General features: G+C 41.2%; 3 protein-coding genes across 6 annotated transcripts in view; 1 reads left to right on the top strand and 2 right to left on the bottom strand.

Moving 5' to 3' along the window:
- Positions 1-17916: 17916 nt before the first annotated feature.
- On the bottom strand, positions 17917-41804 carry DCTN6 (dynactin subunit 6). The gene is made up of 7 exons (XM_047715526.1): positions 41664-41804; positions 33634-33698; positions 24056-24161; positions 22628-22716; positions 21335-21382; positions 20160-20302; positions 17917-18379 (listed from the first exon to the last, which is right to left on the bottom strand). Exons 1-7 carry the CDS (start codon positions 41684-41686, stop codon positions 18281-18283), a joined length of 573 nt encoding a protein of 190 aa, XP_047571482.1. The 5' UTR covers positions 41687-41804; the 3' UTR covers positions 17917-18280.
- A 112-nt stretch (positions 41805-41916) lies between these two features.
- Positions 41917-52359, top strand: MBOAT4 (membrane bound O-acyltransferase domain containing 4). 4 transcript variants are annotated; one of them, XM_047715501.1, is made up of 3 exons: positions 41917-41975; positions 47697-47921; positions 50391-52359. In XM_047715501.1, exons 2-3 carry the CDS (start codon positions 47743-47745, stop codon positions 51352-51354), a joined length of 1143 nt encoding a protein of 380 aa, XP_047571457.1. In that variant the 5' UTR covers positions 41917-41975; positions 47697-47742; the 3' UTR covers positions 51355-52359. The 4 variants fall into 4 exon arrangements, with proteins under 4 accessions (XP_047571457.1, XP_047571449.1, XP_047571438.1 ...); XM_047715493.1 differs by having other exon boundaries at positions 41920-42029; XM_047715482.1 differs by lacking the exon at positions 41917-41975 and adding an exon at positions 43804-45070.
- A 13550-nt stretch (positions 52360-65909) lies between these two features.
- LEPROTL1 (leptin receptor overlapping transcript like 1) overlaps positions 65910-71857 on the bottom strand; it is a 10903-nt gene continuing 4955 nt past the window's right edge. The window contains exons 2-4 of the mRNA XM_047715541.1: positions 70951-71026; positions 69085-69271; positions 65910-68267 (exon numbers count right to left, since the gene is read on the bottom strand). Coding sequence (XP_047571497.1) covers positions 68151-68267; positions 69085-69271; positions 70951-71026 — 380 coding nt within the window. The 3' untranslated portion in view covers positions 65910-68150. The remainder of the gene's footprint in view (positions 68268-69084; positions 69272-70950; positions 71027-71857) is intronic.

Consider the following 71857-nt stretch of genomic DNA (forward strand, 5'->3'; position numbering starts at 1 on the left):
CGCCTAAAGATGCGGCAGAAGGCAAAAGGAAGAGCTAAAGGAGGGCATATATGAAGGGAGCTTTGTACTCTGTGCCCAGATGGTTTTTCTAAGGTCTGCCATTGTGCTGTTGGTGCCAACCACTGTCTGGGGTATAACGCGGGACTCACTCCAGACTCCCACATGAGACATTTCTGGGAGACCCATTGGATGAGAGCACACGAAGAATGCAATGCTGGAAGGACATCGAGGGGGAGCTCTCTAGGAAGCAGCTGGAGCTTGGATATCAGGAGACAGATGGGCTGTAAATCCAGGCTGCAAATAATTAGCATCCCAGAGCCACTTGAAGCTGGGGGCGCAGATGAAATCACCCAAGGTGGGCCCAGGACAGGAACCCAAGGAACGTCAGCATTTAGGGAGCAGCTGGGGAGGGGTGGCAGTGGAAATGAAGCATGAAGAGGACAAGGAGAGCAGAGGACAGGAATCTGCCATATGATGGATCAGGCAAGTAAAGCCCGTGAGGGGAAACTTGCACAGTGGGAACAAGGGGAAGTGGGCAGGAGGAGGTGTGTGGGCCGAAGCAACACTGGGCACGTTGGGAGTCAGGCAGTTACATCTGGACTCCTGTGCCCCTGTGTGCTAACTGCTCTCAATCCAGACCCAGTGCTTGGCCCACAACTCATGGCTCCAAGGGAGGCTGCCACCTCGACATTTGGGGGCTTGGGCTTTTAGGATCAGAGGTAAAGAAAGAAGGGTCTTATAGCTCCCCTTCACTCATCTGTGGGCTAAGAGCTTTTGGACCACTGGGCCAATGCCACTCTTTGTTTTGCACTGAGAAAAACCATCAACATAGATACCACGCCGAGATATTTCTGAGTGTGGCTTTGATCTTCCAGTAGCAACATTCCAGGAGAAAAAGAAGAAAAAAAAGCTGAAGAATCTGCTGCTTGTTGACTGAGAGATTGGGTGTTGTGCCAATTGATGAAAGTCCCAAGGCTCAGCAGGTCTGGGGAGAAAGCAGGGCCTTCCCTATCAGAAGAGCCGCATCACACATTCTCATCCCGGCAAGCCGGCTGCCATCTTCATGACGAAGCACCTCTAATGGCTACCTTGTGTCAGCTGGAAATCTGACTTCACCTAAGGAACAAACAACGGTACGTCACAGTGTCACTAAGAGTTTCTGCACTTATGTGCACATCATGAGCGAATCACATCTGTTAGAATTCTATCCTGTGTGCCAACAGATTTTTTAATACATGTATGACGTTTTAAAATCAGCTCTGAAGAATTTAATGTGGGAGTATGATGGAATGGGGTTGGAGAACTTAACCATGAGTTAACCATTCTTTCTACTTTTCATAATCACACTGCAACAATACATATATTAGTATTAATATATACATATCTTAGCATGCGTATTTCTTTGGTTAAATAAAAATCTCAATGGTCAGAAGGTTGACTTTAGAATTTTTAAAACCATGAATGAAAAAGATAGGGTAGTTATTAGCCTGAAATAAATCCAAGAAAATTATAGTCCTTTTGGTAGATTGGGACTAAATGCAGATTTTCTACGAAATAAAGAGGCATTTAACCCAGAATTTTTCTTTTTAGGAAACTGGTATTTTTAATTTGATTATTGACAGAAATCAACCATTTCCACATTTTGCCCTTTCCTCTTATCAATTCAGAAAATAGAATATATTCCCTCTGCTGTTGCTCCCCTTACCCCACATCTTCTTAATCTCATTAAGGCAGAATTGCTCAATAATAATAGTTAATGATAGTTTCTGATGAAAATTGGATCATTATAGAGATTGAGGAACATCCAACACTCACGATCAAAGAAGGAGGTTACGTATATGAGGAAATCTGTGAAGTCTCATTTTGACAATTTTATTTTGACAACTTATTTCCCTTGTTAAAAATTTTTTTTTCTTCTGGCCTGAACTTGAACCATTAAGGGCATTTTTGTTCTGGATGGTTTTGGTTCTCATTTATTTATTTACTAGTGCCTAAGGACTGCAATCATGCCACTGGCGCTTACCACTGTCTGCCATAGACGTGGGACTCACCTGTGCCATTTCTGGGAGATTCTTGGGGACTGCACTGGGCCTTGGGCTACCCAAGTGGGCTCTCAAGGGCAGGGATCTCAGATCCCGAAGAGGGATAATGGGAGAATCTTGTCTGGTTAGATTCTCCCGTCTCTCAGACCTGTACTAGAAAAATGTTTTGAGAGTCTTCTAGTTGAAATTGTCTATTACATGTGGTGAGAACAATGTCACCTATTCTTTTTATTTGTCATGGTTCCCAAGAATCATGGAGATGTTTTTCAGACCGAAATATTGGGGAACTTATTGCCTTAAACTTTCCAGTCAGAGATGAAGGAGCTAAACATATGGCAAAAGCACATTGCTAGTTTAACCATTCTTTTTTATTTCCTAAGACTCAAGTGATTCTGAGTTAGAAGAGTAAACGCACACACAGTCCAGTAGAGCTTAGTGCTGGAATGTTCTAGAAGATTCTGATCCAGTGGTGTCTTGTTACGATATGAAAACCTGAAAGATCGATGTAGCTGCAACTTCATGTGGTGAAATAACGTGGGTATTTGAGAAATGTAATACTGACGATGAATTATAACATAACTTCCATGTATTATATTAGCCCTTCCGTTATTCCAGGTTCTCTATTTCCTGCTTTGCATATGTGCTCTCAAAGTCAAATCCGGGGATCAATCACAGTAGTTAGTCGTCAGCTACTTCTCAGGGTCAGCACATCTGCTTCTCATAGCTTTCTTGCTTGCTACCTTCATTTCTATTTTGTTCATCTTGATGCATACTCATTCTTTATCTTGACCCACTTCAAATTTCTTTTGGGAAGAAGAAGCATTCTGCAAACAGTTTTGGAACAATTTGTTTCTAAAGAGTAATTAGTTGTGAAGGCTTTAGTTCTTCTTCAGTTCTAAAGAAATCAATGTCTTCCCGGAAGGAAGACAACAGCCATTCTTGTTGAATTATTCTGCTAATGCTTGCTTTGTAAACACTGGTATTTTATGCAAACAAAATCGGAAAGTCTTGATTTGGGCCCTGTAGGGGCGAAGGTCTTCCTTCTATGTATCCTCTGGTGGGCTTCCTGAGGGAGTCATTTCCACACCCCCGTGGATCACAAGGGACACCACTTGCTGGGTTGTCTCCCGGAATGAAGTCTAACTTACTCTCCTTTTCGATATAAACAGTGGGTGTTCGTATACGCATAATCTTTACTCTTGTACTTTCTGAACAGTTTATTTGTGGGGATATAGTATATGTGTGATCATTTCTTTAAGCTGTTTCATCTCTCCCTGAAGAGCCTTCCATAATTACTGCAAAATACTTTTGCACAATGACCCAACTGACATATAAACTGTTCAAAAAGAATTTAGGTTTTCCGAGAGATGGAGAGTTGCCCATTGACAAGGACAGTGGCCTTTGGCGAGCTGGTTGTGCGGGAACTGTCAGAAACCCAGGAGGGGTAATGAACACCTTCACTTAAGTTAGGGCAGCAAAAGCCACCTCCCGTGGGCTGCTCACTCGCTTCACCAGGGCCGTGTTAAGCCGGGGTGGCTGCTGCCTCTGGAGCGGAGATTCGGTCATTAATCACAGGCACACTGCCTTTGGGAGAGGCTTACGGGAAAGTAGGGAGGAGACATCAGGCTGGGTCGCCGCTCGGAAATCAGTGTTGTGGACTCAGAGGTCCTCTCATGAATTTCCAGATGCCTTCAATACACAACAGAAATACACAACAGAGCAAATGGTCCTGAGAGTCTGAAGGGGAAGGCAGTTCAGTTCAAAGTCGCGAAATGAGGGCTTTGTTATTAAGAGAGTCTCAATCTGGTAAGGCTCTCAGGTGAACCCAGTAGTCCAGACTTGATGTTTTATTGTGTATTATTGTTTGTTCTGGTGAGGCACTATTTTCACCCAGCAAGGGTAAGAGTCGGTGGAAAGGATGGACCTTAAGGCAATGGAAAGATTTTTATGTCTTATTTTCTACCTCGTACTGCCTGGAAAATGCTTCCCGTTGTAATGTCAAGTAGTACAAAATAAACCCGAGTGGTCTTGTGTATTTACACTGGGGCCTTAGTTTTGCAAAAAAAATGGGTAAAACATTAGTAGAAAATATAATAAAATGGTACCAGTGGTTGTCTCTTTATGTTGGGGTTGTAAATGTTTCCTTTTGTTTTTCTTTTTTCTAAACTTCACGTACTAAATGAGAAATATTTATAATGAAACTGAAAGCTGGAAATAAAAATCCTAGCCTTACTTTGCAATTTATGCCACATATTTTTGTCCAGAAAATCCTATCAAATATAATTAATAGTCTTCAACCTTGGGCGTAGGTGTCATCTGGGAACTTTTAGATTTTTCAGGGACCGTGAAATCTGGCCTGCGGAGCTAATGCTCGCCAAGGCTGAGGACCACTGAGCTGATAGTTGCCACAGACTTCCTCGTTAATCTGGATCTAACCCTCCTGTGAGGTCCATGACAAACAACTCTAGACTAGAATCACTGAAGCTGAAGGGAGTGTCTGCAGCTGCCCATGGTCATGAGTGGCGGATAACAGAGTGTGGTCTCGTGGGGGCATCCATTTGAACAGTAGGTCCCCCTGAGGTTTCCATGTCACTTATTAGCTTAATGGGAACCGGATAATAGTCAAAGGTAATTCTTAATGCAATATTCATCCAAATTCATTTTTCAAAAAGAAGTGCAGATCTCATAACACTCTCAGAAATGGGAGAGGATTGGGCGCCTGGGTGGCTCAGTGGGTTGAGCTTCTGCCTTCGGCTCAGGTCATGATCTCAGGGTCCTGGGATCGAGCCCCGCATCGGGCTCTCTGCTCAGCAGGGAGCCTGCTTCCCTCTCTCTCTCTGCCTGCCTCTCTGTCTACTTGTGATCTCTCTCTGTCAAATAAATAAAATCTTTAAAAAAAATAAAAGAAATGGGAGAGGATTTGTGAAATAAAATATATATGGGACACTAGAGGTTGGAGCTCACCTATTCCAGTGACTGATAATAATGAATAGATCAATCATGACAACTTTTTTTCTTCTTAAAGATTTTACTTGTTTGAAACAGTGAGACACAAGCAGTGGGAGCAGCAGAGGGAGACAGAGAAGCAGGCTCCTTGCTGGGCACAAACCTTGACTCCAGGCTCAATTCCAGGACCCCAGGATCATAACCTGAGCCAAAGACTTAACCAACTGAACCATCCAGGCGACCCAACCATGACAACTTTTAAGCTAAATATTCAGGAAGGCATCTTTTTAGCTAAATGTGTGTGTGTGGGGGGGGGTGGAGTGGATGGTGGGATGGCAGTGGTAGTGATGGTGGCCAGGATCTGAAACTATAATATGGGAAGTGACACAAATTCCTTAAGGCTTGGACTGCAATAAAGATAAGAGATGTAGGGGCGCCTGGGTGGCTCAGTAGGTTAAAGCCTCTCCTTTGGCTGGGGTCATGATCCCAGGGTCCTGGGATTGAGCCCCGCATTGGGCTCTCTGCTCGGCAGGGAGCCTGCTTCCTCCTCTCTCTCTCTGCCTACTTGTGATCTCTGTCTGTCAAATAAATAAATAAATAAAATCTTAAAAAAAAAAAGATAAGAGATGTAAATCAACAAATGGGGATTTTGATCTAAAAGTAAGATCGGGGCACCTGGGTGGCTCAGTCAGTTAAGCATCTGCCTTAACCTCAGGTCATGATCCCAGGGTCCCAGGATTGAGCCCTGCCCTGCATCGGGCTCCCTGCTCAGCAGGGGGCCTGTTTCTCCCTCTTCTGCTCCCCCTGCTTGTGCTCTTTTTCTGTCAATTAAATAAATTAAATCTTTAAAAAAATAAAGGTAAGATCATTGTCTATGTAAAATCTTCTCTCTTAATTATCATCTTCATAGGAAAAGAAAATATTTTCAGATTCTAGAGGCTATCATAAATGAAAATTTCCCGAAATCCAGGCGTCTAGACAAGCAAATTCATTTTCAATTGAGTGAATAGGAAACACAGATAGGGTGTCCCTCAGCTACTGCTCCCCTTCCCAGGAGTTGCCCACGGTCGGGCCCAGCAGCTGCAGTCACACTTGCCTTCCTGGCTACATTTTAAGAGACCACCAGTGGGTCAAGCAGAGTCTCGATCCTGAGAGTTTGGAATTCGGACTGAGCCGCTAGGAAGTCATTCCTGCAGGTCAATGAGCAGAGGACACCAGGGAGTGAGGGGAACCGTGTGGGTCACGTGCACACATAAGCAGTGATTGCCGGTTTGCTGAGATCAACGGAGTGGACAACGTGAGGGAACTCGAGCAAGGGAAGCTGACTGCCGGCTTTTTGGTCCAGTCCTCTGCCGGTCCTGGCTCTGCTTGATGTCCTTGGATTCCATTAGCCATCTCAAGAGCCTTCCATAAGGGCCTTTTTTTTTAAAGATTTTTATTTATTTATTTGACAGAGAGATATCACAAGCAGACGGAGAGGCAGGCAGAGAGAGAGAGGGAAGCTCTCTAAGCAGAGAGCCCGATGCGGGACTCAATCCCAGGACCCTGAGATCATGACCCAAGCAGAAGGCAGTGGCCTAACCCACTGAGCCACCCAGGTGCCCCCATAAGGGCCTTTTTGCTTCAACTCGTTTGAAGTGATGTCTTTACCAAAGGGCCTTGACTAGAAAAAATGGTAACCAAAGCAAACTGCCTAACCTGGCCAGTAATTAACACTGAGAAAGAAACGTAAATGGAAGAAACATTAAGGATGTATTAGTCATTTCTCTCTGCTGAAAATTTTAGAGCAATCATTCTTAGCTTTTTGGGGTTCTATCAGTAGAATTCTTTAAGAAGTGGATGGAAGTTATAGACCTTCTCTTTAAGGGAAAAAACACATTTTGCATATAATCCACGTCCACAGGATAAATACTACTTAAGTAATCAGTGTTTTGATTTGAGCCTTAATAAATGTACACATATACCTGTCATCCTCATTGTGTCACCCACTTTGGTTATAAGCTTGTTTCTAAAGGAGGAAACCAGTTTTCTCTGTAAATTCTAGTTCCTTTAACTTCATGGCTCAATCAGAATTACTCAATGAAGTTATGATCTGTTAAATTATGGGTATGTATGGTATCATAATACTTTTTTATAATATTAAAATACTTGTTGAATGCAAATCATGATCTGTGCCCCAAACATAAATGTCTTATTAAGGAGGATTGAGAGTACTTCACATTGACATGGAATGCCCTCTTCTGAGGCCAATCTTTTCTTCTCTCTTTTAAACTTGTAATTTATCGAAGGGCCCAAGTAGCTACACGTCAGCTTGTATTTGAATTTAGTCTCTACTAGCTACCACATAACCCTGGTCAAGTTCTCTAGGCTTTTGAGACTGAATTTCTTCATTGGTAAATGAGGTCAACAATGGTATAGAATCATAAGGTTTTTGTGAGGTTTTAGTAAGATATTCCACTTAAAGCACTTGGCAAAATGCCTAGCACAAGATAACAAATATTAATTTATTATCTAGATGAACTGACATAGAAATTTAGTCACAATATACTGTGAACTTGCTTCTCCTGAAAGGCCTTGTCTCCTGACTTGTCCTGCATCTTACACTGATAGAGTAAGGGCCAGGACGCATTTAGGGTCAAGGTCCACTCAAGGCTTTCTTCCTTTGTGAAAAGCCCTCCCTCTCCTAGGCAGAACGAGCGACCTCTTTAGGCTTCCCTGGGTATTCCTCCTCACTGAGCTGGAATCCACTGTATCGTTGGGCTCCATCTCCAGACTCTGAGACAGGGACCGAATTATTCTCCTCCTCTGTATCCCATAAGATAATCTGTAGAATAAATACATGAGTAAAGACGCACAGAGCCAACAGTGAAGGAGGTTCTTGCCCTTCCCCTCTCATTGATCAGACCCTGAGGGAGAGCAGAAGCGAAGAGGTTGGTATGAGAATAAGAAGGAACCTACAAACAGGGAAAGACTGACAGTTCTGTAGCCATGGTAACGAGGAGCCACCAACAACTCGTTTTAAGTCTCTTCAATCTATCCATGACAACTAGCCGAAGTGAACACGCTTTCGCAAACCAACCGGTGCTGGCTCTTGCTTATGAAAATCAGCCAATAAATTAGGATGGACCGACTCCAGTAAAAACACCCGAGTACCAGCCAATCCATAGGTCTCACCCGAGCAGCCACGCTTCCACAGATGATGTCAACTTACTCACACTTCTGAAAGTCCATCAATCCCATGAATTCCGCACTTCTCAAAAACCCTACATGAGATTAGCAGCCTGCTCTGTTCCTGGAGATCAGGCCTGGCAAGCACCGCTCTCCCTGACTAGAGCCAGCCACAAATTCAGTTTGGTCCTTTTATTTCAGACATTGGGAAATAATCTCATCATCCTTTCCCAATTCTGATGTAGACAATTTTTGTATTTAGATAAGTTTCATGTAACATAATTCACAATCTTATACATTTTAGCATATACAACTCAGTGATTTTAAGCATATTCACACAGCTGTGCAATCATCATCCCTGTTCAATTCCAGATTATTTCCTTTATCCTAAAAGGAAACTTTGGACTTCCCAATTGCCAGTCTCTTCACCACCTGCCAACCACCAGTCTACTTTCCATCTCTGGATGGAGATGTTCTTGATATATCAGATGAATGGAACCATACAGCATGTGGCCTTTTGGGTCTGGCTTCCTTGTTGAAATGTTTCAACCTTCCTCCATGTTGGAGGTGGATCCATACTTCACTCCTTTTCATGGCCAAATAATAGTCCACTGTATGGACAGAATACATAGTTTTTAAATCCATTCTTCTGTAAATGGATACTTGGGTTGTTTCTACCTTTTGGTTATTGTGAATAATGCTGCTATGAACATTGGTGTACAAATATCTGTTTGTGAGCACCTGTTTTCAACTGGTTGACAGTGTTTTTTTCAGGACTTTGACTGTATCACTTAGGGTTGCCTCACTGGCTAGGTCAGAGGAATATGCGACTCTCGCTCCCGGAGGTGTGAGTTTGAGCCCCACACTGGGTGTTGGGATTACTTTTAAGATAAATTCTGGAAAATAAATAAATAAGCCATCCTACTGCCTTCTAGCCTCCATGATTTTTTTTTTTATTACTCAAAAATAAAATAAAAAAGTTAAAAATAACTTCATTTTTAAAATTTAGTTTTCTCACTCTGTGCTGTGCCTTCAACATTTTCATGATTTTCTGGTCCTCAATAAGAAAAGCACACTTTGATCCTGTCATGAACAAACTTAGCGCACATGGAACCACCACAGGTCCTGCTGACGTGTTTTTTCATTTTAGACAATTTCATAAGAACAGTAGGTCTCTAGGGGCGCCTGGGTGGCTCAGTGGTTAAAGCCTCTGCCTTCGGCTCAGGTCATGATCCCAGGGTCCTGGGATCGAGTCCCACATTCGGGCTCTCTGCTTGGCAGGGAGCCTGCCTCCTCCTCCTCTCTCTCTCTGCCTGCCTCTCTGCCTACTTGTGATCTGTCAAAAAAAAAAAAAAAAAAAAAAAAAAAAAAACTTAAAAAAAAAAAAGAACAGTAGGTCTCACGGCATGAACTCCTCGAATTGGCCTGGGCACACGCCACATGCGGATTTTGGTGCTTTCCCAACCCTCTTGGTACAAAGTGAAATTATCCTACCACCAGCGGTTCAGGACAGCCTAGTTTTGCTAGAGGCTGTATCACAGGACAGCCTACAGTAGTATGTTAGGTGCTGGACTGTTCTGGATGCCTATGGATTTCACCCCCAGAAGGGGAAAAAGCTCCATGATTTCCAATGAGAAATCAGCCAGTAAGTTTACTGAGGATCCATTTGCTGTGATGAGTTGCTTATCCAGAACAGGCAAATCTAGATTCTGAGAGCAGATTGGTGGCTGCCAGGGTTAGGAGGAAGAAGGAACGAGAAATAGTGCTCATGGGCGTGGGGTTTTCTTTTTGGAGTGATGAAAACATTAAAAAGGAAATTAGTGATGATGATTGCCTAGCTCTATGAATGTAGTAAGATCTCCCAAATTGTCCACTTTGAAAGGATAAATTACGTCTTGAGCTGCTATAGAAAAATCTAAATTGGATGTCTCAAAGGTATCTCAGAATCAGTGTGCCCAATATCAAATCCTTGTTCTTTTCATACCAAACCCTGTCTTCTTCCTGTGCTCTCTAGAGCTCAGAGTGGACCACCACCCATCTACTTCCACAATAGAAACCCTGGGTCATGCTTGCCACCTTGTTACTCCATTCTCCCAATATTTAGTCCATCCTTGAATCCTATCAATTTTACCTCTTAAATGGCTCTTTAATTTTCCCATCTGCCCCCATCTTTAACGGTCCATCCCCCAGCCACCCTCTCTCGTTAACAACCCCTCTCATCCGGCTTCCTCACTTACGCTCTCTCGCCCCTCTTCAAGTTGCCATCCCCGCAGCAGCTGGCAGCACTGGACTGCTCAGCAGATAGACCAGGCACTTACCAACCACATCAGCAAAGCAGGCCACTTACAAATTGAGGCAAACTTCTTGGAAATTTTTGATATTTTCTATCAGTTAGGATACAGCATTTCTCTAAGTAACAGAAAAACCAGCTCACACTTCCTGAGATAGTGGGAAAATGTATTATCTCATCTATCAAGCCCTGAGTAAGGCAGGCTCCACAGTTAAGCTCAGTCATGTCTTGAAGCACCTACATTTTTTTCCCTACTGCCATTCTGCCGCCTCCCCTCATGGTGGTACGGGGCTGCCGACATCAAATAGGAAGCATAGTTCCCCTATTCACATCCAGTGATGGAAGGAAAAGCTCCCTCAAGGATAAGTTCTTCCCTTAGCTTGTATTAGGCAAATTTAACTTATAGGCATACCTGTGGACCAGGGAAAGGCCAAACACTCACTCATTAAGGTCTAGACTGATTAAGGCATGGACTGATTAAGGTCTACCTGTGGACTGGATGGACAGCTGAATAAAATTTGAGAATCTGTTGAGGAGGAGGAAGACAGGAATGGGCACTTAGCCTTTATCCAGTAATATGGCTCTTCTTTTAGGCAAGACTTGAAACATAAGGAAAGGGCCCTAATATTTTGCAGAAGGAGGAAGCTAACTTTAGGAAAATATCATTTACGGCATGAGGTTTCCCCCTTCGTATTTCAATATTCAAAACTCAAATGCATTTTCTGTCATCTGGCACAAACAAAACTTAACAATTTATCAGTAATTCAGTAAAGAGCTTCCCAATTTTTCTTACTGCGCTACGATAAAGTTAAATGTAAAGATTATCATACGGGATCAAGAATGGGTCCTTCTTTTTCAAACATTTCTTTATTGGGCTCTATACATTTATGCAATATATACCACGCATCTACAATTGTGCCAGTAGAGCCGTAAGTAAAAAGAAAACATATTTTAGGCACAGTTCTGGGATAAGCTGAAAGACCTGAAACCATTCTTTCAGTTAACAGACCTAGATATATTATAGGTAATTGAATTCTAAAAATCTGCTGTAATAAAAATCAAGTGCATTTAACCCAGAGATAAGGGCTTCTCTGTGTCATCTTCATAAAAATGAGGTTATTATTTGACAGTATACATAAGTCACTAGCAAGCATTGCAGTGCGTTATTCCCCTACCCATGTGTGGTTGGCCCCTCATGGAAGTCTATGGTATAAGCTCTCTTCCCTCCGTAGCAGGATCTGTAGCTGGGCAGTTAAAGAGAAAAGTCAGTTAAAGTGGGGAATCACAAAATTGTAACAAATATCCTGAAAATGTTATTTTTAATTAAAAACACACAGGTCTATTCATCCATCATTCCTTTGTTATTGGGCTGAAAGGTCTCTTCTTGGAGTGGAGTCTATGGATGGGGGCAATACGGAAGACACGCATTAACATGAGCAAGTGGTGCCACCCGTTGTAGTTTCAGTGGAGTGAGGACTCGAGGCACCTGTGGAGAAGAATGAGAGCAGAATTCCGCTGGATTTTGACGGACCTTTCCTCCATCCAAACCTATACATTTGTTTCGCCCAGACCTAATTCCACAGCATTTTTTCTCAAGACGTGATAAAGACCTATCTTTAGAGATAGGTCCTGATATCAGATTGGTCTTTATCAGATCTTCCCAAGCAGTTGACTTATTTTCACAGAGATCACAACTCTCTTCACACTCCTACTTGTCTGCTGTGGGTGATATTTAATTAAATGATGTAATTACTAAGTACAACTTGCATAAACAAGTTTGGGAACAAATGACTGACTTTTGGAAAGCATACAACTCAGAAGAAGTGATTGAAGTGATTAGCCCATCAGGGACTAGCCTACTTACTAATTGTAAAAATTGCATAGGCCTTCAGCATTAGGGATGTTTTTCACACAGGACAGAGACTGGTTCAAAGGTCTGAGCCACAGGAAGGCAGAGCTGGTTTTAGAAACAGAAAATCTGAATTCAGAAACGGCACTTAAATTTATATGAAGTTATGAAACTCTTCTGAGAGGAATGCTAACAAATAGGATTTGAGCGACCTTTCGTTATAGAGTTTCCAGTAGGGCCAGTGATGCTTCTTTCTCTGGTGGAGGCCATAATGCCTGATCCTCCTGTTGGATGTTGTTAGGGTCACTGGGTCTACTCTTGGTGAATGCTCTAAAATATTAAAATATCTCTCTCTTTGAAGAAGGCAGAAAAGGAACTGCTTTTAGTTTATGTTTAAGAAAGTACTTTTGGCTTTCAGCTCAGAGGAGGTGAAGGTGCAACTATCTTCTGTCGTCCCCAGTCCGGGTTCACCCAACATCAGTTGCCTCTACCATGCCACCTAAATTTGACCCCAACGAAATCAAAGTTGCATATGTGAGGCACACCGGTGGGGAAGTTGAGGCCATGTCTGCCCTGGAATAATCATCCCCCTGGGTCTTTCTCCAAAAAAGGTTGGTGACGACATCACCCATCATTACAGTGAAACTGACATGCAGAACAGACAAGCCTGGATTGAAGTGGTACCTTCTGCCTCTGCCCTGATGATCAAAGCCCTCAAGGGACCACCAAGAGACAGAAAGAAGCATAAAAAACATTATGCGCCATGGAAATAGCACTTGGGATGTGACTGTCAACACTGCCCAACAGATACAGCCTTGAGCCAGAGAATTCTCTGGAACCACCCAGTCTGTGGGCTGCAGTGTTAATGGCGCCACCCTCATGATATCACAGATGACATCAACAGCGGTGCAGTGGAATGTCCAGCTCGTTAAAAACCAGAAAGGAAAATATTTCAATAAAGAATCATTTGACAACCAAAAAAGAAAAAATATATACTGAAGTCTACAGTAGCCTTAATGTGAGTCAGATTACTAAGGATAATAAAATTCTCCAAGAGAACCAATTTGCTAATCAAGAGGGGGAGAAAGGATCCTGTTTCCTGGTGCCCTCTTGTGATAAAACAGCATGTCTACACTGGGGATTAAAAAGCTTTAAGATCGAAGAATCTGAAAGAGGTCATCTCCCTTCATTAATGGTTGGACTGAACACTAAGAACTAGCCACCAAAAGGATGTGCTTGAGGTGGGCCACAGGGTCAGAAGTATTTCCTCTCCACCTCATAAATTATCTAAAATGACATTACATTACTTTTAGAAGTAAAAACAACAAAAACACCACCATGATTTACCACCACAGTTAGTTAATATAAGCAGAACCACTTTAAAGTTTTGAACAGAACAACCTATAGCCCTAACATGAGGACCATCTTTTAGTAATTTTTTTTTAAGATTTTATTTTTAAGTAATCTCTGCACCCAACGTGGGGCTTGAACTCACAACCCAGAGATCAAGAGTCACACACTCTACCAAGTGAACCAGCCAGGCATCCCCCTCTTCTAGTAATTCTTATTTAATTCAGGGGGAAGACCAATAATTCTTTTTAAGTTTTCCTATTGTTTTGCCTCACTGTTTAAGAACTTTTTTTTAAAAGATTTTTAAGGGGCGCCTGGGTGGCTCAGTGGGTTAAGCCGCTGCCTTCGGCTCAGGTCATGATCCCAGGTCCTGGGTTTGAGCCCCACATAGGGCTTTCTGCTCAGCAGGGAGCCTGCTTCCTCCTCTCTCTCTGCCTGCCTCTATGCTTACTTGTGATTTCTCTCTGTCAAATAAATAAATAAAATCTTTAAAAAAAAAAATAAATAAAAAAAAAGATTTTTAAAAGATTTTATTTTTTTTTTAAGATTTTTTTTTTTTTTTTTTTTTAAATTTGACAGAGAGATCACAAGCAGGCAGAGAGGCAGGCAGAGAGAGAGGAGGAAGCAGGCTCCCTGCTGAGCAGAGAGCCCGATGCGGGGCTCGATCCCAGGACTCTGAGATCATGACCTGAGCCGAAGGCAGTGGCTTAACCCACTGAGCCACCCAGGCGCCCCAATTTTTTAAAGATTTTAAAAGATTTTGTTTAAGAGAGAGAGACAGTGAGAGGGAATACAAGCAAGGGGAGAGGGAGAGGGAGAAGCAGGCTACCCGAGGAGCAGGGAGCCAGATGCGGGGCTCGATCCCAGGAACCTAAGCCGAAGGCAGACATTTAACGACTGACCACCCAAGCACACCAAGATCTTTAAAAAAAATAACAAAGACTAATAAGTAAGGCAAATCCTCAGCTGTTTTCCTAACTAGCATTTAGGAAGCCCACTGTATTATAGAGTCTCTAAAAGGCAGTGCCGAATGGGGTTAAGATCATGAACTCTGGAGCCAAATGCCATTTACTTGCCAGTGACCTTAGGACAGTTACTTAACCTGTCTGTGCCTCAATTTCCGTATCTGTAAAATAATAATATTACTTACCTGTCTATTCAGAGAATTAAGTGACTTCATGTGTAATCAACCAGTTATGTGTAAACTGCTTTTAACAGTGCCTGACACGTAGTAGGTTCTATACACATTTAATAAATAAATGCAAATTTTTTAAATGTCAGTGAGTTTACTAAGTATGTACTAAGAATGTTTTTTCTGGAGGCACCTGGCTGGCTCAGTTGGTAGAGTGTGTGACTCTTGATCTTGAGCTCCATGTTGGGTGTAGGAATCAATTAAAAAATTAAAAAAAGAATAGTTTTTGTATTCTTTTCAACACTCTCTTATTCAACATTCTTACCCTTTAGGATTGTTATTAACAATAACTTCTACTTAGCCTAGAGAAGTTAAATGTATGCTTAATGAGATATTTATTTAGGGACAAGTAATCTAAATTTCTAAGATGGTGTTTAGAGAAGGTTATGACTAAGACCTCTGATAATGTCATGTGCTATGCCCATTAATGAGGAGAAGTTCTTCTAGAGCCCATTTTCCCCAATGTGGAGGCCCTTGAGAGATACTGACTGTGCATTAGCAAGGAACCCAGGCATAACCCAGGATGTATGTGTGTGTGGTTTTAGAATATTAACCTGAATTCTTGGATGCTCCTCCCTTGAGTGTAAGATAGACTTAGTGACTTGTTTCTAAGAAATCAAATGAGGGGCGCCTTGGTGGCTCAGTCAGTTAAGCGTCTGCCTTCAGTTCACGTCATAATCTCAGGGTCCTGGGATTGAGCCCCTGTGGGCTCCCTGCTCAGCGGGAGTCCGCTTGTCTCTCTCCTTCTGCCCTTCCCCAACGATTGTACGTGCTCTCTCAAATAAATAAAATCTTAAAAAATAAATAAATAAAATGAAGTGGGAGTGATGGTGACAACGTCCTTCCTCGCTTGAATCTGAAGGAAGCTGAAGGAAGCCAACTGCCAGGTCATAAGGATACCCAACAGCCCAGTGGAGAGGCTCGGTAAGGAATGGAGGCATCCTGCCAACAGCGCTGTGAGGCAGTCATCTTGTAAGTGGACCAGCCAGCCCCAGTCAAGTCTTCAGATGACTGCAGGTCTGACTGACTGCTTGAGAGAAACATGAGGCACACAGAGCCAGAACCGCCAGTTAAGCCACTCTTAGATTTGACCTGTGGAGACCATGTAAGATAATAAATGTTCACTGCATTAAGCTGCTACATTTTGGGGTAATTTTCTACACAGGACAGGTAACTATTACAGTGTTTGCTCGTGGATGAGTAAAAGGAGGAGTACGAAGTACCCTTTCTAGACCTGATACTGCCCGACCAGTGAAAACCTATCATCTTGACCCAAGAGCTATTGCCACCTTGCAGTTAGATGCTGTGATAAAATGGTTTCTTTCTTCTCCCTGCCCGGTTGCTACTTCTTACATCCCAAGCATGTCAGTGTTTGTCCTACCCCTTAGTATAATTGCCCATAGTGTCTGTGATGAAGTTTGAGTGCAGTCTCAGCAAGACAGAGACTGTTAGTATGACAAGGCAAGTAGCTGGCTATGGAGAAGCCCCAAAGAATGAAGCTTGCACAATACACTGTCTGGGTTTTGGTCGTCCTAAAGGGTCAGGAACTCTATTTTTCAGAATGTTCAGAACTTTATAGACTAAACTGACAGACTTGGGGGCCGAACCATACAAATTAAATTCACACGAGACTAATGTATAAACCAGGAAGCTTCTCTGAATTTCCTATGTGTTGAAATGGAATTCTGGTGCTCTCAATCAGAGTTCCTCCTTTTCGGGAGTGATAGCTTGGAGGTCATGTGAGCAAATCAGAAGGTGGTTCAGTTAAGGTTGCAATTAGAGCCTAAAGTGAAGAGTCTCAAGGTATGTTCTTCCCAAGCCACAGCAAGTCTTGATAAACTGATACTATCTGATGAAGAGAACACTTCTGGCCACTAAACTGCTCACATGTCTTGGATTTAGTACCTCCCTTCCATGGTTAACTCTGTACGTACACTGTCATATTTTGTTTTTCCAAGCTCTTGGCAAACTATTTCTGTTCACATTTTCTTTCCTCAATGAGTATTATTTTAAAACCACAGTGTACCTAGGAAACACTGGGGCTCACCTCATCACTTGCTGACTTAATTAGTTTAAGTCTCTGGGGGTATCTTATTACCATGTCCTTGGAGGTGTCTCACTATTGTCTTCACACATTACCTGTATAGTTTGGAACAGAGGACATTTATTAGGATATCAGAGCTTGTACAGAGATAATATTTTAGAACTGGCATAGCCTCTGAAATGCAGTTTTTTAATTTCTGATCTTTTATCTAGAAAACTTCCATGATCAACAAAATCTGAAGTTGAGATCACCAGGGGCTGAAAAATGAATAAATAGCAGTTATCAAAAACAGGGCATTTACGTGATATTATCCTTTTTTCAACCCACTATATGTGATAGTACAGTTTTCTAACTTGAGTCATGACTGTTCTTACCAAAACTGAATCATTCAAATTTGGAACAAAGGCTAATTTGTACCTGTCAGTTTCAGAACTTCAAAAATTGCTTTTACTATATAATTAAATATTTAATTTTAAGAGAAAATATCTTAGTACTCAGTCTTAGTATTAATCAACAGCTATTGATTAAGTATGTTCCATCAAGTACGCACTTGAATTATTAAAACTTAGAAAACAATAAAATCCTCAATGTTGCCATTATGTAACTAGACAAATCATAACAACATCACCAGTCTTCAGCAGTATGCCAAAATCATTTCATAAATTTATAAATATATCAAAATCTCTTTCAGTTTTACTGTCTTCAGAAACCCAGGACCACTCAATGGCCATTTACTTGTCATTTTCATCAGAGATTATTCTTAACTGATTTTGTATGCTACTGAATACATCTTTCCCTAATTATTTCTGTTTTACTAAAATGAAAATAAATTTTTTTTCTCTTGGAAACAAAATTAAGTCAAATTAATTCAACAGCTGTGAAAATTCCACCTGAAATTTTAAACAGCTCCAAAACCACAGAGGAGAAGATAAGCACATTAGCTTTAATGTAGCTAGCATGCAATAAAAAGGAAAAGATCTATTTTGGGAAAGTTAACACACGTAGAAAAATCGATTAAAGCATGTTCACTAAAAGTCCTGCCAATAGCATTTTTATTTAGTACAATATATTCTAGAATATAAATACACAGCAATATGTCCTTCCTTATCACAGGGAGTGTTTTATACAACTAAAATCCATAGCCAACATTTTATCTGACAAAAGAAAAATAAACTAAACCTGTAAATTCTCAGGAGAAAGGATATAAGAAAATAATGCATTTATATAAATTACAAAGGACAGTTACAGTGAAAACCCATTACCTTCCTCTCTGACTCAATTTTACAAAATAAAGTCAACATGGATTATTCTGGGAACTGCTAAGAGTGCATGAACACTGTGGCCCTTTCAAAAGACAGTGGTCAAAGACAAACTCTTATCTTGATGTCATGTATTGTTCTTAGTTCTTAACTGGAGTTGAGCTTCCTTTCATAGTCTTCTTTAGGTGGTGGTAGTTTGGCAAGATTTTCATCAGGAAATCCAGCTGTAGTGTCTGGGGCTAAAAAGATAAGATAATTATGGACTGAGAAGCAGAAGGCAAAGAATGCCAGGCAGAAATAATTACCACCGCGCCAGGGAAATATAGGTGATTTTCACTGGCTTATTTTTGCTTACCTGTTTTTTTTTTCTTTTTAATTTACAATGAATATATGTTAAGTTTGGTCATGAGAAAAAGCAAAAAGATTTTACATATAAAATTATACAGGACTCGGTTTTCAATCCTGCTTTGGCAGACTTTACCCTGGCCTCCAAAAAGTTAAACAGCTCTAATCACAGACAGCAACGTGAGCAGAAACCTGGAGCACACGGTTTTGCACAGGACCCACACAGCACACGGCTGCGGGCCTCAGCGGCTCTTCCCCCGTCCTGTATCAGCTTTGCCCCAACTTTCCTCACTGTGAAACTCACAAGGGGCACTCGTGACAAATACGGAGTTTCAGGCCCCTCCCCTCGACATTGTGATTCAATAAGTCTGGGCAGTCCTTCTTTTAATAAGGATCTCTACGTGATCACTGTGATCACTGAAATGTGGAAAACAGTATGCATTAAACTTCAGATATTCTTGCTTACTTAACTCTAATCTCCCTTAACCCAATTCATTTCTCCCTCTTCGATCATTTTTGCTGTTATGAGAAAGACAGTGAAAAGAAAAACGGATTTGTTCTCATTGCCGTTTTAGTCTATAGAAGTCATACTTGCTTATAATAGTAATAAAAGCCAAACGTCAGAAAAACAGAATAGCCCGAAGAGAACTGGAGTTCTAATTTCTGATAAAATATGGCTAAGATTCAGATGCGAAGTGATAAATGACTTAAAAAATATTTTCTTTGTGGGGAGGGGAAAGAGGGTGGGTGACTAAAGCACTATATTATGGGCCAAGCGATGAGGATCAAGACCTCAATGAGAATGTCTTCTGTCCAAAGAAAGCCCCAAATGCCCTATCTTATTTACCTCCTAAATGAAACTCTAAATACATATTCTTCATTGTTCTCGGTTCTTAGGAGGAAAAGATAAATTCTCATACGCCAGGAAAATATCCAAATACATTTGCATATTCACCAACTGTGTTTATTTTCAAGTAGTCTATGTTGGTAAACTAATAGATGGATCTAAGTTGGCTGCCCGATAGACATTTGGTAGGGTCATTCCTTACCCTGGAGGATTAATATTTTAAGAGTGAATCAATAGTTTATAAAGTTTGGTGACACATCTTTAGTGAAAACACGTAAGAGGAAAAACATCTCTGGATTTCTTTTTTTCTATCAATTTGTCATTGTCATCTCTGTACATATTTTTGGTAATAACTTGAAGACTGAATAATTTCACTGCAAATAAATTCTAGTTTTAGGAATGTTTTTCTGATGTTTTATTTTAATCGTCTGCTTTTTAAATAGCAGACTGCTGTCCCATTAAAACAATCATGTGACATTTTGGGGAAAATCAGCAGCCCTAGAAAGAACTTTCAAGTATAATTAACAGTGTTGTATGAGTTACAAGCATACAACATAGCGACTCAACAATTCCATACATTACACAGAGCTCACCATGATGAATGTAGCCGCCATCAGCAACCATACACTATTCTTACAATATTACTGACTACATGCCCCGTGTTGTGCTCTTCATCTCTTTGACTTATTTATTTTATAACTGGAAGCTTGTACCTCTTTATTTTTTCCACCCTCCACCTACCTTTCCTGTGGCAACCACCAGTTTGTTCTCTATATGTAATTCTGTTTCTTTTGGAAATAACTCTTTTTAAAGACAGGTTCTAGTACCTGTGGCCGCTCAGTCTGCGCCCGACGAAGGCAGTCTGCACCATAGATCACCGTATTCTCAGGGATGACTTCAAACGTGTTCAGGTTGCAGCAAGCCCCAATGATGCAGCCACTTGTCAATATGACGTTTCTGCCTACATATGCTGCAGTAAAAACAAAGAAAGACCTGCAATTTAAGACAAATAAGTAGAACACTAACTTTTTTTTTTCTAAAATGACTTAAATACTAAATTGCAAACTACCCTTAAAAAAAAATTTAAGGAAATATTTCAGCTTAGAGTTTATAAAGTAAAGAGGCAGGCGCCTGACTAGTATTAAATGGATTAAAACAGAGCTTTGCAGACTAGTTGTGTGACCTTGGGCAAGTCACTGTAAATTCTCTGAGCAAGTTTATTTATAAGATGGGAAGACTGACCTACTTGCAGTTGGTTGTAAGGAATAAGTGAGATATTAAATGTAAAATGCTGAGCACAGGTTTGACACACAGTAAGTATATAATACATAGAAAATAACAATAATAATAATTGGTAATCCAAGTTGAAATAATAAACCATTAGGTAGATTAACAAAAAGTCTTATAAGTAGCTTCCCTTTGTTCCTGACTGGCTGGGGTAAAGAACTTCTGCAATTAAAGAAAGCAAACTGCTATAGAAAATGATTTTTTCCTTTAATTTTGCAATTATATTAATCAACGAAGTTATCACTGACATTAGTATTTAGTAGAGATCTTTTTCAAATCTTTCATCTGAAAATTATGGTTTAATTCAATCCTGATTTAAATGTACACAGCTGATTTTTTTTTTTTTTAAGGGAGGGAGGGAGGGGCAGAGGGAAAGGGAAAAAAGAATCTTAAGCAGGATCTACGCCCAGCCAGGAGCCTGACCTGGGGCTCAATTTCACAACCCTGAGATCATAATCTGTGCCAAAATCAAGAGTCGAATGCTTAACCAACTGAGCCCCCCAGGCAGATCCACGGCTGAATTTTTAATTCAATATATTAAACATATTATTAAGTTCCTTAAAGGCAAATAATTAGTCTCGTAACATTTTAGTCCACTTTCAACCATACCCTCCTTCCACATTGCCATAGTTTCCACTTAGGTTGTTTTTTCAGGACACAATAAAGAGAAAAGAGATAATCACTATTCACAAAAAAAATTCCAAATATAGCTTACCTTTTGATTCAATAACATTATTATCTCCCATTTTCATGGCTTGAGAATCTGTAAGCCAGAGTTAAGTAAACACTGTAAATGTGTTCATCTTTTTTTCCCTCCACTAATTCACTATATCCTTTTTTTCTTTTTAAAGACTTTGTTACAGAGAGCGAGCACAAGCAAGGGGAGGAGCAGACAGGGGGAGAGGAAGGCTCCTGATGAGCAAGGACTGATGCCATACTCAATCCTAGGACACTGGGATCATGACCTGAGCTGAAGGCAGACACTTACCCCACTGAGCCACCCAGGTGTCCCTAATTCACTATATCCTTATCCTGCACCATGGCAGAGGACAAAGGCATGGGAAGGGCCATGCAGCCCCAGTCTGGCCAGAACTTCTTGCTCAGAGAAGCCTGAAAGTAAAGTTTTAATCTTTAACAAGTATCTCTAAGCAGATGCAGTCGCCTTCTATATTTTTTAAAGAAATGAGCATCTTTTACCCCAATTCTATGAGTAACATATTTTCATGACTGTCTTAAGAAAATTAAAATTACTTATCACCAAATCACTTAATGCTAACACTGCTAACAGTTTGATATATCATTATATAAATACATACAATTCCCTTTATATAACTGGGAATCAAATGGTATAAAATCAAACTGTAAAACTCTCACAGCTCACTTATTTGGTTCAATTAAATTTGTAAGCAAGTATTATTCCATACCATTAAAATCTTTAAAAACATAGTTTAAAATGACTGCTTAATGGTCCTGATCGTCCATTTTATGCATATAGCTTAATTTATTTAAATATTTTGCTATTGTTAAACATTTAGATTTTTTTCATCCAAGTTTTCCTATCATAAAATAATGTTTTGCTGATACCATGAAAACATTTTACTATCTTTTTAGAGGACAAAAATCAAGCACAAGGACTGATAGCACTCTGGGGGAAAAAAAACAAAGGATGAAATATTTCCATCCCCATCCACCATTTCTTTACATCAGACAGCATACTGCTAACCAAAACCATACAGGAACCAAATGGACAGTGCTGTGGTTCTTAAATCAGGCTAGAAGCCAGGATTCCTATTTCTGTGTCTACTGCCACTCAGTCATTGCTACCCATCAACAAGTTGTAGCAACAGGAGCAAGATGGTACCTGAAGATATGTAGGTATGTGCGTGAACTCACACTTATAATATATGTGATATATTTGATAGCTAAAACATGACAATTTCTATGGGACAGACCTGAAAGCTAAAGATAGGTGGGAAGAAGAGTTTACTTAAATTATTGTAAAGGATACAACAGCCAACTTCAAACACATTACTGGTGCCAATGATCATAGGTTTCGGTTCTGGATCTTCAGCATCAGGAGTGATATTATCAGGGTAACTATAAAAAGAAGAGACAAATCATCAAAATCAATAATGCAATAAGCAATTCTCTTGTTTTAAAATTCGGGTTCACTCTTTCAATTTTACCTTCATCAAGCTTAAAATATATAACTACATAAGTAATTTTTTAATCCAAGTGAATTATTTATCCTCTGTGCTGAAGAACTGATTCTGAACTGAAAAAGAACTACTGAAATGTAAAGAAGCCAAAAGCAGATATCTAAAGACATCAAAGTAAAGCTTAACGCACAGAGGGTCTTTTCCAGGACAAGGTAAAAATGTTGCTGGCTATCATTTTTAGCTTGTTAAATTAGAATCAAAATTGGGCCTGAGTCGGAAAATTTCCATTCTTAATAATCATTCAAGATTGTGAAATGCAAACAGATATTCACATCAAATAATTATTTTATGCTGTTAGGTAGTTTGAAATATTTGGAACATAAAATGTTTGTGGTCTAAGAGGAAGCCATTTTTTAAATGGAGCTTTATCTCTGACAGTGAGTTACTACAGAATATAGCTGTTGTCAACTGACTTACAGTAAAGGTGCCAAAATAGATTTTAAAAAGAAACTCTTAATATAGTAGAAACTCCCAAATTCTAAGTAAGTGTTAAGACAAATCAATCTCTTTATCACAGTTAAATATTTTCCCAAGGTCTTTCTTAAAAATTCCATACATTTGTTGCTATAAATTAGGTATAAGCTTGAATTTCCTGCCAAAATTTTATCTAGAAAGCTTTACAAATGCTTATGAAAACTTCATAGGTATTACAGTCTAGTTCACTAAGATTATGCACATGTTTAATATTTTATTATTTCTTTACTCTTCAAAGTTAAAAATTGCCTCTAGAACCCTCCAAATTTTCAAATATAATTCTGGGTGCTACCTCCACATAAGGTTTATGAAAATATACAACAGAATTAAGTTCATGTGTCTGGGCATGAGTAATAACATTCCAGCCAGAACTGAGAAATCATCCAATCAAAAGACTCTCTTTGGGGTGGTCAGCACAGCACTTGATCGCAAGAGTCAGGAAATGTTTGCTTAACTCACAGAAGAGGTAGTGACATGTAAGGGAAGGCCATTAGACACAGAGGAGGGGATTCTAGTCAGCTACGGACGAGTTCTCTCACCTTGGACAAGTCTCTTCACCTATCTGGTCTCTGGTTTCCTCATTAACTAATTTCTCCTGTTGAAAAGATCCTTAATGTTTCTCTAGTTCTAAAATAGCAGGCTTTTCAGATGTCTGTTGTAAAAGGTTCCTATAGATAAGCTGAAATTAATAAAAACACAATCTGTGCCCCTTTGTTCAGAGTATCTGTAAGAGTCGTACTCACGCATTTATGATAAGCGCCTGTTCCTCTATGAGGTTACCTTCACCGATCACGATGGGCCCGGCTTCGGCAATAATGCGTGCTTTAGGGTGGATCACCGTCCTAGGTCCTGTTAAAATATGATGAAACGGAATTATTGGTGGAGGCTACGCTTCCAATAGGAGGGGAGAAGATGGGGGGCTGTCAAGGTTATGGGGAGACACATTTTCAAAAGTATGCGGCAGGCATACTAGGCACATTACAGACGTTATCTCCTCACTGTTATCAACAGTAGTCGGAGCCAGATCTCAAGCCAAGGTGAGTGGAGACAGCCCAGGCTCTGGAGCCAGACAGCCCTGGCTCAGCGGCTGTTTGGAAGCCTCTGTTATCTCAGCAGTGAAATGGGGGTGACGAGAATACCAGTCTCGCAGAGTGGTTGTAAGGATTAGATGAGATAATGTTTGTAGACACGGTATTCTGGCACATTGTTGGCAATAAAAATTAATTCCCTTCCTTGTTTTGCTTTCCTTCATGAAAATGAGGCTGTCTGCTTACAACGCTGCGGCTTTCTCATGCCAGTGAACCACAAAGCACTTTCTTATTCTAGTGTACTGCAGAGTTCGTCTCTTTATTATGTGGCTAAAAGGCAATATAGGAGCAATGGGAGACAGGAAATATGTAAACTAATGTTGTCTTCGTTACTTTGTCTCTGTCCCTATAGCAAGCCTAACCCCTGGAAGGAGGCAGAGCTTTTGTTGAAAAAGGTTACAGGGAGACAGTGGAAGGAGACAAATGTGATTATTGGAGTCCTAAGACTCTGAGATAGGCCAACTGAGGCAACGTCTCCCATCTCAAATTGAAGGGAGCAAGATGGGGTCTCACCACACCCATTTCACCATTAGGGTGGAGGAGGCATTGCACTGCTCAATCAGTGACAGCATTCTGGAGTACTAACACGGTCCCTCCCCTGGTTCCTAATTTCCTGAAGGCCTAGCGTTTGGTGATCATGAAACCACTCAGGAGAAAATAATATCTCACTTTCGCACTCCCTGCAGCACCGGCCCCGCCCACCCCCGAGGCCAAAGGCTATTTCTACTGGTAAACTAGCAGCTAGGATCCGACTCAGAAAGTAAGAGAGTGTGGGCAGAAGCGTTGACAGAAGGTGGGAGGCAGGGGCACCTGGGTGGCTCAGTGGGTTAAAGCCTCTGCCTTCAGCTCAGGTCATGATCCCAGGGTCCTGGGATCGAGCCCCACATCGGGCTCTCTGCTCAGTGGGGAGCCTGCTTCCTCCTCTCTCTGACTGTCTTTCTGCCTGCTTGTGATCTCTGTATGGCAAATAAATAAATAAAATCTTAAAAAAAAAAAAAAAGAAGGTGGGAGGCAGTCAGGAAGAGGACACTGTTCATGTAGCTCAGTATTGGATTGTGTAAATTAATTTATTCCGTAATCATTACCTGCTGGTGATGCAGTGCTACAGGTCACAAGGAAACAAAAAGGAATACATGCTACTTTTGCCCTCTGGAGCTTGCGTATCTTGTTTTGTTTATCTTGAAAACTGGAAATACTTAACACACTCACACACAAATGTATTAAAATAAATGAGGCGTTCCTGGTGCCTAGAGAACTGGAAGGAACCTTCATGCAGCTTTCTTTTTCCCCTAACAATGCTGGGGACTGATAAAGGAGGGTGGGGCCCAAGACAGGATGCACCGGCAAAGGACCCACAGTCTGATAAGGAGCAACAGGAGAGAGGCTTTGCTATTTCTGTCACCTCTCACTCCCCAAGTCCTCAGATGCCAAAGTAAATTTCCCTGGCAACTTCTCCTATTCACGACAGAAGATGGGATTTCTCAGATCTCTGGGAAGGTTCTCAAGTGGACATGTGTGCCTTTTTTTTTCTTTGTTAAAAAAATACACACATTTATAAAAGTATTATGTGCCCATTATAAAAACTCAAAGCAAGGGGCGCCTGGGTGGCTCAGTGGGTTGAAGCCTCTGCCTTCGGCTCAGGTCATGATCCCAGGGTTCTGGGCTCTCTGCTCAGCGGGAAGCCTGCTTCCTCCTCCTCTCTCTCTGCCTGCCTCTCTGCTTACTTGTGATCTCTGTCTGCCAAATAAATAAATAAAATCTTAAAAAAAAAAAACTCAAAGCAAAAACTGAAAGATCCTCTCTTTATGCAACCCTATTCCCTAGAGGTAACTATTCTTAAAAGTTTGGGGTATATTATTCCAGACTTAAGTTCTACTATATACTTAAGACCTGTAAATGTCACTGTATATAAAATATATTTTATCATAAAGTTAAAGAATAAATAGAATTTGAAGGTAGAAAAATACGGACTATAGGCGCACGGTTTGTTTGTTTGTTTTTAAATCAAGGAACAGTGCTTATTATTCTACAATTTGCTTTATTCACCCGAAAAGTCATGATGATTTTCCCATGTAAGTACATTTAGCTAGCTATTCTTTTCAGTGGCTGAATAGTATTTCATATCATATTAACATACCATAATTTATTTAACCAAGCCCTTAATGATGGGCATTCAGATGTTACCACTTTTGGGGGAGAGGTGCTAAAAACAAAACTAAACTACTAAACTACTAAACTAAACTACTAAAACAAACACTGCTACTAAAACAAACACTGGATTCTTTTGAAATGAGAAATTTCTTACAGGTCTTCCAGCTGTGTGAACCAATTTGAATCTACAGTTTGCACAATACCAGATTTGCATTTTACTTTAAAATGCTCTGTGATGGGGGTGCCTGGGTGGCTCAGTCGGTTAAGCATCTGCCTTCATCTCAGGTCACGAATCCAGGGTCCTGGGATGGAACCCCACATCAGGCTCCCTGCTCCCAGGGGAGCCTGCTCTTCCCCCTCCCTCCTGCCCCTCCCCCAGTGGTGCTCTCTCTCGCTCTGCTTTCTCTCTCTCAAATAAATAAATAAAATCTTAAAAATAAAACAAAATAAAATGTTCTTTGATAAAAGGTACAAATCATTCAATTTTAGGTTCTTTGTCATTAGAGCCCTGCCAGCACCCCACCCCTCATCTGGAAGGTCCTGACCCTGGTCTCTACCACAGAAAGGCTGTGTGCTTCATCTCTCAAATGCCTGTTCTCTCCCCCATAAAAAGATGAGATCTGGAGCAACCTACTTCAACGTGTTGAAGTGTGGGTTATACGAAATAATGTCTGAAAGGCAGATCACAGGGTCTGGTCCGTAATTGTTAAAAATGGGAGGTTCGGGACGCCTGGGTGGCTCAGTTGGTTGGACGACTGCCTTCGGCTCAGGTCATGATCCCGGGGTCCCGGGATCGAGTCCCACATCGGGCTCCCAGTTACATGGGGAGTCTGCTTCTCCCTCTGACCTTCTCCTCGCCCATGCTCTCTCTCACTGTCTCTCTCTCAAATAAATAAATAAAATCTTTAAAAAAATAAATAAATAAAAATAAAAATGGGAGGTTCATCACTATCTGACACCAAAGGCTATTTGTATAACTATCATAATAAGTACAACAACTCCTTCTGGTCTGAGAGACAAAAAAGGGGTCCACTTTACTCCTCTACTCAGGTTACCAGGGTAGTAACTCCTTTTAATCAGCATGGAGAAATTTATATATTACTGTAAAATAGTAAAAGAAATTAAAAAAGTATTTTCCATACTAGCATTAGAATCTTAGGGAAGAGATCATCACGCTGTGATAGAAAGCAGATCGGCTGCCACTGCTGGACAAGAAGCCGGCTGCACTAGCTATTCTGCTGGTCCTCAAGCTGTAACTTTTGACAGCAAGTCCACCTGCGAGAAGCTACCTGAGAATGGACTACTATGACAAGGTTATCACTGAAACCTGCCTTTCTTTAAAAGTTCCTCTAAAGTGTAGCTCCGAAAACAAGTGATATTTCCATTTTTCCCTTTCAAAAATGATATAATACATGTTAATTATACAAACACAAATTTTAAAAAATGAAATTTGAAAAAAACAAAGACATGATCTCCATGTCTCATACAATTTTTAAATATAACGCCTGAGCTATTTTAACCAGGCATTTTATATTGTTATTACCATTTTTATCATTATCAATAAGTTAGCTAGAAGAAAACTGGAAAACTCCTGGTTAGAAATCTGAAGGCCCTGAGATATGAAGCAACATCACCAGCTTGGGTGAGATCTGCACTTAAGACAGCACCTCCCCCTGGTGGCAGTACCGCCAAACTACAAGTCCTCATATTTGGGGCGGAAAGAACGTAAAACGTCAAAACGTAAACTTTGAATTGTGAAGTAACAGCAAAAGTCATGGGTGATAATAAACTGAACAGCTCCCCTAAACCTGTCCCAGATCTTCTGGGGTAGAGACTAGAGAGGTTAGTACACATGTCCTTTGGCACATGAGTGCTAAGATTTTGGTTTGTAAGGCTGGCCAAAGGGCCATTCGGGGTCAGGTGTGCAGTCCACACTGTGGACTCCGTCTCTGCACAGTTTGGGGCTGGTGGCTGGCACCAGAGAGCCCGGACATCCAAGTGCTATTCCAAGTCCCGGGCAGCTGCAGCTGACTAAAATGTGAGCACAGACTGTTCTACACTCTACCACATGCGAGAAGCACTTTTACCTACAATGGGTCTGATTGCAAACCAAGTTTAAGAGTCTTGAGGTTAAAATGCTTTAAAAATAAAATCTGTCACCATGGAAAGATTTTTTTTTTAAAGGTTGTTGTGAACTTCTTGGAGCTCTCACTGGCAGGGCAGTTTGTATATTTTCTTACCAAATGCGCTGAAACCCTATTTGGCTTATCTCCTTGTTTGGATAAATGTGTCTAGAGTTGGAGTTGCCTTGCCGGCTGATGAATTATTTTTCTAAATGGTTGGCTGGGCTTGATGCAACACAGCCAGAAAGGCATTCCTCGCATCAAATTTCCATTCCCCTCATTTGGTAAAGGACATTTTTCCTGTCTGTCTTCGCCACAGAAAGCAATCTCTGTGCACATTTTCATATGTCAATAAACAGTTCAAAAAGCCACAAGCTTTTTCCTTTGAAAATTAAAACAATTCTTTTGACCTGTAAGCTGAAGTACCTGTAAGCACTGCTTTATATTTGATGAAGTTTAAATCAAAGCCACTGTTCTGCCTTATTGAAAAAGATTTCCATGGTAAACGGAAGCTTTTGATCTGTATTAAAAACTCTAATGGACAGAAAGACAGAGTAAGTGGGACATAGGGCTTCCATCTCAGCGTTTCACACTGTGTGGAGTTCTGCCTTCCTACTTGTAATGTCCCAACCAAGCCCCGTCCTAAGACCAGGAGACTGACGTTCACCCCATGGTGGGACTACAGACTGTGCTTAGAAGTGACTTTCTGCAATGTTTTTCAGCTTTCAAAGCAAAATTTAAGGAAATAATGCATGGCCCAAAATCCAAGGCAGCCTAATTACAAACAGGCTTGATACTATGAAACCTTGTTTACCGACACTGTAATTAACAAGAGAGCTGTTATTTTTCCCAAGGTCTGTTTCCCAGCAGCCTCTAATGAAAGGGGTCAGGTTCCAGCAGAGCCTCAAGTCACAGAATTTCTGCTTAAGGACAATACTCCAAAGCTTCAGACTAGTTTCTTTGATAAACCAAACACCTGATTTTTCTAGAATAGAAGATCAGGTTTCACTGAAACACAGAGAAGGAAAAAATTACTTTCGAAATATTTCAGAATGGAATAATCTGGTAGGAGTATAACCAACTAGGAGACGGAAAGTTATGCATAACATCCTGTGAAAAATCCATTAACTCAACTACACTTAAGTTTATTGCTACTTAACCCAGAAAATAGAGCTTATTAAATGTTCAAATCTCCCTATCCACAGCATAAGAGAAAAAGACTTTATTCTGGTATATTAGGCAAAAACAATAAATAAATGAATGAATGAATGAATGAATGAATGAATGAATAAATAAATAAATAAATGCCATAAATCAGAAAACAAACAAACCAACCATGGTGGAGAGAGTAAGTTTAAATTAAATAACTTATCTCTACTCTCCCAGTTGATTTAACTTCGTATCTCCTAGCTTTTTAATCTGATGAATTACATCAGAAAAATGAATTGATAACAGTCAAAAGGTTTTACATTTACATTTATCTGGGGAGGGAAGAGGGAAAGGGAGAGTGAGCACCTTAAGCAGTCTCCATGCCCAGGGCACCCAACATAGAGCCCAGTGCAGGACTGGGTCTCACAACCCTGAGATCATAACCTGAGTCGCAATCAGAAGTCGGACATTTAATTATCTGAGCCACCCAGGCACCGTGATTAGAGATATCTTAAACCAAATATAACAATGATGGAGGGCGCCTGGGTGGCTCAGCTGATTAAACATCTGCCTTGGGCTCGGGTCATGATTCTAGGGTTCTGGGATCAAGCCCCAAATCGGGCTCCCTGCTCAGCAGAGTCTGCTAACCACTCTCCCTCTACCCGTCTCCCCAACTCATTCTCTCTCTCTTAAATAAGTAAAAAAAAAAAAAAAAAAAATCCTTAAAAAAAAAACAATGATAGGGATGCCTGGGTGGCTCAGTTGGTTAACCTGCTGCCTTCCACTCAGGTCACGATCCCGGGGTCCTGGGATTGAGTCCCACATCAGGCTCCTTCCTCATTGGGGAGCCTGCTTCTCTCTCTGCCTCTGCCTGCCACTCTGCCTGCTTGTGCTCTCTCTCTCTCTCTCTGACAAATAAATAAATAAATAAAATCTTTTTAAAAAATGATAGAAATGGCTCTCTAAATACCGATTCTAGAAAGTTTCCATATTTATATATACAATCAAAGACGAGAAACACAAAACAAAAAAACAAAAACAAAAAGGTAAGAAACACATAATGAAAATGAAGAATTGTAAAAGACTAAACAATGGGTAACTATATCCCTTCTGAATATTTTCCTTAATTTAAAAAACTGAGATATTTCTGTAAAGTATTTTAGCAAATTTTCTTGTTTAAAAAAACTGGGTCAAAAATAAGCATAACAAATACTAACTTAGATTCATTCTATGACAAGCTTCAAATCACTAGTTAAAAAATTATGACCAATTCTTACACTATTAATCTATCACTGAAAATCTGTATTGAACTGTCATTTTATATCTTAACCACAGAGCTGTGTACTATCAGCTAGAGGAAAAACCTATATGGAAAGTAGATTTAAACACTGTATTTCCTGGGGTGGCTCAGTGGGTTGAAGCCTCTGCCTTCGGCTCATGTCATGATCCCACGGCCCTGGGATCGAGTCCTGCAACGGGCTCTCTGCTCAACAGGGAGCCTGCTTCCCTTCCTCTCTGCCTGCCTCTGCCTAATCGTGATCTCTCTGTCAAATAAATAAATAAATAATAAAATAAAATTAAAAAATAAAAAATAAACACTGTATTTCCTTACATAATTTCAACATCAGGGACGGTTGGTTGACATAAGGATAAAGAAAAGAGAGGAGCGTAAAGTAGTGAAAGACAACAGGAGAAACAAGAAAGCGAATTGACTCCTGGTAACCCTCATGTTCTAATCCCATGCAGTGGCCAGTGGCCCACCCTTCCTTTTCACAGGAGAAAGGTTTTCCTGCTATTCTACGTAAGCTTCTACAAGTAACAGGTGTTTTTTTCCAAGTCAGAAACACACACACACACATATATATACACCTTGTACGCTGAGCCAGCAGGGGCGTCAATGCCATCTTTGCATCTGTTCCATAGTGGTATAGTATACTTAGTTTAGAACGGGGAAGAAGGAGAAATGAAAGGAAAAATGTGTGTTATTAGCTACATTATTTTAGTCTTACTTTCATTCTAATTATAGAATACCTTGTGAGCTAATGAGAGGGTTATTTCTCAAATCACAATGAAAACCATAAGAATACCAGATTAAAAATAGTGCAGAAGAGGACCGATAAACAAGTGGCCATCATGATTTCTCCTCATAAAAAGTTTGCAAGCGGTTTGGGAATTCACAAAGAGTTAACATAGCACTGAACAGAAACTGGGTCATCTTCTAAACTCTGAAATTCTGTCAACTTAAAATAATTACATAAATCCAACCTGGCAAATTCCCAGTGATGTTCCATAATCCCAGCACAATCGTCACGTGTTCTCTAAGACATAATGCCTAAATTGGTCAGAGGCTTAGACTTAATAAAATTCCTATTTTTTTTTTCCTATTAAAGATCCTGTTGGTGTAAGGGAGCAGGGCATGTTTTCTCTCTGAAAGCTCTACTCTGGTAACGAGCAGCTGCTAGTAAGGATGGACTCACGTTTGTAAAGCTCCAAGGGCATGACAGGCCGTGACAACATATGTAAAAGAGTAAGTGGCTAAAATGTAAGTTTGGGAGAACTTAATCATGCCCATATAAGCAAGATGCCACCTGTTAAACTGTTCATTTGATTTCAGTGTTGGATCTCACCTCTAGCAAGGCTACACAATGTTAAGATTAAATGGTGCGATTAGCTAGAGTTAGGATTTGGGCAATGACTTTCACAAACATTCTCTTATTGAATCCTTCAAAAACCTATGAGGTAGGCACTCCTATTTTGCATGTCACAAAAACTGCTAATTGCCACTAGATATCCATGCTTTCCTCTTCCCTGGTAACAGAACCCCATTGGACTGGGAGAAGCAAAGCACAGTTCAGACTATGATCTCCCAGCCTTCCCTGCAGCTACATGTGTCCATGACACTAAATCCAAGGCAGAGACTGTATATACAAAGAGAGACTGTGTGGAACTTTCAGGAAGACTATTTAAAGGAAGCTGACTCAACTGGGAGGTACACCTTTTTGTCTCCACTCCTCCCTTTTCTTATCCAACATCACTCTTGGTGCTTTAGGATGGCATCCTGGCCTACAAGGCCAGAGCCCTGGACAACCAACTAAGTAGTCCTGAATTGCCCACCTCTGTATTTCTTTATATAAAAGAATAAATCTCTGCATAGATAAAGCCACCACTATATGCAGCTGAACCTAATTCTAAAACACACAATTACACGCAGATAGGGAAAATGAAGGTCAGTGAGGTTAAGCAGTCTACTAAAGTAAACCGGCAGGTAAGGAGCAAGGACGCCAACCCAGGTCTGTCAGACTCCATGGTCCACACTCATTAACAGTAGCATGTAAGCTCCATGAAGCAGTACCTTGCCTGCTGTGTTCACTCCTGTGTCCCTAGTGCTAGCACATGCCTGGCACACAGCAGGTACACATTTGGATGTTTCTCAAATAAATCAGTGACTTCATTATATTGCCTCATTAGTTTATCAGACAGAAACATAGAGTCCATCAGAGGGCCTGGCTGGCTCACTGGGCGGAGCACGCGACTCAATCTCAGGGTTCTGAGTTTGAGCTCCATGTTGGGTGTAGAAATTACCTAAAAACAGAATCTTAAAAAAGTTTCCATCAGACTTAATTCTATTAGAAATATTTAATATACACAGGAAAAATACATTATTTTGTCAATAAAATTAGGACATCAGTGAAACAGACAAAATATAAAACCTAATTAACTGTAAAGCACTGAAATAAATTAAATTACATCCATTTTTTAGAAATAATTAAAAAACTATTTAACTAAATAACTAATAAACTATTTTCTTACCTATGGTTACATCACCCCGAATTTCACTTTCTACACACACAACTGCTCCAGGAGCAATCTTCACACTGTAGAAAGAAAAAGGTAATATTCACCATGGGTACATTTTAAAAATATTGTTATAGAAGTTATCTTAACACTGCAGTGAGAAAAAGGTTTAAAAAATGGATTTAAAAAACTGTAAGAGAATAGGGTATTTAATATATTATAAAATTCTCAGGAGGCATACAATCCATTGGCTAAAATCACTAATGATACCTTATTAAAATGCTTGAGGGAGTGCCTTGGTGGCTCAGTTAAGTGACTGACTCTTGGTTTCTGCTCAGGCCATAATCTCAGGGTCACGGGATTGAGTCCTATATCAGGCTTTGTGCTCACTGGGGAGTCTGCTTGAAATTCTCTCTCTCCCTCTGCCCCCACTCCCTGTGCTCACTCTCTTTCTCTAAAATAAATAAATCTTTTAAAAAATGATAAAAATAAAACGCCCAAGAAAAGAGGCTTTGGATTCTTTTAACACCAGCACTGTTTCCAAGTAGGATAAAACTGAATACACCTAACTATCCATTAGTAAGGGACTGATTAATACTAATAACTAGGGTACACCACAGTTTATTACACAGTCAAAAAAAAGAAAGAATAATATTGTATGTAAAGATTTGGAACGATTTCCAAGCTATATTAAGTCAAAAAAGATCAAAGCCAGAAAATGGAGGGTATATCATACACCATAAATTTTGTAAATTTTGTAAAAGAATGTACATTCAAAATATTTAACAACCAGCAAGGTAATATTAATATAGAAATCAATGCAGAGATTTAAAATTTATAAAGATTCCTATTTAATCTCTAACTATATATGTTATAAAACTGCTTACTGAGTGATAAAAATTGGAATGCAAATTGTCCCCATATTACTAATGTACAAATAATTTACTGATGCTTTTTGATATTCTGTGACGTCCTGTTTAACACAGCTCAATCTAGCTAAATGCTGCCTTGGCTGGGCATGAGCGGACATGCAGAACTGTACCAAATGCCTCCCCCGGCCCTTAAACTGATAATCATTTGGTAACTTGTTCTTATTAAGTATTTTCCTTAGTAATAATGAAATTATTCATGGTGTTAAATATGCACTCAGCTTCTCTAAAATAGTAGCAATACCATGTTAGCTAATTTTACTTTATAATCCTATTTGGATTTTTCAAAATTTTGATTTCTAGTTGTTCACTGCAAGTATATAGGAACACAGTAATTTTGGGGGCGCCTGAGTGGCTCAGTAGGTTAAGTGTTAGACTCTTGATTTCAGCTCAGGTCTTGATCTCAGGATCGTGAATTCAAACTCTTCATTAGACTCCATGCTAGGTGTGGAGCCTACTTAAAAAAAAAAAAAGAAGAAGAAAATGAGATAAAGAAATATAATTTTGTATATTGACTTTGTTTCCTAAAACCTTGCTAAACCCATTCAGTTCACATAGATTCTCTGGGATTTCTCACAAAAAGAATTTTGTTGTCTGTGAATGGGACAGTTTTACTTCTCTTCCAGTCTACATGCATATTATTTCTTTTTCTTGCCTTATTGCCCTGGTTAAGACTTTCAGTATGATGTTTAATATCCTTAACCTGTTCTGGCTCCGTAAGACCAACAAAACCTATCAAACTATCTTTCTAAGCCATGAATGATGCGTTTTATTTTTATTTTATTTTATTTATTTATTTAATATTATTTATTTATTAACAATTTTATTTATTTATTTATTATTTATTTATTTATTTATTTGCCTGCTCAACAAGCAGGCAAAGAAGCAGGCAGAGGGAGAAGCAGGCTCCCTACTGAGTAAGGAGCCTGACATGGGGTTTGATCCGAGGACCCTGGGATCATGACCTGAGCTGAAGGCAGTCGCTTAACCCAGTGGTTGATGGTAAGCCACCCAGGTGCCCCGAATGATGCATTTTAAATAAATTAATAAAACCTGGTATGTAAAACAGTTGAAATTTTCTTGACCAAAATGTTAATGCTTTGGTTTATACATTTTCTAAAAACTTGTTTTCTTATTTTAGCAAATATGTTTTTCAAGCAGTAAGAACCATAAATGTAGAGTATAATGATTCACTCAGATCAATATTATTTTTTAAGTTCTATAAATATTCATGTATGAAAATATTTGCTTATTTTTAACTTATAGTAGATTGTATAAAAATGCTAATGGTACTTTCTACTTGTTTTTCATGTCTTTTTTTTGGACATTTCTTTGGTTAAAAAAATTGTTATTGCCAGATTTTCTTTTTTCCCAAATGTTTTACTGTAAGGCAGGTTCATGCTTTCGTATTTGTCCTCCTTGATTAAGGTAAATTTTCATTATATGAAACATGAACTTAAACAGGACATGCTTGCCATTCTAACAAAATATTTAAAGTAATTAGTACATTAAATTTCTCTAAGTTTTGAGCATCATTTACAACTGATGCAACCAATACAGCCGCACCAGTGTGTACCCGCTGAATATTCGTATTTGCTTGAATATTTCCAAACCAACTCCAGAGGAACAGACAAGGTACTAATAATCTTTACCACCTTCAGAGAGAGGAGCTGGATAGCAGGGACACAATGGCATACAGACACTTTTTCATTAGATGCCCATTTTTTAACTGCTTGTATTTTGAAACCCACAAATGCACTGCTTATTCAATATGTAAATAAAACAAAACAAAAAAGAGCATGATAAAATTTTCTTAACACCAGGTGCTAAGTGGGTACTGGATTCATTTCCATAATCAGGGTGATTATTTATCCCTATTTCCTTAAAAAATCTCCCTCAAATTATGATCCCTATATGCCCTCCCCCACTTAAACTTTATTTTACCTAAAAATACTTTGTTGTAACTCTTAAGTATCATTTAATTAATTTTAGACTTCTCAGTTTCCCTTTAAGATTTTTTTTAAGATTTATTTATTTATTTATTTGAGAGAGAGAGAGAGAGAGCACCAGGAGGAGGAACAGAGGGAGAGAAAATCTCAAGCAGACTCTGCCCTTAAGCCAGATAGATGCAGGGCTTGATCTCATAACCCTGGAATCATGACCTCAACCAAAACCAAGAGACCAGTGCCACCCAGGTGCCCCAAGACCAGTTTTTTTGTTCTTTAAATCACTGTTCCTATTGCTTCAACAACAATCTTTTTTAACCAAGGATAAAATTATTATTCATTAGTATCCCTTCTCCTTACTTCCAACCTTCAAATAAATACCCAGCTATCACATATATAACCTTATTATGTCATATTCAATGACATTGGTTATAGTATTTCTAGATCATTGTCTATACCTGTTCTGTGTCATATTACATTCAGGATGCTTGATGCACGACACAAGTCAATGTAAGTAAGAAACAAAAGGTTGTGTTATGAAATAAATATGAATACTTAGAATAGTCATATAATCATATTCTGGTCCATTTCTTGTATTAGTTTGTTCAGGGCAATGAGGAGTTTTTGCTTTTATTTATGATGGTAATCAAATGATGATGCACCTATAATTTAACGAAGACACTTGAACACCTTTGTTGACAATTATTAGGACACTTCCTGGAAAATACTGTATCAATATGCAACAGGAATCATCAACACAGTCACAATGCTTGACCTCGGAAATCTATTTCTGGAGTTCTCTCATCAAGAATTCAATAGGAGGAATATATATATGCAAAAATTGGCAATGTTGTTTAGAATAATGAAATCGTAAAAGGGGAGGAGTAATGAAATAAAATATAATCATCACCTAACTGGAACACTATATACTCCCTAACAATTAAAAGAAAAAACAAGATAAAACTACTTTTTTTTCTGTCTTCCTTTTTTTTTTTTAAAGATTTTATTTATTTGACAGAGACACAGCGAGAGAGGGAACACAAGCAGGGGGAGTGGGAGAGGGAGAAGCAGGCTTCCCACCAAGCAGGGAGCCAAGGAGGGGCTTCATCCCAGGACCCCGGGATCATGACCCCAGCCGAAGGCAGACACTTAATGACTAAGCCACCCAGGCTCCCCAAAACTACTTTTTTTTTTTTTTAAGATTTTATTTATTTATTTGGCAGGCAGAGAGAGAGGAGGACCAGGCTCTCTGCTGAGCTGAGAGCCCGGTGTGGGGCTCAATCACAGGACCCTGAGATCATCACCTGAGCTGAAGGCAGAGGCTTTAACCCACTGAGCCACCTAGGCGCTCCCCACCTTCCAGTTGTTTAGTTCTCATTCTTAATAATGGACGGAGAGCCAGAGATTATCAGATAAATCAGGAAAGCCTCCAACTAAAAAGGAAAAAAAGCAAAACAAAGAGGAAAAAGAACAGTTTGAGGAAACATAGACAATTCAGGTACTAAAAGAAAACTTAAAAAAAAAACACCTTATTGGGCGCCTGGGTGGCTCAGTGGGTTAAGCCGCTGCCTTCGGCTCAGGTCATGATCTTGGAGTCTTGGGATTGAGTCCCGCATCGGGCTCTCTGCTCAGCAGGGAGCCTGCTTCCTCCTGTCTCTCTGCCTGCCTCTCTGCCTGCTTGTGATCTCTGTCAAATAAATAAATAAAATCTTTAAAAAAAAAAAAAAAAAAAAAAACCACAAAAAACACACCTTATAATTCAGAGAAATAAGAGACATTACTGCATAACATAAGACAGAAGTCTATGAAAAAGGAACAATGTCTAAGAAAGAGCTCCAAGGGGCGCCTGGGTGGCTCAGTGGGTTAAGCTTCTGCCTTTGGCTCAGGTCATGATCTCGGGGTCCTGGAATTGAGTCCTGCATTGGGCTCTCTGCTCAGCGGGGAGCCTGCTTCCCCCTCCCCCTCTGCCTGCCTCTCTGCCTACTTGTGATCTCTCTCTCTCTGTCAAATAAATAAATAAAATCTTTTTAAAAAATTAATAAAAGAAGAGAGAGCTCCAAGAGATTAAAAACATGATCGAAATTTGAAATCACTAGGAGTGAGGTTAAAAAAAAGAGCTCTTCCAGAAAGCAGAACAAAATGGGGAGGAGGAGGGGAAGGAGAGAAAAATGAGAAAACGAGAGAATCCAAATAAAAGAAATCTCAAGGGGTGCCTGGGTGGCGCAGTTGGTTCAGTGTCCAACTCCTGGGTCAGCTTAGGTCATGATCTCATAGGTCCTGGGATAGAGTCCCACATTGCACTGGGCTCCAGCTCAGCAGAGTCTGCTTCTCTCTCTCTCCCTCTGCCCCCCCCCAACTGTGCTGTCTGTCTCTCTCTTTCTAAGGAAAAGAAAAAAATTAAAAAAAAAAAAAAAAGAAAGAAATCTCGAAAGGAGAAAAGAATTTGTAGAAAAAACTATTTAAAGAATAATATAAGAAAATTTCCCATTACTAAAGGATATTAATCTCAACTCTAAAAGGATACGAATGCAAAGGACCCATGCCAAGTAACATCCTCTTCAAATTTCTGAATGCCATTAGCTAAAGATCCTTATAGTTTGCAGAACAAAAAAAACCAAAACGAAAACCAAAACCAAAGTCACACAGAGGGATTAAAATAATCAGAATGGCAATACTGGAGGCTAGAAAACCAGAACACAATAGCTACAGAATGCTAAGCAAAAACTATGTTCAAACTAGAGCTACCTATCCAACCAAACTAGCAATCAAGTATGGAAGGAGAATAAGGACATTTTCATACTTACTTCAGTAAGTATTTATACTTGCTTTCATTCATACTTACTTTCATACATACTTACATTCATACTTACTTACTTTAAAAAAAAAAAAAGATCTCTTAAGTACTCTTTATTAGGAAGCTGCCAAAGGATGTACCAAGCTAAATAAAAGCCAACAGACAAGATAGATTCTAGAAACAGAGGTCCCAGTGTGTGAGGACAGAGGGAAATTATCAGGACAAAAGTCATGCATCAGCCTCAGAGAACAAAGCTGATAGGTTTCAATGGGGAGATCGTAAAAAAAAAAAAAAAAAAGACAATGACAGATTATGTGATGGTTTACTAGATATCTGGTATATCTGTGAGAAGATTTGAAAATCATCAGTACATAGAAAAGAAAGGATATGAAAATAATGAACTTATTTTGTTAAATTTTAGATTAATTCAGGTTGAGGGTCCATAGAAAATTCAAGAGAAAGACCCAGTAAGAAAGTGAAAACACAGAGCTAGAGAGTTCGAGACCAGAAATAAAGGTCTGAGAGTTAGCAGGGTACAAACGCCTTAACGTATCTCTCCATCATTCACATTCCAGAATCCCCCTAAATATTCGCTAACACAAGTACAAAGTATCACCAAAAATATTTTTCTTATCACACCAACTTCCCTACTGATAGGGAAAGATTAAAAAAAGGAGACATACACAATTTTTTCTCCTACCACCAAGTATTTTTAAAACTCTAAAAGAACCAAACCCAAACTGATAACCCCTGAGTCTATCTTCAAGAAATATCTGTGAGATCAGACACAGCTACATCTGTTTCCATCATTTTGACATACAGCGACTTTTTACAAAGCACAAGTTAATGAAATTCTAGAAATGATGCATCTGGGTTATGTGTTTACTGAAGTCCCAGAAAAAATATAACCTTTCTACCCAGTGCATGAAAAACTTGAGTACCATGGAACAGAAAGCAGAAATAGCCGAACCCTCTCATTTTATAGATAAGGAAACTGAAGCCGAGATATTAGAAATTTCCCGAAGCAGTTGGTCCCTGAGGCATCATTATCCGAACACCAATCATGTCTTTTCTGTTAGCTGAAAGTTTCCTGGAAACATCCTGACATGTTGGGTATTTTTCCTATGAGAGCAGAATGATGCTGTCTTGAATACATCACCTTTCCTAAGTGCTATTCCTCTGATGCTTTTCATTTAGAGTGGCGGGTGTGTTAAAATAATGCAATTTATTAGGCCCTGGTCAAATAAACCAGCCTTTCTAAAATGCCTCCTGTTTTAGACCTTATTTCCTGGTTTCCATTTCCTCAGCCTCCCTTTCAGTATGATTTTTTAGGAAAAGGGCATTAGCTAACACTTAACTTGTCCTAGACAAGTGAGGAAAGGAGCGATTCCCAAGTGTCCCTCTGTCCAGTCTTATGCCTAAGGGAGAGGACCCAGGTCGAGTTTGTGTCCCGATCAGCATACTTCTGAGGCCTAAAGTAATTAAATTCACGACTAGACCAACTCAAACACAGTCCAAACATCTACGTGTAGACTCCACTGCACTTCGGAGTGATGTAGCGGGAGAGGGGGGGGGGCTCAGACCGCTGGGAGGAAAAGGCTTAGCCGAGGACCTACTAAAATAACTGCCTCAAGAGAAGAAAACCCTAAATTTTCATTTATTACTACAGAATCGGTTTTCCTGTTCAAGGAAGAGTCAGTAGAGGGTGCTCAAGGCGGCTGCTTTCGGAGTAAGCCCTTCTCCCACCCAGCCCGTCTCTGCCACCACCCGTTTCCAGCAGTGAGGACTGCTGGAGAAGAAGCCCCATCGCTGTCCTCACGCGTTTGCGAAGGAGCTTATCCACGCAGCTCCGAGGCGGGCGCGGCCCCCCTTGGGACGAGCGACGGTGACGCACTGACACAACACACACCGCCCCCGACTGGGCAGGAGGGGACTGGGGTGTGGCCGGCACTTCCGCGGCCGTCTCGGAATGCCCAGAGGAAGATGCTGTTACAGGCCGCCGACCGTGGGAGGCGCACCAAACGGGGCAGGATTTGGGGGGGCGGGGGCGTCCCTCTACGTCCCGGGGCAGTGGGCGACAACAGGCTCCCCGCACAACCCCTCCGGAGGCCCTCTCTGCGCCGGCGCGTTGCGGAGGAGGGCGACGGGACCGAAGAACAAAAACCTTCCTGGCACCGATTCCACGTCCCTTCCCCATCCTCCCTGACACCCCCTTCGTCGCCTCCTCCCTCAGCGGCCGCCAGCTCTGGGCTTTAACAACCAGCCCGCCGAGCGCCCGGGAGAAGACACCATCTCAGTCCCTGCCACTGGCGACCAGAAGCAGATTTGCCGCGCCTGCGGAGTGTAGAAATAGGCTTTTTCAAACAGCGGACTCACCCCTTTTGAGTCTTCTCCGCCATGGTTTGGACCTGGTCTCCAGTTGGAGCGGAGATCGACACAACCGCCTGGGTCCAGCGATGATCTCTACAAGCGATTGGAGCGCCTGGCAGGATCGGGCGGGGCGGGGCGGGGCCTGCTGGGATGGAGGTTTCTCCTCCCCCTGGCTGTGGCGGCTGGTACAAGGCAACCCTGCGTGGGCTCTGGCTGATAGCGCTGTCCTGGGATGGATAGACTTGGATTTAAAACAGCGACCTGGTCCAACCCGGCACACATCCTGTCCACCTCATCATAGGCCACCGTTCTTTTTCGGTCTGCTTCTGCTGCTTAAGATTCCGGCCAGGCCCCTGCGCCCTTTTCTCTTGTGTGAGCTCACCTCTTCCTGGGCGATCTCAGCATTCCCATAGGTTAATACCTTCCTACCTGCCGACTTTCTCGGGTTGATACCTCTAGTTCTGTCCTCTTTGCCGAGCTTCACATCTGGTTACTTCATTGTACTTGGCATCTCCACTTGGATGCCTCAAAGTTCTATCACACCCAAGACGTATAGAACAGAGCTTTTGAATTACGCCCTCAGTTGGTGCTCTGATCTCCATCTCAGTGAAGGGATCCACCATTCACCTAGATGCTCAAGCTAGAAACTCAGTAGGCAGCCTAGGCTTTGCTCACCTCCCTGCACAGAATGCACGGGCAAGACCCTTCCACCTCTCTAAAAAGCCAGCTCTACCGGGCAGTCCGCTCCCTCCACCCCCGTCACATCCCCATCCCCACCCTCCAGCCCCATCCAAGCCATTCTCCTGTAGCCAAAAGTCACTCTGTAAAAACCAATCCAGTTATTTCACTTCCCATTCTTTATAAAATCCAAATTCTTTTCCATCGCCTACCTCTGGGTTAGATCCAGCCCCGGCCTACTTCTCTCTTCCTTATTGTCATGCTCCTCTTCCTCTTTCTCTGATCACACTTTCATCCTCCATGAACCCAAGCTGACTCTCTGCCCCAGATGGCTTCCACCTGCCCCGCTCCCACCCTGCCCCGCTATGAGGGTTTAAGTCTCAGATGTGGGTTAAACTTCTGCTTTCGGTTCAGATCATATCTCAGGGTCCTGGGATTCAGCTCAGCAGGGAGCCTGCTTCCTCCTCTCTTTCTGCCTGCCTCTCTGCCTACTTGTGATCTCTCTCTCTCTCTGTCAAATAAATAAATAAAATCTTTTTAAAAAATTTTGATTCCAAAACACAAATATAAAAGTATAAATAGGAATTAATAAATATTTAATTCAAAGACAAAAAGCATAACTTTTTTCCTAACTCAATTCCTCTATACCTAACAGTTAAACTTAATGAGGGATCTGATTACATTGTAATATGTTCCATATTGTGTAAGCTTAGTCATTGTTCTACTGTTCATCTAGATCTTTGTGCCACCTGTGACCTTTCCAGAACCGATTTAAGCATTTCCATTTCTTTTGCTTTTTAAAAATTGCCTATCTCTGCAGATAATTGCTTTATTTTTTTTTTAAGATTTTATTTATTTATTTGACAGGGAGAGACACAGCAAGAGAGGGAACACAAGCAGGGGGAGTGGGAGAGGGAGAAGCAGGCTTCCCACCAAGCAGGGAGCGTGATGCAGGGCTTGATCCCAGGACCTTGGGATCAGAGCCTGAGCCAAAGGCAGATGTTTGATGACTCAGACACCCACATGCCCCTAATTGCTTCTTTACTTACCCACTACAGGATACCCACGGTACCCTGCACCTGTCATTCTTTGATGAAAGTATTCGTAGCCATTTCCATCACCCTCGTAGACTGAGAGCTGCTTGAAGGCAGAGGCCATGTCTTACTCATCTTTATATTCCTGGTGCTTGGCACCAGTCTATCATAAAATGGTAGCCCAATAATGCTATTAAAAGCAATAATTTTTATTGTTCTCCAACTGTTTTACTTTCAGCTACATTCATCAAGCAGCTTTAGACTCCGTGATTTTACATACTTTATCTAATCATAACGATTCTGTTGAGACAGGCATTATTGTATGTAATTTTTTAAAGCTTTTATTTATTTATTTGAGAGAGAGAGAGCACAAGCAAGGGGAGGGGCATAGGGAAAGGGAGAAGCAGGCTTCCCACTAAGCAGGGAGCCCGATGTGGGGCTGGATCCCAGGACCCTGGGATCATGACCTGAGCCGAAGGCAGATGCCCAACTGGCTGAGGCACCCAGGTGCCCCTTCTATCTAATTTTTTAATCAAGGAGCTCAAGCTCAGTCTCAGAGAGGAGATGGGACTTAGCTCAGAGTCCCCCAGTTAATAAGAGATTCTCTTTCTTTTCTTCTTTGCAGAACTATCTCTCACTAAGAGATGGTCCTTGCCCTTAAGGTGCTTTCGTGTCAGGCTGTACTCTCCTGTCCTTTACTTAAGGCTGCTCGCTCTTGCATATATCTTCGGGGATGGGAAATGGCCAGTCAGGCACATCGTTGTAATACTCTGAGCTCAGGATAGGGACTCACCAAAGAGATAGGCTGTTCTTTTCTTGCTTCTAGGCAGTGTCTTTGTAGTTCTTGTACACACTCCAAAGAAAAGCTTCTCCTTACATGTTCCTCTCAACACTTCACTTCCTTAAGACCTTTTAATGTTTAACCGGTATTTACTGAGTACATAGCATATGTCCAGCACTGTTCTATGTGCGGGGGATTCATCAATAAACAAAACAAAGTTCCTCCCTTGTAGAGCTCACATTCTGGCAGGGGGCAGACCATAAACAAATTGAGGAATAGATATAGAAGAGGTGGTGATAGGTACTATTAAAAAAAAAAAAAAAGGAAATAGCATTAGGAGGACAACGGTGGTTGGGAAGAGGAATCTTCCTGCTCTTTGAGAACCTGTCTCGCTTCCTCATTCTCATGTCCTTTCTTGCTTGCCCTCCCCAGCTGGCCAGGTATCTGTCCACAACTAGAAAATGAGATTTTTCATTAACTTAGTGAAGAAAATATGACAGTCAGATGACTGGAAAGGCAAATAGTGCAGTATGTAAACCAAACAAAAGGGGAACTTCTGAAAGCAATGTTTTCCGTACATTCTTAATAGAACACCAAAACGCGTTTTGGTTTCTATAATGAGTTCCTTTTATCAGAAAGCCAACTTTTATGCTGCTTCTCGCTGGTGATCTGTATGCTCTTTACTCACCCAGTCCCTTCTGAGCCATATAAAAAGATCCAAGAGAGCCTGGTTGAGGTTTTGCTCACAGGGAGGCACCGGTTAGGGACTCTGGAAAGGACGAGTCTTTGTTCCAGTTTACAATGGATTGGCTTCCGCTGTTCTTCCTCCATCCTGTATCACTTTATCAAGGGGCGGCTTTCCCTTTTGCACTTTTGTTTAATTATCTCTGCATTCTGGATTCTTTTCCCACCCATGCCAGGTAGGTTTAAGTCCTCATTTCATGGAATTTTATCATTTTCAATAAAATTAAATTTTGTTAAATATATAACTGATTCTTTAAATGCCTTTGTATGGTTTCTCAGAGAAATGGAATAAGTCAAAACAAATTATGTTAGATTACCTATATCTCAATCTAGGTTTCAAAAATTATCGTCACTAGAGATTTGACAAGTTGATTGAAATTATTTTAGATCTAGCTAGTACGTTCTATACATGAGAGACAGTCCCTGGTTTTTGTTTGTTTTAAAGGTTTATTTTATTTATTTGAGAGAAAGGGAAATATTGAGCATGGAGAGGGGCAGAGGGAGAAGGAGAGAGAAAAACAAGCAGCTCAGAGCCTGACACAGGGGAGGGCAGGGGTGGAGCTCTATCTCAAAACCCTGAGATCAGACCTGAGCCCAAACCAAGAGTCCAACGCTTAACCAAGTGAGCCACTCAGGGACCCTGACACAGTCCTTGTTTTTAAAGAAGTTTGTGGAATATCCTTTTATAAAATAAAAATCCATTGCTAGAGGGCTACCTCCTAATAATTCACTTATTTTAGAAATTAAGATTTTTTATACATTGAGGATTTTTAATAAAATCCAGCTGTATCTAGTAATCAGTTAGACTTTCTAAGTTTGACTAAACTGTGGTATGTTATCAGCCATTCACAACTGGTGGATGGCCCTTACCTTCATTTAGGAGACGGGGGTCAGGAAGGGGGGCATTGTAAAAAAAAAAAGTTTCCTCTTGATAAAGAATCACAAATAATAAGGCAAAGCAAGTGCAAAAACAAAGGTTCATTCCCACAGGGTTAAGGTTGCTGGCTTCGGAGACAGCCTGATGGGTCCTGGGTCCCTCCCTCCCTGAGTGTTCTTATGTATGTGAATAAATTCTCTCCAAGTTGATCCATGAAATGGAAATAATAATGCCTATCTCATGGGGTTATTTTAAGGATTAAATAAAGATACTTTTTAATGCAGGGATTATTAGCACAATGCTTAGAATAAAATAAGCACTCATGTAGTCTGCATTGTATGTGTATAGACATTTCAATGACACCTTAGGCTTCACTGTGTAAGGAATACGTATTTCCCTCATTTTTCCGCGGCAGGGAGGTAAAGGCTTGGCCCACAGTGTTAACTGGGGTGGGTTAGCTCAAAGAGAAGCACAGGAATGGGCCAGGCCTTATATGATAGAGCGTCTCATACTGGGGCATCCACCAGTCTCTCCCAAGAAAGACATTCTCACCTATGTGTGTGTGTCCCGATCTCACAGAGCCATGATATATACCCTGTGGTGGTCGAGAAGACACAGACCGCTTTGACTCAATTTTCCTATCCCTGACTAGTCATACCGATTTTCACACCTCTCCATTCAGAGTTATTACTTTGGCACCAATTAAAATGAACAAGGGCACCTGGCTGACTCCTTCGGGAGAGCATGGGACTCTTGAGGGTGGGGTCATGAGTTCAAGTGGAAAGAAGAACTGAGACCTTATGTGAAATTTCCCAGGTCTCTGCACATCCTCAGGGCACCTGCCAGCTTCCAAGGGAAGTAGTTTCCACAAACCACTCATGTGGATCCTTTAACAACATGAAAAAAACCCCACCAACTTGTAAGATCTGGAAGAGCAGTTGAGAGGATTAAGAGCACATATAAAGATTTTCTAACTGAGTTTTCAAACACTTAGCAGAGAGAGGCACAGAATCCCCTTTCCCACTGTCTCCAGAATGGTTCAGGACAGTGCAACCCAGCAACAAGGAAAGAGGCTCATCTCCATGGGGCGATGTCTAGAGAGCTCTCCTAGATCCTTGACGCTGGCTTTACAACCCTTCATTCAGGCAGCAAGCCACTAGATTTGTAAGCTGTCCCCACCAGGAAACCTTCTGGACTGTCACCCACAGGATTGTCAGGGGTGTCGTTCCCACTTGAGTGACGGACATCAAAGAGAGGTTCGCAGGATCACTGAGGTAGGAATCAAAATTCATCTGAGGGGCGCCTGGGCGGTTCAGTCGGTTAAGCGCCTGCCTTCAGCTTAGGTCATGATCCCGTTGTCCTGGGATCGAGCCCTTCACTGGGCTCTCTGCTCAGCGGGGAGTCTGCTTCTCTCTCACCCCTTGCTCCTCCCCTCTGCTCATGCTCTCTCTGTGTCAAATAAGTAAATAAATAAAATCTTTTTAAAAAGTTGCCTCCTGGGGCGCCTGGGTGGCTCAGTGGGTTAAAGCTGCTGCCTTCGGCTCGGGTCGTGATCCCAGGGTCCTGGGATCAAGCCCTGCATCGGGCTATCTGCTCAGCAGGGAGCCTGCTTCCTCCTCTCTCTCTGCCTGCCTCTCTGCCTACTTGTGATCTCTCTCTGTCAAATAAATAAATAAATAAAAATCTAAAAAAAAAGAAAAAAAAAGTTGTCTCCTGAGATAGTCATTTGCAAATGGACTCTGGCTTTTCTCCCTCGGTTCATTCCTTCAGAAAAACAAAAGGAAGACTTTGGGTGGTAACAGTATGGCTTCTTCAGGTGATACATGGGGCTTACTTACCTCCATTGGGTTATTGAGAATGACATCTGTGTGACTCCTTTATTACACCGTTCCAAGTCAGTCTCACACTTGTCCTTTCTCTTTCAGGTACCTCTTTCTCCTGGCTGGAGGGGGCGCCCTGGCCTTGGCGGCCATGGGTTCGTTGGCTGTGCTTGTCCTCATCCCCGCTCTGTGGGCTGCGGTGCTGATCTCCTGGCTTGGCCCACGGGATGTGCACAGGTGGGCTTTCATCTCCCAGATGAGCTGGCAGACGCTCTGTCACCTGGGGCTGCACTACACCGAATACTATCTTCGAGAACGTCCTTCCACGAGGTAAAGCTTACTTGGTTATACTAACCCAGCCAAGGCTGCGCTTGCACCACGGTGAAAGTGGAGAGAACCTGGGGGATGAGTTTGAATACGAATTCTTGCACACTGGGGCAGTGTGACCTTAGGCAAGTCATTTAACCTCTCAGTCTCAATTTCTTTTCCTTAAAAAACAAGTGTGTGTGTGTGTGTGTGTGTGTGTGTGTGTGTGTATAACAATACCTGTATTGTAAGACTCTTAAGTTCGAGATAATTAATACAAATGTAATTAATATTAATTTATTTATAATATAATTTATTTATAATATTAATGACTATAAGTAACCGCCACATGTTGTCCATGTCACACAGTGCCTGGCACTTCACTGTACTTATCATTGTACCTGAAAAGGGCATCGAACCAGGAGTCCCAGGGCCCACAGAAGCATCTGCCTAGAAGCGACTAAGCACAGTCGGCTCAACTCAGACTGGCTGGTTTAGACACACAGTCAGCAGCTGCTCCCCCTTCAGCGGCACTGGGAAGGTATAAACTCACTGTAAACCTTTGCTGCCTTCCGGTGGAAGCTGCTATGCAAGGGTTTTGCTTTCATTGAGACTCAGCTGTTCCGTCCTTTATGAAGAAGCGTAGTTACCAGTCTAGGAAACGAATCAGGCACTGATTACCATTTAGAGAAGTGCTTTTCATGAGTCAGTGAGATCACCCAGATTAGGGGAGAACAGGTATCTCTGCAATCTTGAGCCCTGTGGTCCCTGGCTTCCTGTCTTACCACAACTGGTGTGGGTCTGTGGTCACTCAGAGAGAACAGGGGCTGAGACCTGTCGAGGCGGGTCACCTGTCTGACTCCAGTTTGCCATTGGTGCTCTCATTCTACCATCTCTGCCACACCTAGAATTCTTTTCTTCATCCTCACTGTTTTCACCAAAGGCTTAAGGGTTTGCTTCTTGGGAGAAGAGGCGAGATGGCACGCAGGTAGGGGGTAGGGAGTACTGACTGGGGTGTGGTGAATTAGGATTTTGGTAAGAAGCGGGGACCTGATAGGGGCTGGAGGAGCGAGCTGAACAGGATCTGGTCAATGGGAAGAAGTCTGAGCCAGAGCTGAGATGGGAAGATGTATTAGTTTGCTCTGACTGCCCAAACAAGGTACTGAAGAGGAAGTGACTCACACAACAGAAATGTACTTCCTCTGGAGGCTGGAAGTTCAAGGTCAAGGTGTTGGCAGGTTCAGCTTCTTCCGAGGCCTCTCTCCTTGGCTTGTAGATGACTGTCTTTCCATTTGTCCTCACCTGGTCTTCCCTGTGTGTGTGTGTGTGTGTGTGTGTGTCTGTGTCCTAATCTCCTCTTCTTATAAGAATGCCTGTCATACTGGATTAGGGTTCACCCCAATGACCTCATTTTAACTTACTCACTCTGTCTCCAAACGCAGTCACATTCTGAAGCACTGGGGGTTAGGGCTTCAACACATGAATCTGGGGGAAACACATTCAGCCCACAATAGCAGGTGTACAAACAGGGGTTGGTGGCGTTTGGAGGCTACTTTGCCTACTGTTTGGATCAGTCAGGGAAGGTCAGTTGTCCTTAAATCCTCAGACTCACAGATAGAAACTGTGGGAAATGTGGGAAACTGTGCCATTTTCTCTCCACAGGACAGCGTTCCTGATTGTAGAGGGCATCATGTAATTTTCATTACTCTTCTCCATAAAAACCTTGTCAGCAGGATCTTCTCTACCTAGTGACACTGAAGCAGGAGCAGTCCAGGTGACCGGTTAAGAACACACCTCAAATTGCTAATGACTCAGTGCACACCCTGAACCCCAAGATTGACTCACCGTTCCTGAGCACAGGGGCCAAAGCCTGCAGAATCTTATTGACAAGGACCGGTTCATATTTAAAATCTTCGCCTTCCTATAATCTCTTGAATGCTAAATTTGTGTCCCTTCTGTGGCAAACTTCTCCCAGGTCCCGGATCCTAGTCTATAGAAGCCATTCCCAGAAATATACTAACAATATTTCTCCCACAATATCCCTTGTCATTTTTCTGGTTGCCTCTCTAATGATTCATTTCCCCATTTACCCTTTGATCCTAACCAGAGCAGCCTGTGGTGAGAAGTAACTCAAGAATCTTTGTGGGGCTCCTGGCTCAGTGGGTTAAGCCTCTGCCTTCAGCTCAGGTCATGATCTCAGGGTCCTTGGATAGAGCCCTGCATCGGGCTCTCTGCTCAGCAGGGAGCCTGCTTCCCCCCCGCCCCCCCCCCCACCGCCTGTCTCTCTGCCTGCTTGTGATCTCTGTCTGTCAAATAAATAAATAAAATCTTAAAAAAAAAAAAAACACAAGAATCTTTGTGGGGACACCGCAGGGCTGAACATCAGTCTCCATTGTTCAGGGCTGCTGTTCGCTGTGGGGTTGTGTGTGAGGGACTGGAATGGGATGAAATAAATTGTGGAGCATCTTTACATTTGAAATAAATCTCTTTCAGGTTCTGCATCACTCTTTCTTCCCTCATGCTATTGACCCAGAGGGTGACATCCCTCTCTCTGGATATCCGTGAGGGAAAAGTGAAGGCAGCATCAAGAGGCATCAGGGAAAGAAGCTCGTTGTCTGAGCATCTGTGTGAGACACTGCCCTACATCAGCTACTTGCTCTTTTTCCCTGCTCTCCTAGGAGGCCCCCTGTGTTCCTTCCAGAAATTCCAGGCTCGTGTTCAAGGGTCTGGCACTTTGAGTCCCAGGCGCTCCGTCTGGGCTCTGAGCCAGAGGGGTCTGCAGATCCTGGGCCTCGAGTGCCTAAAGGTGGTCTTGGGGAAGGTGGTGAGAGCAGGAGCAGATCTGGCTGACTGCCAGCAGCTCGAGTGTATTCAAGTCATGTGGTCCACAGCCGGGCTCTTCAAACTCACCTACTACTCTTGCTGGATCCTGGATGACGCCCTCCTCCACGCCGCGGGCTTTGGACCTGGGTTTGGTCACAGCCCCAGTGAGGAGGGCTACCTCCCCGATGCGGACATCTGGACACTGGAAACGACCCACAGGATCTCCCTGTTCACGAGAAAGTGGAACCAAAGCACAGCGCGGTGGCTCCGACGCCTCGTGTTCCAGCAGGGCGGGGCCTGGCCGCTGCTGCAGACCTTTGCCTTCTCGGCCTGGTGGCATGGGCTCCATCCAGGACAGGTGTTCGGTTTCCTGTGCTGGGGTCTGATGGTGGAGGCCGATTACCTGATTCACACTTCTGCCGGCTTGTTTATCAGATCCTGGCCGATGCACCTGCTCTATCGAGCGCTCACTTGGGCCCACACCCAGCTCATCATTGCTTATATAATGCTGGCCGTGGAGGCCCGGAGCCTCTCCTCCCTCTGGCTGCTGTGTAATTCCTACAACAGTGTCTTTCCCCTGGTGTACTGCATTTTGCTTTTTCTATTGGGAAAGAGAAAGAAGACATTTAACTGATAGCTTCTCTCCCGCCTTCAGCTTATACATCCACGAAACAGAGTTGAGAAAATGCCAGATGGTGTGTTGATGAGACCTAGGCTTGAACTCTTCCATACTAGGTTTTTGTTTTGTTTTGTTTTTCAAGTACTGGGTGTATATTCCTGGTGTCTGCCCGTAGAAATTTGTGTACCTATTTTCACAAGCTATAGTACTGGTACTGAAGATAAAAAAAAAAAAAAAAAAAAGACATGGTTTCTTCCCTTAGGACTTAACAGTTTGGGCACGGAAGCAAGGAAAGGTGATAGGTAAAAACAGAAGGTACTGCCAACCAAAAGGCAAGTGGTAAATGCTGGACACCCAAACACTGAATCTCCAACAGTTCCACTTGATCCTGGATGGCGAGTTTAGCCAGACAAAAACAACAGAAATCTTAATCAGGGGCAGCCGCCTGGCAGACTCACAGTAGAGGGTGTGACTCTTGATCTGGGGATCGTGAGTTCTAGTCCCATGTGGGATGTGGAGATGACTTTTAAAAAGCTCTAAATCAGATTCTCGTATTGGCTTGTTCCACGAACTAGAGACTCATTCTCATCTAGAGGTAATTTGAAAATTTTGGTCTCAAAATGGAAAGGCTGCTATGATCTCCGAATATGTTAATACACTGAAAATCTGGCTGAGCCATGATAACCACTTACATAACAGGCACAAAACTGACCTATGAGATATGTCACATGAAGAGGCCAAAAACAAGAAGTAAGCCCTATTTTAGTACGATGTTGAGGGTCTGGTTCCCTTTTCTTGGCATAGCCTACATAACTCTCTCTGTTTCTCCCTCTGGGAGGGCCCCGAGAGAAAGCTGTGAAGACTGCTGAGGGGTAGTGGAACTGTGTGATCCCGTGGTCGCTGTCACAGCGCCTCTGCCTGCTGGCTGCCCGGCCGGTCACATCATTACAGTTTCTCTCTCTCTCTCTTTTATTCTTATTTTTAAAAAAGATTTATTTATTTGTTTGACAGAGAGAGTGCACAAGCAGGAGAGGGAGAAGCAGGTTCCTCATTGAGCAAGGAGCCGACTCCAGACTCAATCCCAGGACCCTGGGATCATGACCTAAATGGAAGGCAGACGCTCAACCGACTGAGCCACCCAAGCTCCCCATAATTAGTTTTTCTTTAACTTTAGCTCAGCTTACTTTTAAAAACTTGTCCTCTTTCTAAGCCATGGCATCGCTGAACACTGAGTTTAGTGGATTCACTATATTTCATTCTCACACTCACTAAAGAAACACGTACAAAGTTTCTTTGTGTCCCACTTAAAGTCATTCACTTACCCTATCTGCCCCACCGCAGGAAGCATGGCATGAGCATCGAAGCTTCCAAAACCAACCATCTGCATTCTTTTCAAAATATAAAATTGCAAGCGAGCTTCTACTCTTCAAAACTTGGCAAAGATAATACTAAGTTAGAAGTGATCACTTAGAAAGGTATGTCAATATTACTCACGAGCATGAAGGCAGACAAACAGCCCAGCCTACACACACAGAACACACCGCAGCAGGCAGTGAGGGCCTTGAACAGGCTGCATGAATTTGTAGTGGCCTTAACCCTCATGGTCCAGACTTTCTCTCACCACACTCAATAGCCCTGAGGAGACAGTATGGACAAACAGGGCTTTCCAGGATTGGGGATAATCAAGGGGAAACATTTGATAGCCAAGGGGGTGGTAAAGTACTCTAAGACCATTACAAGCAAGTCACTGGAAGGACTATCCTTAGAGTCCGACCCAGAGGGGCAAGTGGGATGGCAGGGGTGGTGTTGTGGGTTGGGAGGAAAAAAAACAATCATCACAGCATTACTTGCCATTAAAAAAAAAAAAAGGTCAGCATTAGAATTACAATAGACTATAATAGAGCTTTTAAAAAAATCAATGCTTGGGGGTACCTGGGTGGTTCAGTCAGTTAAATGTCCAACTTCAGCTCAGGTCATGATCTCAGGGTCCTGGGATGGAGCCCTGCGTCAGAGTCCCTGCTCAGCAGGGAGGCTGCTTCTCCGTCTGCCCCTCCTTCCACTCATGTTCTCTCTCTCTCAAATACATAAATACAATCTTTCTTAAAAAAAAAAAAAAATCAGGGGTGCCTGGGTGGCTCGAGGGTGGGTTGAGCCTCTGCCTTCGGCTCAGGTCAAGTTCTCAGGGTCCTGGGATCGAGCCCTGCATTGGGCTCTCTGCTTGTCGGGGAGCCTGCTTCCCCCCTGCCCCCTCTGCCTGCCTCTTTGCCTACTTGTGATCTCTCTGTGTCAAATAAATAAAATCTTTAAAAAAAAAATCAGTGCTTGTATAGAGGCACTTCTGAGGACTTAATCACATGGAGGTATGTGTTCAGTTTATGAAAATCCTTCAAACCGTATACTTAGGTGTTAATTCTCCTAATGGTGACCATGTTTTATGATAAGTAATGCTGTGATGATTATATGATTAACTTAAGCGCAAGTTTCCGCATGTATATTACACTTCAGTAATTTCCTTATGCAAATGCTTTTAATGATTAGGAAAATGCTTACGATAGAATGTTCAGTTTTAAGAGTAGTTGAGTGGTGCCTGGCTGGCTCAGTTGGTTAAGTGACCATCTCCTGGTTTTGGCTCAGGTCATACTCTCAGGGTTGGGAGATAGGGCCCGGTGTTGGGCTCCACACTGGTCATGGAGCCTGCTTAAGATTCTCTCTCTTCCTTTGCCTCTGCTCCTAGTTCCCTCCCTCTCTAAAAAAAATTAAGAAATAAAAAGTAGTTGGTTAATAAAGTCTTTTAAAGTGCGATTCAGTCTCCAAATCTATCTCCTGTTGATGGCCAGGGATAATTTCTGCTCCTCTCACTGGTTAAAGCCAGGACACGTACTTCCTTCCTTTTGTATTTGCATCCTATAAAAGTATTCCATTTGTACTGGACAGTATAAAGAACAATGTGATTTGAAAGAACTAGTCTAAGGAAAAAAGTCACAGCTGGGAACAGACATCTCACAAAAAAAGACACTTCACTCTTTGGCTATTATGAATAATGCTACTATGAACATTTGTGTTCAATTTTTTGTGTAGATCTAAGTTTTCAATTCTCTTGGGTATATATGGATGAGCAGAATTGCTGGGTCATAGAGAACAACTTTTTGAGTAACTGTCAAACTGTTTTCCACATCAGCTGTGTTTTACTTCCTACTCCAGTGTATGAGGATTCCAGTTTCTCCACATCTTTGTCAACACTTGTTACATCTTTTTCATTCTAGACATTTTAGTGGGTTAAAATTGTATCTCACTGTGATTTTTTTTTTTTAAGATTTTTTTTATTTATTAGAGAGAGAGAGTGGGAGGAGGTCAGAGGGAGAGAATTTTCAGGCAGACTTCCCAGTGAGCACAGAGCCCAATGTGGAGCTCCATCTCATGACCCACGAGATCATGACTTGAATCAAAACCAAGAGTTGGACGCTCAACTGACTTAGCCACCCAGGCACTGCTCTCATTGTGGTTTTGATTTGCATTTCCCTAATGATTAACAATGTTGAGCACCTTTTCATATGATTGTTAGCATTTGTACCTTTCTTTTACAGAAATGTCTATGCAGATGCTTTGCCCATTTTAAAATTGGGTTACTAGGGTCTTTCTGCTGTTGAATTGTTAAGAGTTATTTAAATATTTTGGGTAACTTGATCCTAATTAGTTATGCAATTTGCAAATATCTTCTCCCATTCTGTGGGTTGTATTTTCACTTTCTTGATGGTGTCCTTTGAAGCACAGAAGTTCTTAATCTTGAGAAGCACAATTTGTATTTTCCCCTTGGTTGGTTGTTGCTTCTCGTTATCTATGAAACCACTGCGCAATCCAAGGTCATAAAGATTTACCTTTATAGTTTAGCTCTTACATTTAGGTCTACGATATATTTTGATTTAACTTTTGAAGACAGAGTGAGGTAGGGGTCCAATTTCATTCCTTTGCATGTGTTTATCCCATTGTTCAGCACCATTGCTAAAAAGGATATTCTTTCCCCTTTGAATTGTCTTGGACCCTAAAGTTGTTTTTTTGTTTTTTTTTTTTAAGATAAGAACCAAAAAGGGGCACCTGGGTGGCTCAGTTGGTTGAGTGTCTGCCTTTGGCTCTGGTCATCACATACCTTAATCCAGAGGTCAGAAAGTTTCCAATAACATCCACAAGTCAGGAAACCACTGCCAAAGTCACAAATTCCTTGCATCTGCTTAAAAGCAGTGGAATGCAGAGTTCTGTCAACCCTTGAGAAAACTCCCATCTGCTTAAGCCTGCATACTGCTGTTGGCAGAGGAAGAACCTCTTTCATCTCACCAAAGCATGGTGAGTATATTTTATTAGCAAAATACAGATTAAACACAGGACCCTGGAGGCAAGGGAATCTGGAAAATATAGTTTCAAGACCCCTGTAATAGAAGGTGATGTGCTCTGAGAGAAGATGTAACCTGGATGGGCTCCTGGGCTCACGTCAGGCATGCAGGGCCTTGCTTGTTTATATGGCTGAAACCTAATCAGTTGACCCTGCGTCCAGACATCTGCAGAGACAGAATATATATTAGTGGATCTGAAAATAAATAATAGTTGACCAGGGAGAAATAGTTCTCTGAAAAATAAGTTTTCCATTTTCTGCTAGTTTTAAACTCGTTAACCTATGCAACACAGTTTCAATCCAAAAACAACTCAAGAATATGTGTTAGGCCCGTCTTTATTCTTCAAACAGCATGGGGAATTTTACCATTGATTTATTGCCTCTGATATGGTTAGGGTATTTCCTGGCCTGGCAGAGAATGTTCGTTCTTTGCAATTTCCTTTGTTCCCTTAAAATCCTTAACTTTTAAAAGATTTTATTTAACACACACACACACACACACACACAGAGTGGGAGGTTGGAAGGGGCAGAGGGAGAGGGAGAAGCAGACTCCCCGCAGAGGAGGGAGCCTCACACAGGACTCTGCCTGGTCCCAGGACCCTGAGATCTTGACCCACGCAGAAGACAGATGCTTATAAAGCGTCTCTTTATAAGGTGTTCCTTATAAAGTGTTCTTGTGTCTGCATTTTTTACGATGTGATTTTTTTTTACTATGTGATTTTTAATAACTGCCTAATACATTCACGATTTATTTAATCAAACTTCTGCTATGTGACTTTAACATTGTTTTAATTTTTCACTGCTGTAATTAATAAGGTGATGACTATCTTCTATCTCTGATTAATTCCCTAGGATTACTATTCAGGTAGTTAATAGGCTATATAATATGCATCCTTGGAGGCTTTTAATATTTATCACCAAATTATATTTAAGACTTTTTTTAAAGTGTTTTTTTTCTTTCTTTCTTCTTTTTTTTTTAAATGTAAGTCCTACACTAAACATGGGGCTTGAACTCACGACCCTGAGATCAAAGGCCCATGCTCCACCGACTGAGCCAGCAGGTCCCCCACATTTGAGGATGTTTGTACCAATTTACACTTCTACCTATAATCTGTTGAGAGTGATCATTGTTTCACATGCCCTACCTGGGTATTATAATTTCATAAAGGTCTTTGCCATATTTGTAAGTGGTATAAAGTGTCATATTGTTTATATTTCATTGACTTACTAACAAGAATAATGCCCCCTCCATATATTCCTTATTGACCATCTACTTACAGATCTTTATTCAGAAATTATGTGCTCATATATTTTGCTACTTCTTTTAATTTTTTCCCCCTAATCTGTTTGTAAGACTTTCCTGTAAGATGTTCCTCTATCTTTAAAAGCAATTATCAAAACAGGTAAAGTATAATTTAATAAAATGTCTGTGTATATACCATGAAAAGTTAAAAAAATAAAACACTGAGAATACAATTGAAGTCCTTTTTGAATCCCTCCTTGACTACTTATTCCCACTTTCTCACCTCAGAAGAGATTGTATTTTATATTTTAATGACATAGTTTATTTATTCCAAAACAATATGTAGTATTTGGGGGCATGTATTTTTTTAAATAGGTTTGATTTTTTATTTTATTTATTTATTTGACAGAGAGAGAAGAGAGAGGGCACAAGCAGGGGGAGTAGCAGGCAGAGGGAGAGGAAGAAGCAGTCTCTCCACTGAGCAGGGAGCCTGACGTGGGGCTCAATCCCAGGACCCGGGGATCATGACCTGAGCCACAGGCAGATGCCTAACCAACTGAGCCACCCAGGCGCCCCTGGGGAATGCTTTAAACTTTATATAAATGGTATTATTGTCCAGTATCCTTTTGTGGCTTGACTTTTCACCCAGTTCCTTGTTAGGTTCATCCATGCTGGTCTATGCAGGCCGTGGTCCCTGCATTTTCACTGCTGTATACAGTGTTCACTATACAACGTGAATGTACCACAATTTATTTACCCAGTCTCCTTCCCCCCGCCCCAAGTATTTGTTATTAAAATAATTAGTGATGGGATGTCTGGGTGGCTCAGTCAGTTAAGCATCTGCCTTCAGGTCAGGTCATGATCCCGGGATCCCTCCTCAGAGGGGAGCCTGTTTCTCTCTCTACCTGCCACTCCCCCTGCTTGTGCTGTCAAATAAAGAAAATCTTTTGGGGCACCTGGGTGGCTCAGTGGGTTAAAGCCTCTGCCTTCGGCTCAGGTCATGATCCCAGGGTCTTGGGATGGAGCCCCGCATCAGGCTCTCTGCTCAGCAGGGAGCCTGCTTCCCTTCCTCTCTCTCTGCCTGCCTCTCTGCCTCCTTGTGATCTCTGTCAAATAAATAAATAAAATCTTAAAAAAAAAAGAAATAAAATCTTTAAAAAAAATTAGTGATGGACATTTAAAAAAATTAGTGATGGCAGAGAGAGAGAGGAGGAAGCAGGCTCCCTGCTGAGCAGAGAGCCTGATGTGGGGCTCCATCCCAGGACCCTGGGATCATGACCTGAGCCGAAGGCAGAGGCTTTAACCCACTGAGCCACCCAGGTGCCCCAGTGATGGACATTCTTATACATGGTTCCTTGAGTGCATGTATCAGGGTTTCCACAGTATATGTTCCTACTCATGGAGTCACTTGGTTATAACGCTCACAGATCTCCAATTTTGCTACATGTTGTCAAATATTCCTATATACTCTCCAAAGTGATTGTACCAATGGACACTTACACTGGCAATATTTGTGTTTAATTTGCTACATGTCCTTTCCAGTTACTGATATTGTCAAGACTTATAATTTTGCTGATCTGGTGGGTGCTAATGGTACTTTATTTTTTTTTTAAGATTTTATTTATTTATTTGACAGACAGAGATTACAAGTAGGCAGAGAGGCAGGCAGAGAGAGAGGAGGAAGCAGGCTCCCCGCTGAGCAGAGAGCCCGACGTGGGGCTCGATCCCAGGACCCCGGGATCATGACCTGAGCCGAAGGCAGAGGCTTTAACCCACTGAGCCACCCAGGCGCCCCAGTACTTTAAAAAACTTTTTATTTTGAAATAGTTTTAGACTTACAGAAAGTTGCACAAAAATAGTATAGAGAATTCATGTTTCTTTTACCCTTAAAGTTATCAACTTATATAACCACAGCAGAATTACAAAGCAATTAGTATCAGCACAATATTATTAACTACTAGACTACTGACCTTATTCAAATTTCACCAATTCTCCCCCAATGTCATTGTGCCGCTCCAGATCTAATGCAGGATCACATTTCCATTTAATTGCTGTGTCTCCATAGTTTCTTCCCATCTGTGACAGTTCCTCAGTTTTTTCTTGACTCTCATGACCTCGATGACTCTTGTCTTTCATGACTTTTACTGAGTACCAGTTGTTTCGTAGAATGTCTCTCCAAGTGGGTTTATCTGATGTTTTCTGATTCAATGGAGACTAAAATAAAACAAAATCTTCCTTCTAGAGTAAAATTGTTGAAAGGATAACATGCTTCATTATGAAGAACCCTGTCTTCTGCGGCTGAGATGCGTTACTGCAGATCAAACTGTTTTTTTTTTTTTTTTTTTTTTAAAGATTTATTTATTTATTTATTTGACAGACAGAGATCACAAGTAGGCAGAGAGGCAGGCAGAGAGAGAGAGGAAGGGAAGCAGGCTCCCCGCCGAGCAGAGAGCCGATGCGGGGCTTGATCCCAGGACCCTGGGATCATGACCTGAGCCGAAGGCAGCGGCTTTAACCCACTGAGCCACCCAGGCGCCCCAGATCAAACTGTTTTGGAGCAGGGGGCCTGGAGTCATGTAAGGAGACTTCATAAGTCCCCTTGCAGGGGATTTGAGAATCTCTCGCTTTTAGGGGAGGTAAAATGCTACCTGCAACCTGGCACAGTTAGAGCTGTAGAGAGAGTCGGAGCAGCCTTACAAGCAAGTACACAGCCAGTGACTGTAGAAGACAGTGAGTAGGATGATCAGTTTTGGGTTTTCTTTGGGGGGGGGGGCGGTGAGGGTTGTATAGTAATTGTCCTATCTCTTTTCCTCAGGCCTTTGGTAAAAGACTTGCTTGAAGTTATAGCCCGATTTTAGGTGTGCTTCACAGGATCAAGGGAGAGCGTCCTATCCATGGTTGGGGTGCAGGATATAGGGATAAAGGGAAAAGCAATTAGAAAGTGGTGGAAAGGTGGATGCAGACAATGGAAGCCAGTCCAGTGCCAGAGTTCAGCTGAGGGACAAGCAACAACCATGACCAGTTTGTGTAACACATGCAATCCTGGGATTCCCAGAAATACTTTGGAAGAGAAACATGAACATAAGAACATTAACTGTCACACAGGTTGGGGGCTTGAATGGTTCTTTATTACCATCCTAGACCAAGATCAACCACCATTTTCTTTTTTTTTTTTAAAGTAATCTCTCCACCCAACATGGGGTTCAAATGCACAATCCTGAGATCAAGATTCACATGCTCAACTGACTGAGCCAGCCAGGTGGCCCAACCACCATTTTCTTTGTGAAGCCTTCTCTATTCTCCCTCCGCTGCTGTTGCTACTTCCTCTAGAGTCACACAGCTACTTGATAGATAGAATGTAGCAGGGATGTCCAAGATACTTTTGTTTGTTCTCAACTCACTTCCCGTTTTATTTTGTAGCCCTGGTGTCTGATTCCAAAAATATCTGTGCGATGAGTAAATGCCTATGGTGGGCTATGGAATGTCTCGTGTAAGATGTGTAATAGCAGATACAGCTCTTCCCTTCCTTCCCATCCAAGCAGATAGTGGGTTCCATGTTCACGGTCACAAGAGAGGATGTTACAGGGAGAATATGCTGCGGGAAAATGTTTACCCGTAGTAAGACTATACTGTGTGTCTTTGAATTAAATCCACTGTGGTATGACAAAGAAGCTCTGAGGAAAAAAGCAAAACCGTGGTCCTGGGCAATCTAATTGGATTTGGGTGCAAAATACATAAAATATTCTGTAACTTCATCAGCCTGATGTTGTATACCACTTGGTATGGTCTTGGATGGCTTCAATTTCCATGGAGCTTCTTTTTATTCTGTTAACTGTTTCCTTGGTGCTAAATTCTGTGAGTTTGTCTTATTCCAATGGGCATTCCTGAACTGTCTGGTTATCCCCGTCTGGGAACTGCCCTCTGCTACCTAGAACCCCTGGCTAGACCAACTGTTGCTCCCACTTGCGCAGCCTGAGGAAAGGGAGGGGTGGTGTTTTCAGTGAGTTAAGGAGAAGAAAGAGGTGCCACTGAGCAGGGTACCCTGGTGGCTGGCCTTCTGGACTTGGCTATTCCCACTTTTGCTACTTCAGGAAACGTGTTCTCCAACCCAGCCTGGAAGGTGTGAGATGGGGACGGGTCTGTGTGTGGAGACGCATAAAGATCTGCTGGTTTGGCTGCTCCCCCTGCAGCACCCCAAAGAATCCCTCAGAAAACTGCCTCAGTATGTTGCCTCTCTGAGCCCCTTTCCCACTCTGGATGCCACCACTTGTGCTGATAAAGGGCCTCCTTGGCATGGCCCCCATATTTTATGGTAGCATCCTCCCATGTGCTTGCCATCAGCATTCTAGGCTACAGTTTTTTTTCTTCAATTTGATCATTTAGGTTCTCATTTTCTCAGAGATTTCTTAGTTTCAGATCTACCAAGACTTTCCCTTCTTGTTCTAAGTTTGGCAATATATTTCCCTATTCTTAAAAAAAAAAAAAAGATGTATCATTTCTCAGTTTGGTGCGGGAGTGGGGGTAGGGAGGATCACATATACTTAAGCCATCGGAAGCGTGTCATGGCACCTTGGTGGTGTTTATTAGATAATCAATAGGTCTTCCTGAAATACTGCAGTGAATGAGAAGACCAGGGAGGTAGAGCATTTCCAAGAGATACTCTGAGGCTAACGGGGTGACTCCTGTCAGCAATATACTAGACTGGATTGTTAAAATGTTCTGTTTTTTTCAGTTTGTCTACTCCCATGAGAAGAGGGAACTGCTTAGCAGTGCAGAGAACTGGTAAGAAGCAGTAATGATAGCTAACATTTAACCATCTCAATCACTGTGAGCCCTCTGCATGTCACGCTGAAACATCACAGCCACATTACGAAGCAGGCACTGTTATTATCCTCATTGTACAGATGTGGACCTAAGACACGGAGAGGTCCAGTAACTCACTTAAGGTTACACATCTAGTAGGAGGAAGAGCTGGTGGTACAGGGAGGCTGACTGCAGAGCTCATCTGTAACCACTATGTCAAGATGTGTGCTAGTGTCAACCCCCAGGAGCTTATAAAGTAGTTACACGGCTGAAGGGCCCACAGTATTGTTTCGTAGGGTAAAGGTTTGAAACAAGGCAAATGATGTCACATCCAGGTTCCAAGCAGATATGATGAGCCAGAAGTTTGGACAGATGGTGTAGGCCTTACTGTGTTCAAACTCTCCCTCACTACTACTTCTTCATCCCCCACCTGACATGACAATCAAAAACTTGGTAGTTACCCTTGACTCCTCTCTTTTCCCCCCACACAGTTCATCCACAAATCTGCTTGGTCATTCCTTTACAACACAACATAAATCTCACCACCTCTCACGTCTCCGCTGTATCTGGGACCCAGGATGAGGGTGTCAAAATCAACAGGCGCCCACCCCCATTTCTGTAGCCCCAACTCCCCTGAGTCCCAGGAAGCCTGAGAGCCAACACCACCCCTAATGCGGCTCCCGAGAAAGCCTTCTGCTGCGAAGACCCTGCCTGCCAGCGAGAGACAGGCCAAAGCACAACAGGAAATTACCATGCACCTCCCTTTTCCTTCCCGAATCTTTTCCTCCTGCAGTTCCCCACTCTTCCCTTTTGGCATGTATAGGAATCAGCTTCCTTTGATACCTTCTGAGTCTCTAGCTCAGAGAGGGACCTTGTTCCAAGTTTTTTGGACCTAGAATGTTCTAGTACCTAGAATGTTGCCATGTAGAATATAATTGCCCCTGGGAACAAAGAACTTATCTAGATAGAGCTTGAACCAAACGCAGTGTTTCAGTATACCTATCTCATACTATCTTCACATAGTCAAGGTGAACTATAAACCATTTCTACCTAATTAGTTGTCCAACTAATAAGACACTTCTTGGTGTCTGGAAGGTGTTTTTTTAAGTATACATACGTGTGTGTGTGTGTGTGTGTACGTATGTACATTACTTTGTTTAAAGTAGGACGTAGGCCCAACATAGGGCCCGAATTTGTGACCTTGAAATCAACAGTCACATGCTCTACCACAGAGCCAGCCAGGCGCCCCTGTAATAATATATTTTTTGAGGACACTTTTAAGCACTAGATTAGGCCATTTATGCTTATTAATGACAAACGTCCTTTCTAGTATGAAGTATGGCGCAAAACCATTTTTTTTTTTTTAAATCCTTGGGAGACTAATACCCTCTTCTTCACTGCTGTATTCATTAACTAGGTATTAGAGCTGATTCTGTATTTTGGAAGCTGATGATTTAGACCATGACAAAAATGAATTAAAATCCATCCATTTTAATTTAATCCTAGAAAACTGTTCGATAGTGAACACTTTTAGAGACAATCACCACATGTTCTATGAAGTATACCTAGCTTTCAGGAAAACATCTGTTCTATTTTGGAGGTTCATATATCTACACAAGTTTACTGACTTTTATGTCATAAGTACATTTACATATTACATAATACATTGACCAGCCAAAAGAGAAAAATAAATATATATTTTTAAGATTATTTATTTATTTGACACAGAGAGAGAGAGATCGATCACCTGTAGGCAGAGAGGCAGGCAGAGAGATAGGGGGTAGCAGGCTTCCTGCTGAGCAGAGAGCCTGATGCGGGACTCGATCCCAGGACCCTGAGATCATGACCTGAGCTGAAGGCAGAGGCTTTAACCCACTGAGCCACTCAGGCGCCCCGAGAAAAAGATATTCTGATATTAAACAGTACGAATCAAGGTAACTGAATTATTAAATAGTAATTCTCACAAAGAGATATGAAAATACTCAGTCTCATTCTATATTGTTCTATTTGATGGTTTCTATGGCTGTAAGCTGCCACAAAGTTTCTCTCTCACAGTATTAGCCATTCAACTGGCTTCTGAAACAAAAGTTCCTGTTTTCCCCGTGAGTACTAGCTCTAAACACAAACAAGAAAACAACTATAATTGGAAAAGGGATGTTTCATGGTCTTAATTTCTCACTTGTGGAAACATGTTTGACTGTTTTATTCCCTCTGATAGGAATTTACAAGCTTAATAAATAATATCTGAATTACAAGCTTAATAATTAATATCTGAATTGTATGGTCCTAAACCCAAGAATGGATTCAAAGAATCTTCAGGAGACTGGCAGCAAAATATTCAGTACAGAGTGTCCAGTAAAAATGAACTGTGAAACTGTCTTCATATCTAGACTTTCTGTAACTGAAAACAAACGGTGGAGAGAGATAAGCTCTCAGAAATCAGTTGGAGGCCTATGGGTGTCCAAGCTACATCCTTGAGTTCAGCCATGGGACCTCAGACGCTCTTCCTGCCGCACCGTCACACCTCGTCTGTGCTCCCTCTCACAACGGCCCACTGGCTGGCGTGCAGTTTAACAGCTACAGTTTTGTAAGAAGGCCTTTTCAAAGCATTTCATTTGTATAAGGGGTGGGAGCACCTGGTGAGGCCCACTGAGGTACTATGTACAGAAATGTTACATAATGGATTCAGTCTGCTTGGTTACCTCATTTTTCCCCAATAACTTGCCATTTTTCCTGATGTATTAATTAATTAATTTATTTAAAGATTTTTATCCACTCATTTGGAGAGAAAGAAAGAGTGCACACACCCATGCACATGAGTTGGGGGAAGGGCAGAAGGCAATGGAAAAGGAGAGACCCTCTACCAGACTTTTTGCTGAATATGGAACTGAAAACTAAGAGCTGGACACCTAACCGACTGAGCCACCCAGACGCCCCCTAATGTAGTACAGTTCAGAAAATCAGAAATAAAAGAAATTAAGGCATGCTAGCAACAAACTCAGTTGTAAGTAAAGCCAGCAAAAACACAATTCCAGAAAAGTACAGGTCTGGAGCTATTTAAAAGAGGGGGAAATAATTTATGACAACCTTAAATTACCAAGGAAAATCCAAAATGTCCTATTATATTCTAAGAGAGTACAAAAGTGTATGGCTTATTTAATACTTTCACCAAAATAAATAAAACAAATGTCAGTTCTTTCTGAGATAATCTTCAGTTATCTGGAATATTTATTTTACAAGATATGTTCTCTTCTCTGGGAGTGCCAGAAAATTAGGAGGCCTGTAATAAAAAAAGAGCTCCCTAATCTTCACCAGGAGTAAGGATAACATAGGCTTATATGGAAGAAACATGACTTTGATTTCCCACCAATTTTATAAACCATAAAGCCGCCCGAGAAGTAAAAGGTACACATTACTTGACAGTACTATTGCACGGCTGCTTGTGAAATCTGACGTGCTGAATTAAAGTTACCTGAAACTTAGGAATGGATCTTGTCACATTCAATATACATATTCTAGGGTTTACTCTAGGAATCTGGATGATTTTGACAATACCCCCAAAATCCTGTTAGAGCAAATACTAAGAAACTATGACCTACACTTTCTAAAGTATATAATGAAATTATATAATTAGGACAATTTGGGACAAGATTCATGTTTGATAAAAGAGAACAGTACTTTTCTCTGTTCACGTTGTACCACGCAGATTTTTTTTTACCTTTAACTATTTGAAATGTTTGCAAAAAGCAAAATGCTCTAATAATGAATGGTGATAAATATACAATAAAACATACAGTCATAAAAAAGATCTGAAGCTTTAAAAACAGGTACAACCTTGACTTTAGATTATCAACAGTCTTTTTTTAATCATCAAAATCATCTATGGCTTTTTTGGAAAGGGTTAGGTAAGAAGTTTACTTCCCCAGGTTACCAATCCTTTCATCATGGCACAAAATCATAGGGCTTCACTAACATTTATTACTATGGTTTCAATTCTATTTTGGGAGTAAAACTCTTGCAAGTCTGACATTAATGACTAATGCCATCCTTGTTTTAGATCACATTTTTAAAACGAGTAATGCACTTCAGTTCCTAAGGTGCGTTGTATATTTTCATTTCAAAAACACCCACAAACTAAAATAGATATTTAAAATCTTTATTGTTTCATCATCAAAAGTTTTCTTTCCATAGAAGAATGGCAATGCAGGATCAGTGCATGTTCTATGGAAAAGTCATACCTCAAACAACTAACTAGAAGTCAGAGACAGCACTATGTCGAGTTAGTGCGCAAGATGGAAGACACAATGCTGCCAGTGCAATCAGTACACAGAAAGAATATGCAGCTATTAGAAAAAGAGTCTATGGCCAAGTGAATAAAACAGTAGCAGTGCACTGCACTGATATTCTAGAACAGAAAATGGGGGAGGGGCAGAGGATGTATTTCCCGCAAAAAACAAAACTAAACAAAAACCCACAAACAAACAAACAAAAAAAAAACAAACAAAAAAGCAATCAAGTAGATCCCAGGCACTGGGTTCCCAACCGCATGACTGGCTACGTCACGCATACTTGTACCTTCCTCTTTAGGTCTCAGTCATTGTAACACTGCAAGTCGTGTCCAGCCTACTGTCTAAGTGGGATGGCCACACGCAGATCCTTCGTTCTGCTTCCCATCTCACAGCTAAAGTCACAACTTGGGTCTGGCAACAAAACGTGTGGCCTTCGCGCATCTTTCATAAGAAGCTAAACAAACCCAAAATCTGTTCCCATTTTCTTGAGAAATAAACTTTATAAAACAACAAAAGGTAGCTGTCATGATCACTCAGTTTTGTCTGAAGGCAAAATCATCTTCCTGTCATTAACCTGAACAAACATACAAATATCCTCAACAACATACTGTCAGACCAACTCGAACATTTTCATAACTAGATCTTGAAAAAGGTACTGATAATTGTTGAGATGTAAATAACCACTACGATTTGATCATGCCTGGTTACCGGGGATTTTTTTGGTCAGGTCTGTGTTCGAAGCTGCTATACAGCTGGATTTGGCTACTTTGCATTAATTCACACAATAAATGCCATTTAAAAGGAAACAGCGTATCTATCATGATGAAATAAAAATCCAAAAAAGTTGAGAGGTATACAGGAAACTTGTCTTAAATATTTTTAAACTACATATGATATAACCTTAGAGAATAAGAACTACAATTACCATGGTCTAAATCTTAAATTGTTAATGCATCACTTCTCTGCAAGAGTAACAAGTCACTTGTTAATCACGTCAAGGCCTTGCGGGACAAGGGGCGCTCGGCATGTATGGCATAGCGATTACTTTCCAAGTGAGATAAATACCTCTAATTTAAAGTGTTATTAAACTATATTTGAAAAGTTATTTTACTTAATATATACAATGTATAAAATTAAGTTAAAAGGAGGAAGCAGGGAAAAGTTTTTCTGGTCTAGATGACGCAAACATACAACTTTCCCTTATCAGTAGTATAGTTCCATATGTCCATTTTGCCCATGGTAAAATAGGAAAGGCTGATAGAAGATCAAACGTTTCACTTATAGATAGAAAGAGGATTCAAAAAGTGGAATTTCAACGTCATTTCTTCCCACAATGCAACTCACTCTACTTTATAATAAACATAAATAAAAACCATCTCAAAAACCTGGTTTTACACGCTTACCTTTAACAATAAATTCTTCCAACAACTGAGAAGAAAAGCACTCCTTTGCAGCAATTCCATAAAATAATTTTCAATTCACAAAACACCTGCTTCCTGGCAAAACCAGCAACCCTTACGGAGGGCACAGGCGTTAACACTTGGGCCCTCTGAGGTATAAATGCAGCTATATTTGCACTGAGTATACAGTCTGTAAGGTATGCCAACAGTCTGCATGTTTGCATAATATTGGGAGTGATGTCATCCTGACTGATTGAAACTTTTGAACTTTTTGCAATGGAGGTTAAATAATTTTAAGATAAAAGATGTCCTTTAGCCCAGTAATAGCCAGCAGAAAATTTCTAACCAATGCAAATGGTTGTTACATTTGAAAAATGCTTCACATTGCATACTGATTAAAAAAAAATAACTAAACAGGGACACATAAGTATTTAAATTCAGCAGGACACCACAAAAAGCATACTAGAGATAAGTGTGAAATCAGTCAAGCTTTTCCAAAAAGAGAAAATCCTTTTAATCCTTCAGCAAGTCTCTGTGAAAATAGTATGCTTACAATGAAAGTGAGAAGGGAGCACCTAGGATACCCCCAAGAGGCTTGCTGTACCACTCAGCATTCCTGCCCCAGCTCGTGTGTGTGCGGATGGGCCAAGAAACGACAAGAAGTCCACTTGACAATAGTTCAGTAATTCCTTTCACCACTGCTGCCAGCTGAAGTCATCATTGCTTCCAAAGACCAAGAAAAAGCCCAGTATAGTTGCAAAGATGACTGTGTTTCCTGTGAGAACAAGTGCACAAGCTCCCCACTCAATCTAGGGAAATAAGATAGATAAACACTTAGTTAACAGACGCATGAAAAACAAAAGGAGAATGAAAAGCAAATGAAGACTCTAGTTGTAAGCCAGTCACGCTCTAGAACAAATACAATTTGTAATAATAACTTTCACTCTACTGCACACTTAATGGTCTTTCAATACTGTTTTTAATTTGCTTCCTTCAAAAAGACAGAAAGTCACGAAGATGATAATTATTCAACAGTCAGACTTCTGGACTCTGAGGAGGCAGCACAGACTTCTACAACTTTCTGTTTATAAAGCAATTCGCTCCAACTCTTCTTCAGTGAATCTAAAATTGTATCTAGAGTACTGAAGAAGAAACCATACTCATGTACATTCTTTTACAGGGGTGAGGGGGAGAACCGCCCTCTGCATATGGAAGGATGGCCAGCCCCTGGCTTCTCCACCTCCTCAGTGTCGGAGGAGTGACTCTGACCGGTGAGTCTGGGAAGACAAGTATATGGAGCCCAGCGCCCCTTCTCCTCTTCTATCCTTTCCCGCCTGCAAAGAACACAAGGTCTCCTCAGGCCTGTGGCCTGTGGTTGGTAAGCACTGGGTGAGCTGATGCGCCTGGTTCTGAGCGTGAGGTACTGGGGAGCCAGCTGCTTCCACAGACCCCAGCCACGCTCTCCGGTATCATTTGTATTAGTTAACAGTAAAAGTAAGATTATCTCTATCCTCTAGGATCTTATGTCCCTCATCCCGTTTTCATATCATTTCACAAAATCTTTTCCTGAGACAATTTTAACACAGTCTAGTGTAAAATCGTTGACAGAAGAATATATCCACTTACCAGATGTGCTCTGGCAAATACGATAGGGAGCCCAAAAGCTGAGACAACAATGCCTGTTGTAAGAAATATGGCAAGTTCCTTACAAGCGTTACTCATAGCATCTGTATCATCCACTAATCTTCTCGCTATGCAGTATGGAATAGGTGAAAGGATGTAAAAAAACAGAACAAAGAGAGGCCAGTATTGGCTAGAAAAAAAAAATAAGTTAATGTAGTTTTCACTACCTATGTCATTTTCCTAGACAATAATATATGCTTTTTAAAAAATCAGGCCAGACAAATATTACAAGGTACAAAACATGATACAGTTTAAAAATAAACAATAACCTGAACACTGAAAAGAGAAACATTTTTTAAAGTCACAGTATTTCTAAAGTCAACTATGACACAATGATTAAATATTTCTTATATTAAAAGAAAATGCTTTATAAATTAAAGCATTTGGAATCAAGGCCCAAAATTAAAAACATTTTTTATTTTAGGTTATAAATAAAGAGGCATATGAAAAATAGAAATATTAACACAGTCATTTTTTAAATTCAAGATTCATTGCTCTTGACTCCTAATGAATGACAGCCTTCTTAGGGTAAAGCTGGAACATCCCCAAACTCTCGTTAGGTCACTGTGAACTCCCCTGATACTGAAGTCAAAATGTAGAAAACAAACTGAAAGTAATACTGAAGACTTTCAGTCAGAATATAGGAAATAAATGGTTTTTAATGTACAGTCTAACTATTGTTTTGTGCCAATGTCACTTCCTGGTTGGATACTACAACTATGGTTATGTAAGACAGGGCAACTGGGGGAAGCCTGTGTGAAGGGTTCAGGCGACCTCTCTGTACTATTTTTGCAGCTTCTTGAGAGCACACAATCATTTCAACATAAAAAGTTAAAAAAACACAAAAGCACAAAAAGTGAAAACTCCAAGCTAACATATCTCCCCTGCTTTCTTTTTCCGTTCTCCTAATAACCTTCTTGTGGATCCTTCTGTATTTCCAGACAGATAAATTTTAACAACATGAACCATTGCACTTTTCTATTTAACAATGTACTGTGAACACCTTGAGATATGAGCACTTACAGCTCCTCCTCATTCTTCTTAACACTGCCTGCTACTTCCACTGATGGACATTCCAGAGTTTAACCGTTTCTCCTTTGACAGGCCTCTAGGATGCCTCCAGGTGTTTGTTTGCTGTTATAAACAAGGCTGCTGAGAATATCCATACTCTTCCCTCACTACACATATCTTGGCCCACACCTGCCAGTAGATTTATATGAGAAATTCTAAGTGGAAGGACTAGTTCAAGGAATATATACATTTCGAGAGCCACAAGCAAACTGGCCTCCAAGACGACTGCCCATAGTTATTCCTCATCCCACTGCACAGGACAGTGCCTGTCTGCCCATAGCTTTTATCTCTGCCAAAGGACTTCATTTAATTTTGAGAGAGGCTGAGTATAATTTCATGTGATTAGTAATCTGCAGTTCTTTTTTGGTATCTGTTGTGCATTTCTCTATTTAGTTGCCTGTATTTTTCTTACTAACCTATCCTTTTGATTTTTAATATTTCTTTCTATCCCATGGAAAGTAACTGCTTACATGACTTTTTTTTCCATAGTCGACCATCTCTTGATTCTGCTTCTGGTGTTTTTTTGCTTAAAGGACATTTTACATTTCCTTGTGTTTAATTTTATCAACAGGCACTCAAAACTGAGCAGTAATGCAATAACCAAAAGTGTTTTTGTACTTTGAAAAAGGTTTGTCCTTGGTAAATGAACACTGAAGCTTCCATTCAAAAAATTTTTAAAGCTTTAAAAGTAGAAAAATTTTACCCTTAAGCACTCAAAAAGACAAAAATTTTACATACTTGTATATTGGAAGGGCACATCCAAGCATCAAAAACATCAGCCCGATTGCTCCTCCAAAGGACAAACTAATCAAAGCTGCAAAGTAAATAGAGTCAAACACAAGTATTAATTAAACTAAATACTATTTTTATTAATATTAGTATTAGCGCTTTGAACATTACCTGTGACCCCAGAAGCAAAAAGCAAAACACAACCCAAAAAACCAAATGCATTAAAAGGGAGTTATCTATCGTCTCAGAATAAGTCGTCTATAGTCTCAGAATAAGTTTTTTGTGTCGTCTTCAAGGCAAAATAAGGCAACACTGATTTCCAAAACCCTGACCCACAATGAGCCCACCACCACGTTCCCTCATTACTGGCTCTGTTTCCAGGGAGTAGCCCAGCCTGCCAGATCAATAACGCTCTTCCAGTCATTAGTGTTACACTTACTGCACAGATCATTATAGTCTGAAAAGGAGGATGTGGAGAAACTGCGCATTCTTAGCTCTACTGGACTTCAGAACTTTATCCTGTGGGGAAGTTTGCTTCTTGCGCACATACCCCCAGTGTGCTCAAAACTGCTAAGAAAACAGTGTCCAAGGACATCTGGTGTTAATAATTTTAATCAACTCATTTTGATATAGATCTCTGAATAGTTTACAAAACTATAGTTGGGTTTCCTCCCATAATTGTTTATACAGTGGAAAATGTGCGGGATAATGGTGCAAATCCTTCTTTGGTATCAGTATTTTATATTATCACAAACAACAGATGCATTCCACAAGTAAAACATAGTTTTTAGAATTATAAACACACATATACAAAGCATTATATTTTGTGAAGCGTTTTGACATATACTAGTAGAAACAACTTTCTTCAATAGGCATAGTTAATCAATGGCCTAGAATTAAGCAAAGATATAAATGA

The sequence above is a fragment of the Lutra lutra genome, chromosome 2, assembly GCF_902655055.1.
Source record: "Lutra lutra chromosome 2, mLutLut1.2, whole genome shotgun sequence".
In the NCBI taxonomy this organism is placed as follows: Eukaryota; Metazoa; Chordata; class Mammalia; order Carnivora; family Mustelidae; genus Lutra; species Lutra lutra.

Coding starts and splice junctions, on each gene's coding strand:
- DCTN6 (XM_047715526.1), bottom strand. CDS start 41,686: ATGGCGGAGAAGACTCAAAAGGG. Junction 33,699..41,663: donor GCGGAGAAGACTCAAAAGGG/GTGAGTCCGCTG, acceptor TTCTTTCTACAG/TGTGAAGATTGCTCCTGGAG. Junction 18,380..20,159: donor CGCAGACTGAGCGGCCACAG/GTACTAGAACCT, acceptor TTATCTTTTTAG/CCCCAGACACTACAGCTGGA.
- MBOAT4 (XM_047715482.1), top strand. CDS start 44,952: ATGGATTGGCTTCCGCTGTTCTTCCTCCATCCTGTATCACTTTATCAA. Junction 45,071..47,696: donor TCTTTTCCCACCCATGCCAG/GTAGGTTTAAGT, acceptor TTTCTCTTTCAG/GTACCTCTTTCTCCTGGCTG. Junction 47,922..50,390: donor CGAGAACGTCCTTCCACGAG/GTAAAGCTTACT, acceptor AATCTCTTTCAG/GTTCTGCATCACTCTTTCTT.